The 71795-nt window shown below is 43.9% G+C and overlaps 3 protein-coding genes and 1 long non-coding RNA gene across 5 annotated transcripts in view; 3 read left to right on the forward strand and 1 right to left on the reverse strand.

The window, feature by feature from the left end:
• Positions 1-125, forward strand: part of LOC129682885 (carcinoembryonic antigen-related cell adhesion molecule 3-like) — a 2943-nt gene extending 2818 nt beyond the window's left edge. Inside the window, exon 3 of the mRNA XM_055615453.1 lies at positions 1-125. This exon is cut by the window's left edge and continues 261 nt beyond it. Coding sequence (XP_055471428.1) covers positions 1-125 — 125 coding nt within the window.
• An 8018-nt stretch (positions 126-8143) lies between these two features.
• LOC129683012 (uncharacterized) lies at positions 8144-11166 on the forward strand. 2 transcript variants are annotated; one of them, XR_008721076.1, is made up of 4 exons: positions 8144-8197; positions 9134-9347; positions 10284-10362; positions 11033-11166. It is a non-coding gene; the product is annotated as an uncharacterized LOC129683012 (long non-coding RNA). The 2 variants fall into 2 exon arrangements; XR_008721077.1 differs by lacking the exon at positions 8144-8197 and adding an exon at positions 8231-8306 and having other exon boundaries at positions 11033-11160.
• Positions 11167-24022: 12856 nt separating this feature from the next.
• Positions 24023-43782, forward strand: Nlrp9 (NLR family pyrin domain containing 9). The gene is made up of 9 exons (XM_055615610.1): positions 24023-24293; positions 27650-29234; positions 31378-31542; positions 33101-33265; positions 35519-35686; positions 37908-38078; positions 40344-40514; positions 41094-41264; positions 43632-43782. The coding sequence occupies exons 1-9, from the start codon at positions 24023-24025 to the stop codon at positions 43780-43782; spliced, it is 3018 nt and encodes a 1005-aa protein (XP_055471585.1).
• An 18676-nt stretch (positions 43783-62458) lies between these two features.
• Positions 62459-69954, reverse strand: LOC129682886 (pregnancy-specific glycoprotein 22-like). Its single transcript, XM_055615454.1, has 5 exons — positions 69894-69954; positions 68281-68643; positions 65246-65605; positions 63668-64009; positions 62459-62730 (listed from the first exon to the last, which is right to left on the reverse strand). The coding sequence occupies exons 1-5, from the start codon at positions 69952-69954 to the stop codon at positions 62459-62461; spliced, it is 1398 nt and encodes a 465-aa protein (XP_055471429.1).
• Positions 69955-71795: the final 1841 nt, after the last annotated feature.

The following is a 71795-nucleotide window of genomic DNA, read 5'->3' on the forward strand; positions in this document are numbered from 1 at the left end:
GCCTGCTGTTCTGGAATGTCACCCGGAAAGACACAGGACTCACACCCTATGAACCATATCTGCAGACATCTGCAGACTTGAAATCAGAATGGGTCATTATGCACTTCCAAGTGAACAGGAAGTGATTCTTTGTGACTCTGGATGATGGTGGGGTTTATTCTACTCTATGTACACAGGACGGAGAAGCCAGGACTGTGCCTACCTCCTCTCTGCACTGTGTCCTCTCTCTTGAATTTGGGCATTTGGTGCAGGACACACATGGGGTAGAAAAGCAGGATCAGAAGCCCTGGCCTGACTCTAACCTGCATGGAGGATGGTAACTCAGTTGAAGGATGCCATCCTCAGCTCAGACTCTCTGGGCTCTCACCATGAACATGGCTCTGAGAAAGCTTTGTGACATTGCTTGAATCTGACTGTCTGCCAGCGCTGACTAGAAGCAACGCTTTATCCTGCACCCAAGTCTTATAGCATGTGGAAACAACCAGTAGCTGTCATGACAACCATGGTTAGGCTAGGCCACCCGGGCATCTCCTCCTGACTCAGCATGGACAGCAGAGCTGGGCACGTGTGTGCACAGGGCACCAGACAACTGTGGTTGTCTTCATTTGCTTATGAGACTTCACAGGAAGGTCAGGCTCCCCAACTGGAGGGAGAGAGTGTAGGCATAATGTTATCGTACACTGTGTAAAGACTCAAATGCTGACTTCTGTGCCACCCATTTCTGGTTGTAAGCCTTTTTCTGAGACTCTCTTGTCTAAATTTTACTCCCCAATTGTTCCCTGATATGTCAACAAAGAGGTTTGACAACTGATGACTGAGCAGAGGAGAGAATAACGCTGGACTTCCTGCCAGTCCGATATACAGATAAACATTTTTTTCTTTTTTAATTAAATATTTATTTTTTTATATTAATTAGAGTTTATTCACTTTGTATCCCAGCTGTAGCCCCCTCCTTTATTCCCCATCAATCCCACCCTCCCTCTCTTATCTCCTCCCATGCCCCTCTCCAAGTCCACCAATAGGGGAGGTTCTCCTCCCCTTCCATCTGACGCTAATCTATCCAGTCTGATCAGGACTGAGAACACAGGACTTTAAATAATTAAAAGAGGATAATGGAAGAGGAAGGTTTAAATTGTGGTGGGAAATGGGAAGACCATCAAGGGGAAGTAATATGGAGAGGGATGACTAACAATAAAGATATTTAAATGACTATATGAGCCAGTCCTGATGATAGGCTTGGGGAGGAGCCCAAGGGAGGGGAGGAGGACTACCCCTATCAGTGGACTAGGGGAGGGGCATGTGGGGAGAAGAGGGAGGAAGGGTGGGACTGAGAGGAGATGAGGGACATGGGTACAGCTGGGATACAAAGTGAATAAATTGTAATAAATAATATCTAAATATTAAAAAACAAAACAAACAAAAATAAAAACTACTACACTAGAACATTTGTCATCAATCACCATTTATCACCAAAGTCCTCCTAGGCGTCTGGTGGGGTTTCTAATGAGGTACCGTCACATTGCAGATCTTCCGTCTCAGTGTTATCTTGGACCCTTTCAAGTGCAGACATCATCTCCCCAGGCCAGAGGCTCTTGGAAATCCTGGTTGATGCATTAAGTACTCTGTGGACTTGGTTTAGTTTACGAGATCAAAGGCCGAGTCTTCCATGAGTGAGGATTACTTCACCTGACAGAACTTGGGAATCAGTCGAAATCTCTTTGATGTTTTCTTAAATATCTAAATAGTGCAATACCGTTTGGTCTGAAGCCTGAAGACTTCAGTTAGGTTTTTTTGTTTTTTGGGGTTTTTTTGGCTTACATGGTGGAATGTGTTAACTGCTTTCTTCAAGATGTACTCAGATCTACACGTGGCCTGTGTGTCTGTGTATACACACATACACCCAATAAAGCAGTAATGATTTGAAAAATATGAGGTGGGGAGAGAGTCTTAACATCTTTTTAGTTGAAGACAGTGATAAGAGCTAATGATGGTAAAATTAGGTCATAGGGCAAAATCATCAGAGAATATAAGCTTAGTCATGAATGCTGGGCTTCTAGAATCTCCTGGTAATAATTTGGGAACTAATCTCAAGATAGGTTTGTTATTCCTGGATATGTCTAACTACAGTAGCAATTCCAAAGCAGGATGTGATGTCCACAGCATGTCTTGGAGGGGTTGGCTTGGTTTTGAGAGCTCTTCCATCACAGATCATGAAAGGATGCACAACAGAAGACAATGGGAGACACAGAAAGACAGAGAACCTCAGAAATCTGCAGTATACTTTCAGTAATATTTTATTATTAAATTTTCATTTAATTATTTAGTGTGTTTATTCACATGTGTATATAAACCATTGTTATTGAAATTTTGGCTTGTTTCTTCATAGTCGCCAGATTGTGACATGGAAATTAGGGGTTCCTTCTTGGAGCTCTTAGTTTAATAAAAGGATTTGAAGGAATTGAAGATAACAGGGCTAACTCCATTTTGTTTCTCAGACTCTTTCTGACGTTGACTGTCCTTAGAGTGCCTTTGCCCCCACCTCCAGGTTCTGAGAAAGAGCACCTGGTCTTCCATCCCACAGAATGTGTTAATAGTTAACTGCAATCAGGCCTCCATCCCGCAGGTTGTAAATAACACAGAATGAGTTAATAGATAACTGCAATCAGGACCAGAGGTTTCTACAGATATCTGGCAGTTTGGCCAGGTGGCCTGGCCCAATCAGCTTAAAGGTCACCTTGCTTGCTGAGCTCTTACCCAATTTTACCTAATCCTGTTGGAATTCCCTGCTTGTGCTTTTTCCCTTTAAAAACTCTGCCCTCACATCATGAAACTGAAAAGCTTCTATAAAGCAAAGGGCTTTAGAATAAAACGTTTCAGAATAAAACGACAGCCTACAGCTTGGGAAAGGATCTTCACTAACCCTACATCTGACAGAGGGCTAATATCTAGAATATGTAACGAACTCTAAGAAGTTAAACATCAACAAATCGAGTAATCTGATAAAAAAAATGGGGAACAGAGCTAACCAGAATTCTCAATAGAGGAATATCTAATGGCAGAGAAACATTTTAAGAAATGCTCAACCTCATTAGCCATCAGGGAAATGCAAATCAAAACGACCGTGAGATTTCACCTTACACCCATCAGAATGGCTAGTATCAAAAATTCAAGTGGCAGCACATGCTGGAGAGGTTGTGGAGAAAAGGGAATCCTCCTCCATTGCTGGTGGGAGTGCAGACTTGTATAACCACTTTGGAAATCAATCTGGTGCTTTCTCAGACAATTAGGAATAGCGCTACCTCGAGATCCAGCTATACCACTCCTAGGCATATATCCAAAATATGTTCAAGCATACAACAAGAACATTTGCTCAACCATGTTTGTAGCAGCTTTATTCATAATAGCCAGAAGCTGGAAACAAACCATATGTCCCTCAATGGAAGAATGGATACAGAAATTGTGGTACATTTACACAATGGAATACTACTCAGCAATTAAAACAAGGAAATCATGAAATTTGCAGGCAAATGGTGGACTCTAAAAAAGATCATCCTGAGTGAGGTTTCCCAGAAGCAGAAAGACACACATGGTATATACTTACTTATAAGTGGATATTAGACATAAAATGTAGGATAATCATACTAAATCTGTACACCTAAAGAAACTAAAAGAAGGAGGACCCTGGTAAGACGCTCAATCCTCATTCAGAAAGGCAAAAGGGTCAGACATCAGAAGAGGATGAAAACAAGGAACAAGACAGGAGCCCACCACAGAAAGCCTCTGAAAGACTCTGCCCAGCAGGGTATCAAAGCAGATGCTGAGACTCATAGCCAAACTTTGGGCAGAGAGTAGGGAATCTTATGAAAGAAGGGGAAGATAGAAAGACCTGGAGGGGAATGGAGCCTCACAAAGAGAGCAACAGAACCAAAATATCTGGGCACAGGAGTCTTTTCTGAGACTGATACTCCAAACAAGGATCATGCATGGAGATAACCTAGAACCCCTGCCCAGATGTAGCCCATAGCAGCTCAGTGTCCAAGAGAGTCCCCAGTAATAGCAACAGGGATTGTCTCTGACATGAACTCAAGGGCTGGCTCTTTATTCACATCCCCCCTGGGGGTGGGGGGGAGCAGCCTTATGAGGCCACAGAGGAAGACAATGAAGCCAGTCCTGGTGAGACCTGATAGGCTAGGGTTAGATGGAAGGGGAGGAGGACATCCCTGATCAGTGGACTGGGAAAGGGGCATAGGAGAAGAGGAAGGGATGGTAGGGTTGGGAGGGGATGGGGGAAGGGGCTACAGCTGGGATACAAAGTGAATAAGCTGTAATTAATTAAAAAAAAAAAACAGAGTTAGAAATTGATTGGATACAGCTGTAAGCCAAGGACCCACCAGAAGAAGCAAAGGATCCATTCCTTTTAGAGGGGCTAAAAAACCCAAACCCCAAAACAAAAAAAACTAAACAAAACCAACCAACCAACCAACCAACCAACCAACCAACCAACCAACAAACAAACAAAAAACTGCCTTCCTGAGGCTCAGGCTGCTCTTTCTAAATTGCTGTGTCAGGGATGATTGAAGGCCCAAGCCCGAGCTTGAATAAAGTGTTTGCATTGGACTGGTGTTCCTGGTGGTCTCTTCTGGACCTCTCAAATTTGGGCATTACATTTAGGGGCTCATCTGGGATCCCCCAGGTCCCCAGGACCTCAACCTGGAGGATCTTGTGCCGGCTGGTGAGTGTCTCTGTGTAATGTGTATGTTTTGTGCTTACTCTCAGTTCTGAAAAGCCTCCAGGTGTTGGCCTCACTGGAGAGTCACAGCTGTGGGGTCAGGGAGACATCTCTGGCCCTGGTGTGGTTCAGGTAGAACCTACCTGTCAGTTGGAGAGATTTTCGGTGGACGTGGAATCCCATCCTCTACCCTCCTCTCTCTGCCGCTTTCGGTTTCCATGGCAGGAAAACCATGGTGGGAGCCTGTGAGTCTGAGCTTTTGGATCCACTCCTGTTTCCAGTTGTGAACGACTACTTTGTTCACATTTGTCTTTCTATTTCGTTCCTTGAGTTTGCATGTCTTTGTTTGTATTGGACTGTGATGGACATTATGGGACATACTTTCTCTAACCCCTGACTATTCCTCTTGACCCCTCCACCTGTGCATCCTTCACCCTTCCGAGTCCCACCCTGCTGCCCCTTCCCCTCCAGGGATGGACAGGTGGTCTGGCAGCAGGCAAGGGCTGGGTGGGGATGAAAGGGCGGTTCCCGGGACACCCGAGCACAGGCATATTAAAAATGAAAAATATTTCAGATTACTCCCCCTCTATGCTATTGGCATGCTTATGTTGTTATAAGATTTCAGAAGTTCAGAGTTACAACATTGATCAATAGAATTCTGCTAAGCGGATGGAGCACTGACTGCTTATTATCCATTACAAGCTCAAGATTTTAATTTCCCTTTGGTTGTCTTCTGGAAATAGACTTAAAGGTGCTTTTCATCATGCTAAAAATATCTGTCTAATGTGTTTATCTCTGACTCAAAAGCCATAGCTTTTACTAGTTCTTAATGGCATGAGTCTACTCCTGCTGTCTTGTAGACAACTGTTCACTGCTTTTTTTAAAGTATAGATCTTAATACAATAGTGATACTAATATACTTCCTTTTGTAAACTAAAATTCATATGAGTTTCAGGAAATCAAAAAGTCATGAGACCTGGATCTGGCATAGCTAAAATGGACCCCAGATGGAGTTTTTTCCTTGGTCTTGGGATTTCTCACTTTCCCCATTTACTAGATTGTTGTATTAGGCCATAAATATTTACTATTGCTATATCTTTTAGTAAAGCTGTGGTTAATCCTAAACAGATGTATACCCAAATCACCACACTGAGACTGGGATTTATTTAATTAACCTAGAACACAATGCTGGGCAATAGTTACTCCATTCTAAACTCTTAGCCCACATACCATTCAGATTCACCCATTATACTTGCTTTTAGTGATATCTTAGCTCTGGTTTATTTTTCCTCATTGTTCCAAGACCTCTCTTCTAGCTTCTGCTCTCTCTGCTTCTCCCTCTCGCTTCTCCTCCTCCTCTGCCTCCCATTCCTTCCTGTTCTCCTCTTCCTTCCTCCCCTCCCACTCTGAACCAGGATGTCCCACCCTATCCTCTCCATTGCTCAACATTGTGGCTGGTTGATTTAATTGACATTTTAGAGACCAAATGGTGGCATGTTTACGCAAACTTGAGACAGGTAATGCTTAGCATAAGTATCACAATGCAATGTCCGGCTTAAAACCAGATAGTTGGGGAGAGAAATCAGCATTTGAGTGAACAAGGGTAAGGTGTATACATTTCAAAAGAACATCTTACCAATACTAGATAAATTTTAACTTCTGCCTCTAGTCTGAATTTGTTTTAGCAGATTTTTCACCTGGCTGACAGACTGCATTCAGGGATCAGCTATGCACTGCAAGCTGAAATCTGGACTTGCTGAAAGCTGAAAGTAATCCAGTCCAGTGGATGTGATGGCTCCTTGTCTCTTCAACAGGATTGCTAATTAGATGGTTGCCCAGTTGCCTACCTTTTGACTGGCCTTTCATCCTTCCTGAGTCCTCAATATCTCTGCCCTAATGTCAGCCTGAAGAAGTTACAGAAGAGAGATTCATTGGCTTTTATCCTACCTAGCAGGCTGAAAGTCTAAGTCAAAAGGGACTCCCTGACATTAGCTATTATTCTGGGGACCTGCTTAGCTGGAGCAGGAACTGGTATTGCAACACTGGCTTTGCAAAGCTGGAATTATAACAGATTAAAGGCAGATATTGATAAAAATATTCACTGCCTTGAGAACTTAATACTCAGCTATCAGATTTCTAAGGAGCCTAAGATTGGCCTCCATAGTCACTAGAAAAGGGGGGGAAATAAAGGGACTGAAGATAACAGGGCTGACTCCATTCTGTTTCTCTGACTCTATCTTAAGTTGACTGTCCTTAGACTGACTTGGCCCCCACCTTCCGGTTCCAAGAAAAACCACCTGGCCCTCCACCCCGAAGGTTGTCATGGATACCGCAGAATGTGTTAATAGATAACTGCAATCAGGCCTCCACCCCACAGGCTGTCCATTGTCTTAAGTACTGCAGAATGTGTTGATAACTGCAATCAGGACCAGCGGTTTCTACAGATATCCTACAGTTTGGCCAGGTGGCCCAGACCAATCAGCTTAAAGGTTACCTTGGTTGCTGAGCCCTTACCCAATTTTACCTAATCCTGTTGGAATTCCCCATTTGCAGTTTTTCCCTTTAAAAACTCTGCCCTCCCTTGGCTCCAGGATGCCCTTTCTGAACTGCTGTAGCAGGGATGGTTGACAGCCCAAGCCTGAGCTTGAATAAAGACCCTTGTGTGTTTGCATCGGACTTGTGTTCCTGGTGGTCTCTTCGGGGGTCTTGTGATCTGGGCATTACAGATTTAAGAATGCATCAAATGGAAGCTAAAGGATGATTTTCTTGTAGTTTAAGAGAGAAATACCCCAGACAAGCAAACTGCAAATCTGAGCAGCTTCTCAAAAGAGGAGAATATGTAAGCCCTGAGAAAGAGCCCTGGCCTTGAGTTAAGCTGACACAGAATTTGGCCACTCAGTGGCAGACAGCCCCATGGTGGAGAGTGGGGCTTGAAGGAAGACTAAAGAATGCTAAGCATGTTTAGAGCAGAGATGGAAATGAAAGTAATGTGGAGCAGCAGGACTATGCTCTGCAAATCCTATGCTGGAGGAAGGAATCTGTAAACATAGTTTTTTCATCAAATTGATAGCTTTTCTGGACCGCTTTTTAGCATGGTTTAAGTTTAACCTGCATTTCTAGGAGTGGCCCTTCCTTTTTGAGGCACAGCCCACATAAAGTTGAGCTTCTTATCAGGCCAGAGATTCTACTTCCTTGGATAGAAGAAAATTTCTTTTAATGAACTTGAATGTCCCTCAAAATCTAACCAACTGAAGAGGCAGTCCTAAAGCCATTCAGAAACCACACCAGGGTGAGAGAGGACAATCACTTCTGGTATCTCCACCCTCTGGAATCATCTGCAGAGAGGCCAAAGAACATTTCCGGCTTTCAGCCAATCAGTGAAATGCTTACTTTTCTTTGGTGACTTTGTAACCTAAAGTACATAGCCAATACATGTTACTTCTTTTCATCTGTGTCCACTCTGAAGAGGTAACCTTAATTTCAATATGTTATTGGGGAGATGGCTTGCCTAGCTTCTTGTAACTTACCTGGCTTCTTAGGTTTGACATTGGGTGTGACAGTAGAGGAACTCTTCCAGGTAGGCATGCCTGATAAACCTATGTAGACCAGGCAGGATCCTATCTCAAGTAGATCTGCCTCCCTCTGCCTCCTGAGTGTTGGGGTGCAGTGGTTCTCAATCAGATCAATATAGTTATGAAGTAAAAATGAAATGAATTTTTGTTTGGGGGTCACAACTACATGAGAGTTGCAGTTTTAGGAAGGGTTTGGAGCCACCACATCCACGGCTTCAGTGGTTGGTTTAAATACAATGCCATTCTTTGCCAACACAGTAAATAGCTAATAAAACCCAATGTTTATTTAAGCTGAAATGTTCAGATATACAGCGTGGTCTTCACGTGGGTCCCCTGACAACTGGAGCAGGGGCTGTCTCTGACTGCTGCTTGCCTTTGGATCCTTCCCCCCTATCTGGGCTGCCTGGTTTAGCCACAATAGGAGAAGATGCACCTAGTCTTACTGCAACTTAATATGCCAAGGCTAGTTGATAGCCATGGGAGGGCTCCCCTTCTCTGAGGAGAAAGGGAGAAAGGGGAGGAGGCTAGAGGGAGAGGTTGGGAGGAAACCTAACGAACTGCTAATAAACGGCTCATAAAGGGTTTGGTACAATTAGCCATGGGGAAAAATACAAACGAAAACTATTAGAGGATTCATTTTACTCCAGTCAGAATGGCTGTCGGCAGATCTCAAAGGATGATGGGTCCGGGCAAGGCTGTGGGAAATAGCAATGTTTAATCACGGGTGGTGGGGTAAACGGTGGTACAAACAGCATGAAAATCATGGCAGAGATTTCCCCCAAAAGCTCAAAATAGAATTACCACATGAATGCGCTATATTATTTCTTCACAGGTACCCAACAGACTCTACAACCTACTGCAGAGACACTTCCTGATCCTTCTCTATTCACGATAACCAGAAAATGAAATCAGCCCAGATGTCCATGAACTGACGAATGGATAATAAAAATGTGAACCATATATACAGTGCAGCACGCTCACTCACAAGTGCACCAGCTTTGAATCTTTTCCGTGCTTCATAAGGAGCACTTGCGGAAGGCAGGAAGGTAAAAGAAAGCTATTGGGAAAGGCTTGCTTTATGACGGAGGAGAGTGACATATGGGTAACCGGAAAGTAGAAACGGGAATAGTGGGTGGAAAACATTAAAAACGGAGGGATAGTAGAGGAGGAGAGGTAACCAAAGTGAATGTACTGAGGTAAAGATATGGAGGCCTAGGAAATCTGCTGCATACTATTATTCTCAGCACTCGAGTGGCAGAAGCCAGTGGATCTCTGCGAGTTCGAGGACAGCCAGGGCTATATAGTAAAGCCAACCAATCAATGGGAAAACAAAAGAACAGAGAAGCTCTATGGAAACAAAATTATATAACCAAACTCGAATTAGACTATCGGAAGAAAGCGTTGGAAGGGAGAGACTCCACAGAGCTGGGAACAGCTGCTCTTAGAGTTAGAGTTTATTAAACCAAAACTCCACGGGCAGGGCTGAGGTATCTCCTACTAAGCTGTTCTCACGGAAGCCTTAGAGGTCCCCCAAATGATACAGGCTCTTTCAGTTCATCTTGTTTGCCCGCCAGAGAGAGGATAAGAACCTATTGAGGAACCACACAGTGAAGGTGCGTGGTTCGGAGAAACCAAGCTGCATGTAAGCCAGAAAACTCCTGTCAACTAGCTTTCCTAGTCCTGGAAGGTGCTGTGCATGTGCAGTCGCGGAGCTGTAAGACCTGGCAACTGTAAGGCCAACTTCCAAGCAAAGTGTGCACACTTGAGCAGTTGTGGCCCCTGTCTCATGCAAATAAACACCTACTTTCTTTTCGGATTTGAGATCTATGGCACAGAATGGGATTCATTTTTGGTACCATAAACCTTATCAAAAACACATGCCAAATAACAGCTTAGACCTTACGGGGAAACTAAATACTGTTGCTTGGCTAAATTAACACAGTGTCAAAGTGCTGTCTAAATATTTATCTTTACTCCCTTAGACCAACCTCACCATCTACTCAAAGGCTCAGCAAGGATTTTGGAAGAGAAGTTAGAAACAATGTATGTAAGAGTAACCAGGTAAGGGGCAGGGCTAAAAAAAAAAAAAAAATCCCATCTCCTGAGCAGGATATAACCGTGCAACCGGAAGCTCGCAGCATTTGTGAAAGGTTGGAACTGCACAAGAATCTATCAGCAGGAGGCATGGATGGAGGGAGGGAGAGCTGGGGGGGGGGGACTACCCCTCACTTAGGCATGGATGGAGGGAGAGCTCAGGGGGCCCCACCCCTCACTGCTCAGCTATCAGTGAGTGACAGAATCAGGGAGAGGATGAGTTACCGCCTTCAGTGGTGTACCCACAGATGACTCCCCTTCAGCAGAGTTCCAACCCAATGATCACACAGGTGGCTCTTGGGGAAGAAATGGATCACAAAACATCATCAAATCATGATTCTGAAAAAAGGACTGGAAGAATGAAGCTGTGTTGGAGGAGGCTGTTAATAGAAATGGGAGGGACATAAAGGACAATGAGGGGAGGGAGTAATAAGAGTATATTTTATACATGTCTGAAGCTGCCAAAGAACTAAATTAATACATTTAATTAAAATAAAATTAACAAACAGCAAACAATAATGCTTTTAGATCATAAATATTCTAGAGTAATTATCCTTCATAATTGGGTTTGCTTATAAGAATACTACTGTCGGGCTGGAGAGATGGCTCAGAGGTTACTCTGACTGTTCTTTCAAAGGTCCTGAGTTCAATTCCCAGCAACCACATGGTGGCTCACAACCGTCTGTAATAAGATCTGGATTGCCCTCTTCTGGATTGCAAGTGTACATGAAGGCAGAATACCGTATACATAATAAATAAATCTTAAAAAAAATGCTATTGTTTTTATGATGTATTATCCTCAGATTTAGATCCAAAAGTATTGAAAAAGGAATATGGATAATTTTATCAACAAGAATCAGACAGACATGCATACATGTTCCCATCTTTAGACTTCCGTATCACTCCTCACGTTACAATAATACAAAATAACAGGCAATTTCATATGTTGGTTATAAAATAATGTAACCGAATTAAGTAACATGAAAGTAAACTCAGATTTTGAGAAATATTTTTTCTATTACTGTGACATAAGGCAAAATATTTCTAAAAGAAGTCCTCTAAGTTCTCTTAGCACACAGTTCACCCTCCACATCACTGAACATTCTATTCCATATGGAAAAAAACCACGTTGGCTACAGAATTTTATTTAATGTAATTCTCTCTGTATTTTTATGTGGCTAAGACAGGTCCAAGAGATGATTCTCAAGTTATCTCCAGCCACTCACAGCCACGAGTAAAACCATAAACGCTATAAAGACTAAACCTCCGCACTGAAAAACTACGCCCACAGTCAATTCTTGAGTGCCTGTATTTCGTCTACGTATTTACATATTCTGCACTTCGCCTGGAGAAATCAGGTCTATGTTCAGCTCTCATTCTACCTCCCCAAACACAGGTGTCTGAGTAAATTGATTTTCTTTTCCTGTTTGCAAGCTAGTCTGCGTTTCAGACAGGGCCATCGCACTCTGAGAGAGAGAGCAGGCTTGGTAATCAGTATGTATACCAGGCAGCCCTGAAACTCAGAGAGATCCACCTGCTTCTGCTTCTTGAATACCAGGACTGATTTAAACTCATGGCCGCACACCTGACCCACTGACATAGCTCTCAGCCCAGAAGCAAAAGGAAACGTTCTTTGAGACAGAATGCAAACATCAATATATTCCAGTTAAACCCCAAAGACTCTGATGAAGCAGAATTTCTAATTTTTTTTTGAATTTCTAATTTTTAATATTGGATCCAGAAGTCCTCGCCAAGCGCAGAGGGATGAGTGAGTTCGATGAAAAGGACCACAGTTAACAAGAATCTCAGCTGCCTCGTCACAGCAAGATGGAGGTGCTTTCCGGGGTGAAGGCTTCCACCTGAATTCAGATTCCGCAGAAACATAGCGCTGGCTTCCTCGCTCAAGGAAGACCCTCATGCCTGTCTATTTTCCTGAGACAGAAATCACCTTCCACACATTATCTGTGGAGCTCTGTGAGGGCAGTTGGCCCAGCCCAGGACCTGATGCCCCACAGGAAGACCATCATGACGTCACCTTCCAGTGGCAGCCCCTGCACGGTTAGGGTTTGGGTTGCCTCTGATGAGGAACAGGTTTTGCACCCACGGCAAATCACCACAAAGGGTCGATTTGTATATCACATCCAGGAATCACTCTAAATCTGAGAAGGTTTTGCAAGTAGCTGAAAATGGATCTATCACGTGACCCAGCTACACCACGCTTGGGCATAGGCCCACAGGACTCTAGGTTCCTGAGACAGAGACAGGTTCCATCCATGCTCATTCCTGCCCTGTTCATGATAGCTAGGGAGGGGAATCAGCCTCCATGTCCTCATCATGAACTGATGAGGGGATAATCGAAATGTGGCGCATTTACACAAAGCCTAAACATTCCTTAAAAAAGGACTTGTTTCCCGTGTGCTTTAATGCAGTGTCCTCCCAGGACAGAAGAGACTGTCAGATCCCCTGGGACTGGAATTACAGATGGTTGTGAGCCACTGTAAGTGTGCTGGGAATTGAACCTGGGTCTGTGCAAGAGCTTCAAGTGCTTTTAACCACTGAGCCTTCTCTCCAGCCCCCAAAGACAGTGAAGACCAGTGGTTCTCAACATTCCTAATGCTGTGACCCTTTAATAGGGCTCATCGTGTTGCGGTGATATCCAACTATAAAATTATTTCATTGCTACTTCACCATATGAATAGTAACGTATGTATCTGATATGAAGGATATGTGATATGCGTCGTCTCTGGGTCACAAGCCACAGGCTGAAAACAATTGGTTTAAAGAAAGCTAGGCTAGGCAATATATGTGTTGATGTAACTGGTACCAGTAAGTTAACCAAAACCAAACTAGTATGTGACAGTGTGAAGGGTTATGAGACATGAGTAGGCTCAAAACTTAAATACCAGTAACTGTATTAATTTGTGGGAGAAAATGGATTAAATTTCAAGATTGAAAAGGTCACCATAAAGGAAAAGATTAATCCAATATATTACATTAAGTTTTAAAAAACTCTACATATAAAACTCCAAATACATATAAAACTCCAAATCTTGGAAAGATTTGAGACTCTATATAACAGGCAAATAATTTGTGCTAATAAATATACCGCACATGTATAGCCAATATCATATGTTTAAATACAGTTAGAAATTACATATAATTATTTTATATTTAAATAAATTTAATTTAAACATACTCAATTTAAATATACCTAAATTTATTTATTTCAATATATCAAATAACCTATCACGTCTATTTATTTGTGTTGTACATACACTTTATGTGTATTTCTTTATATACTCATGTATACATCATATGCATAATCAAATTAAATCTTTCTGTGTAAAAGAGTGAAACATATACCAAATTTTCCCTATCATGATAGCCACCATCATCCTTTCCATCCCTGTCATCCTTATCTTCTTCATTGCCATCCTTATCATCAACACCATCATAGTTACGAAAATATCTATTTCCCACAGAAGGAAGTTTGGGTATTGCATGAGACCACAGAAATCACCAAGAACAAACTACCTTTAATCTCCTCGGCATCCCATAGCACCTATCAAACGCTTCAACTAATTCATTAGCTGACCAACTATTTATATCTGCTACTGTGTGGGTGTGTGTACGTATGTCATATCACACACGTGTAGGTCAGAGGAAGCTTGGGGCTTGGTTCCTTCCATCAGCCTTTTATGACACTGCTGGGGCTTGAACTCAGGCTGTCAGTTTTCCACAGCAAATGCTTTGCCCACTGAATCATCTCACCAGCCCCTAAGATACTTAAAATAAACGTGAGAGAAAGAAAATAAGGGGCCGGTGAGGCGCCTCAGCAGGTGACAGTACTTGAGAGCCTGAGTTCAGTCCCTGGGACCCGCATGGTGAAAGGAGAGAACCAAGCCCTCAAGCTGTCCTCCGCCTCCGCATGCGCACTGTGGCACGTGCAGGCCTCCTAATAAGCAGACATAATACCATACATTGTTGTTTTTTTCTCTGTGTGTAGCCCTGGCTGTCCTGGACTCACTTTGTAGACCAGGCTAGCCTCCAACCCATAGAGATCCTTTTGCCTGAATGCTGGGCTTAAAGACACGCACCACCACTCCTGGGTTTAATGCCATACATTAAAAAGGCATCACGGTACATTTTCTTTGGTGATGTGTTATCTGTGGAACAGCTCAGAATCATTTAGAAATCCACTGTGAGGAAATCAGGGCAGAATTTCAAGAGAGGAGCAGCTGGTTTGGTGGTGAAGGAGAACTTAGAGAGAAAGGGCTCAGGAATTTCTAACGGAGTCGCACCTGTTCGTTGAACCAACACTGGACCTTCTAATCCCCTGCAGGGTTTGCTGTGGGCCAGCGGTTCTCAACCTGTGGGCTGAAACCTATTTAGGGGTTGAACCACCCTTTCACAGGGGTTGCCCAAGACCGTCAGAAAACGCAGATATTTATATTATGATTCAGAAGAGCAGAGAAATAACAGTTACAAAGTAGCAAGGAAAATAATTTTATGGTTGAAGGTCACTACAACAATGAGGATCTGCGTTCAAGGGCTGCAGCTTTAGGGAGGCTGAGAACCGCTGCTGCAGGGCGACAGGGAAACGGTTAGAATTTGTGTCGACTGGGCAGCTGTCTTCTCAACTCTACCCCTCTGATGGCTTCACGTACCGTGAAAACCAGGGACAGTGTTATCACTGCTAATGAGGGACAATCAGAGAGTGTGGTGCCGGATGGGAGGACCTGCTTCGCATCATCGACTGGTGCTAGAGATGCATGAGGAACTCAGGGTGCTAACAGACACCCAAAGGTGACAGCTTCCTCCCTCTGTGAATGTGCCGGTCATTCAAGAACTGCCACTCATTTCTTCACCTACAATTCTAAGATCCTTCTGAGAGAGTTCAGATCGACAAAGTGCTCTTTCCTGGGAAACACACACACACACACACACACACACACACACACACACACACACACTCTAAAGGAAGTCAGGTTATATGCAGAATGCCCATGGCCAGTCTCCATCATCCGGAGCAAAAGGCTGTTTGGAGAGGTCCTGGGATTATACTAATGTCTTGCTGTGTTATATCACAATAATGATAACTGCAAAACTAGAATCATGGGAGTTTCCAGCAGGCAGCCCAATGGTGATCATTTACACCTGGGGCCTAAGAGCACAGGTGAAATATTTTTACAAAGCCTGCAGCCAATGATAGAGCCATAGCAGCCAATGAGAGAAGTGAGCCAATCAAAATGCTAGCATAGCTTCTTATTCTTAGTTTTTCCATAGTGGTCCTTTGATAAGTACCAGCCCATTGGCCCCGGGTCCAGAGTGGGTAAGAAACTCATTTCCTCTAGTGAAATGTCTTTTTCTGTTTTCTCCATTCGATGCATTGCAGATGATCTACAGAACCATGAAGCTCCTTTGGCCTTCATTCAATATTGACTGATTTTATATAAGTCTATACAATTAATTTCACCATCACTCTATCATTTCTCGATGCTTCTTTTATTTATTTAGAGGCATGGCTGGAGTGGAGGCCCCAGGAATCCTATCTTTCCTTCTGCTGTTGCAAGGAAGAATTCTAATGAAAGGCATGCCAATTTATAGAGATTGCTCACCCAATGTTTCTCCCCTTTAAATGTCTTTGTTTTCCTCGGCTCGTGAGGTGGCTTAGCTAGTAAAGGTGCTTGCTACCAAGCCTTCTGAGATCCATCTGTGGGACCTGCTTGATGGAGAAGGAGCCGAGATGTCCGCAAATTGTTCTCTGGCTTTCTGTATACGTGCTGTAGCACATGCATGCCTCCATCCCTAGATTAAAATGGAATAGACTGGGCATGGTGACACACACCTTTAGTCTCAGTAGTCCAGAGCCAGAGTAAGGCAGGTCTTTGAGTTTGAGGCTAGCCTGGTCTACATAGGGAGTTTCAGACCAGTTAGGGTTATACAGTGAGACCCTGTATGATTAAAAATCATACTTTCTGTGTTTTCCAACTCTAAATTGGGTAAAAGAAAAGAATTCTTCCAAAAGGAGTCAAGTTTTTTTTTTTTTTAATAGCTTAATGTAGTTTACTTGGTGCTTGCCTGGCATGCACAGTCTGAGGGTCTTCCTCAGCTTTGTATCTCATTGGTGAAGGTACTCTGGCTAGCGCTAGTGGTAGGCGTGGCTCTGGCAGGCCTTGCCCTTCTTTCCTATTCCTTCTGTTGCTAAAAACCCTTAGGTCACATTCCTAAGGAATGTAGATTACAGCCTAAAGAATGTAATCTAAGGCCTATTCCCTTATTTGGCCACGTCCTCCTCCTCAGGTTGACTACTAAGATCTAGATATTAAAGTACTAGCAATCAAAAGTCCCCTTTGGCTCACCTAATTAACATGCCCAATTTTAATTAAACACCTCAATCCTAACAGGGGATTTCCCCTTGTATCTGTATAAACTACCTTTTGCCTATGGGGCACGCCTGTCTGCCCTCTACCCAGAAGCAGTCCTTTGTCTCCACCTCCCAACCCCCCCAAACACCCCTTACCTCTCTCCCTTGCCCTGTGTCTCCCCCTTTTCCCCTTCATCCTTGTTCTCTGTCTCCTGCATTTGTCTCTTATTCTCTGTCCTCTGCCCTGCTGGGGCGAATAAATCTCCTTTGTGCTGAGAATTTGATCTGAAAACTTGGTGTTGGGAGTCTTGAGCCGATACCTTTTCTCCCCCCTCCCCCCCCCCCCCGAAATCTTGGTTCACACCTGTGATCCCAGCACTTGGGAGGTAGATACTGGAGGACCGAATGTAGTGACATTTTTGAGAATTCTACAACTTCGGTTTCTTTAAAAACACAGAAATATTATTATAAGAACGTGCTTTTGTTTAATCCCGGGTGTAGGATATGGGGCTGCTGCTGCCTGTCAGAAGCAGCTGACTAGGATTGCCATGTGCTCTAGCAGAAGCATGGTTTTGCCAGCTGCGGATGATTACTGCAGTTGTGTGATCGAAATTCCAGAAACTTTGCAGAGGGAACATTAATATGAGGGGCCCAAGGGGCAGCCGGTGGTTGTTGGTCGTTTAGAGAGGTTGGTTCCAGTTTGTTAGTAGCCATGGTCAAAGAAGAAACGGAATTAGATTCAGGGATCTTTTTCTCTTCTATCCTTTTTTCTTATCTAGTGTTAGGGGGTGAAACTGGGGATGGGGGATAAAGGTGGGGGATATAGAGGAACCCACAATGTAGCAAAGCTTCAGGCAGAAATTTAGCACTGTGGTGAGATCCATGATGACTCAGAGGCCTGTCTGGGTTGTATGAGACGAGGTCTTAAAAATATTAATTGAAGACATAGAAATTTGGAAGCTGTGGATACTGGAGAATTAAGGGTGAGAGGAGCGATCATTGAAACGCAAAGATCTGGTTCTCAGACTGGGTGGGTGAGCCAGTTCTGGCTGTGAGATGCTCAGAACCTGGCCAGAGAGATGAAAGCAAAGCAGTTTTACACAGGGAGAAAGTGAATGAAGTCTGAAACCTCTTGCTGTGATGATTTGGCTGGTTGGCTTTGATAGGAAATTCTAGCTTCCTGTTAAATGACAGGGAAGGCATTTCGCCATCACCCTTCCTCTCTGACGACACGGGTAGTGCTATTGGTGGAGTGGGCCAGGTGGTGCCTTCAGGAGGAGGCAGGTGCTGCCGGGACCACTGAGGTTTGTGGCATGAAATGGTAATGATCTCGATCCTAAAGTCAGCTTGATGGGACCATGAAGTTTCAAGAGCATCGGTGAGGAATCTTGGATGCAGTATGAGTAGTAAAGCTGATTAAGCAATCAAGCATTCGAGACAGTGGTGGGAGACCCTGAACCTTCAGGGAATGTCTCAAGTCCAATAAGAAGATGATTAGAGAGAGATGGGACACACGAAGTTGTTAAAAACTTGTGCTAAAACATACTGGCACAACACATGCCATTTTAACCATAGTTAAGAATATGGAACCATTGTTTGGTGGTTTAATACACTTTGCTGGATACCCATCCATCTCCAAAAACTGGTCAGTATTTGAGACAAAAATAATTTCCATTAAACGGCTTGCCTCTCTCCTCTAATCTCTAGATTCTACATTCCAGCCCTTGAATTGGTACTTAGGGTCCTCAAATAAGTGGAGTATGGTATCTTAAAAGTGGTTGATTTTTATTTGCTATCCTCTCTACAAGTCCATGAATGCTATAGCTCATACCAACGTTTCCTTCCCTGTGGTGTCCAAATAATACCTGTGTGTTGGGGAAGGCTTTTCCTACTTATTGATCCAGTAATGGCTAATTAGTCAGTCCCAGGTCTTAGACCTGGTGAACAGTGTTGCTGTGAATGTTGGTGTGCAATGAAAAGTTTTACTCAATATGAGGACTTATAAAAGCCTTCATTCTACTCTCAGAGGTTGTGAGGTGCACAAAGATGATGGTCTAGCACGTTTAGGACTCCTGCTTGGTCTCTCTCAGGGGTCTAGCAGGTAAGAGTCACTTTGGGACCCCAGTCAACTTTGAATTACTAGTCTCTTTACTGGGATATTTAATAATTGCACAAATTCATTGAACTATTGTTTGACTATTCTCATATTTATGGGTATTTCAGTTTGGGTCTGTTTCAAGTCATGAATGCTCATCTTTGGGCATGTGAGCAGCTGTTACTTGAAAATTGATTCTAGATGGTGAAACTGTGGGACAAAGGTAGGGCTCACTTTCTGTTTTGATGGAGGGAGACTGCCAGGTTTCAATTCCAAACTCTCCACACATTTATCTTTATGCTGCCTGCACTGCATACCTATTAAGTTGCAGGTTCTATGTGTTGTATATACTATAACTATAGAAATGGAAAAGAGCTTTTAGTTATTTTGCTTGTTCAACTTTCAGTTTATCTATGTAGATATTCACTTCTGTATAAGTAAATTTAGTTTTTCTTTTAAGTGATATTAAAATGTATGCTTAAATTTTTACTTGGGAAGCATGGGCAGTGGATCTTTGTGATTTTGAGGCCAGCCTGTTCTACATAGTGAGATCCAGACCAGCCAGAGCTACACAGTGGCACCCTGTTTTAAAAATTTACGTGTGGCTTCTTAGGATTTTTGTCTTCATTTGGTAACTTTTTAGTTGTCTTTTTAAAGGGAGCCCGGGGTTTCAGGTTCAGAAAGTGATGACTGAACATGTGTTTTTGATGCTTTGATAGTTTCCCTCCTAATGGATGGGAGAGGGTGTCCATTTGAAGTTTAGTGATTAGTGATGTGAAACACATTTGCGTGACTATTGGTATAGTTTTACCTATTCTGAATCAAATTGCTTCTCTTTGTTGCTGATTTTTTGGAGTTTCTGATAGTCAAGATAATTATTTATAATGTGTCTTTATAGCTCTCCCCTTTCCCTAACGGGTAATCAATCAGAAAAGGAAAATGCTGTGTGAGCCCACTTCTAAAAGGCACTTAAATTAATTCAAATCCTATAGACAGGGAATTGATCTCCTCATAGGAGTAGAGAGAAGAAAGGTTAATACTCGGAGGAAAGGGGAAAAGAAGGGGTGGAGAAAGGTTGCCCACTGGGCACTAAGTTAGATTATAAGACAAATGAGTTCTAATGATGAAAAAGTGGGACATATAAACAATGGAATGTTATTTAGTTACAACGAAAGAAGGAATCATGAGGTCTGTAGGGCAATGGGTGGATGTGGAAAGCGTAATATCAAGTGAGATGGCCAAACTCAAGAACAGACGTTTTCCTGTATATAACAACCCTATAAGGGCCCTAGCCTATAACGTCCCAAGAGTGAGGTTTTTCCTTCTGGGCCTGGACAGAACACTTGCAGCTCTTCCAGAGGTCCTGGGTTTTCTTCCCAACACCCACACAGTGGCTCAAAACCATCTGTAACTCCAATGGCAGGGGCTTGAGTGCCACCTTCTGGCCTCTGAAGATGCTGGTACCTATGTGGTTGCATAGATATGCATGTGGGCAAGCCATTTATAAACATAAAAATCTCAGTTGGAGGTCAGCCTGGTCTATATAACAAGTTCCAGGCCAGCTAAGGCTAGATAATGCAACCCTGTCTCAAATAGCAAAACAAAAACGATGGGGTGGAAAGAAAGGCCTCAGGATAGAAAGTAGACTAATGATTGCCAGGGGAAGTGAGCTTCTTTTTTGACTGCTAGGATTTCAGTTTTAAAAGATTGAAAACCACTATGGAGACAGATGTGGTGATGGTCTGAATTGTGTGATTAAATGTAGTTAGGACAGAGCTGCCATGTGGCGAGGGGAACATGATTGCAGTATCTATCTTGCAGTGAGACTGGATTTGTTGTAAATCCAGTTACTCAAACTCATTTTTTGCTGGGGGGTCTTCCTTATCACGGAAGGGTTGGAGGGCCCTGCTGACAGGGTGCCTGCAGAGCAGATGAGGGGAGGAAGTAAGTTAGAGGAATTTAGCAGCCGGGCTGCTTCTGGGGCGCTGGCTTTCTAGCAGCCCAACTCTGTGGCTCTGACTTAAGCAGTCAGGTGCTGCTTTACTTATATAAGTTTTGCAGAACAAAGACAGACTAATGATTATCCAAGTAGTACAGAGTGTGTGTTTGATTTTTCATTACAAGTCCAGGATTACAGGCTCAGTTACAATTAGAAATTAGAAACAGAACAGATTATCATCATCATCATCACTATAATACCAATTTAAAGAGTTTAGAGACTGTCTCTTCTAAAGCAAATACATTTAATATGTGACAGTCTGCTTTTAGGCTGGCAATGTTTGCTGTTTGAGAACATTCCAGACAAACGGAAAATATCTGAATAGGTCTTTTTATGAATAACAAATACTAATGCCTAACTCCTTTAACTATATGTTTCATCATTTACACTATAAAGCAGAAAAAGTTTATTTTAGTCACTCTATCTTATTTCTGAATTTTATTCCTTCAGAAGTGTATCGTATGTTTAAACTACGTTTTCTTTTTTTTTTTTTAAAGATTTATTTATTTCTTTATGTATATGAATGGTCTGTTTTCATGCATACCAGAAGAGGGAATCAGATTCCTTATATGTGGTTGCTGGGAGTTGAACTCAGGACCTCCAGAAGAGCAGTCAGTGCTCTTAACCACTGAGCCATCTCACCAGCCCCTAGACTATGTTCTCAAAAATCTGTAAGCCTTGAGTAAGAGAGGCCTACTGAAAGAGGCCTTGAATCTGTAATCCATTCTTCTGGCTAGTCAGAGTGTATCAATTGTCCCTGTTTACCCTGCACCAATTATGTTGTTTGAGTTAGCTCAGGGTCAGATACCCCAAGCAGATCCCTGGAGTAATGGTCTCATCTAGCCATGTGCTTCTCTGCGCTTAATGATCTCCAGGGCATAAGAAATTCTTCCAAATAGTGGCCAGATAAAGTTAATTTTAGGATTTTCCTAAAAAAGACTCAGACGTAATTTCTCTCAGGAAAACCTGTAAATGGAATCATAATGCAGAAAGTCCCCAAAAAATGCTTCGCACGGAGACCAAAACTGAAAAGCTACAGGCCAGGGATGGCAGCCGTCAGCTCAGCTTTGCTCAAACTGCATCAAGGCAGCTGTGCTGGCTTCATGACTCTCCCCATTCCCAGTGGATGTGGCTGTGCCTATTTCTTACATGTGTAACCCTGAAACTTTCAGTACGTGTTCTGTAGGAGCCATTCTGATTTTCTGAGTTTCCTGTGAGCCTTTTGAAAGCTTTGTCGTCGCCGCTGCTGTTCTGTTTGAATATAACCCTCTAGTGGAGCAGTTTTCGACCTGTGAGCTGAGACCCCTTTGGGGTCTATTACAGCACCCACGTGGCGCCGCACAACCAACTATAACTTCACTTCCCAGGGTATCTGATGCCCTCTTCTGGTTTCCACAGTACTGCATGTACATTGTTCATAGGTATACATGCGGGCAATTTTTTTTTTTTTTTTTTTTTTGAGACAGGGTTTCTCTTGTGTGGTCTTGGCTGTCCTGGACTCGCTTTGTAGACCAGGGAGGACTCGAACTCAGATCTGCCTGATTCTACCTCCCTGAGTGCTGGGATAGAGGTGTGTGCTTCCACACCTGGCCTGTCTTTCTTTGTAAAGTTTATTTATCTTTTTAATGTAATCACCTTACAGACTGATTCCAGTCCCACCCTCATGCTCCCTTTCCCCCCATACTCCCATCTTCTCAGAAGGGGAGGCTCCCCAGGGGTACCATCCCTTGCTGGCATCTCAAGCTAGTGCAGGACTAAACTCATCCTGCTTTCCCTTCCACTGAGGCCCGACAAGTCAGCCCAGCTAAGGGGAAGGGACCACAGGCAGGGAGCACAGAGCCTCTACTCCCATTGCTATGGAACCCACAAGATGACCACGCTGACCCCTGCTGCATATGTGGAGGGGCCTAGGTCCAGCCCATGCAGGCTCTTTGGTTGGTGGTTTGGTCTCTATGTCACCCCCTGCTACAAATAGGCCCAGGTCAGTTTACTGTAGGTCTTTTTGTGATGTCCTTGACCCCTTGAGCTCCCTCAATGCTTCCTCCCACTCTTCCTCAAAACTCCCCGAGCTCAGCCTGTTCTTTGGCTGTGTGTCTCTGCATCTGTTTCCTCAGCTGTTGAAGTCTCTCGGAAGTCAGTTATGCTAGGCTCCTGTCTGCAAGCATAGCAGAGTATCATTAATAGTGTCAGGGTTGACCCTATCCCATGGGATGGGTCTCCAGTTGGGCCAGTCATTGGTTTGTCATTTTCTCATACTCTGCTCCATCTTTATCCCTACACTTCTTGTAGATGAGGCAAATGTTGGTGGAAAATTTTATGGGCGTGTTGGTGTCCCCATCCATCTGCTGGAAGTCTCGCCTGGCCACACAAAGTGGTGACTTCAGGTTCTATATCCCCAGCTGCTAGGAGCTAGGGTCACCCCCTAGACTCCCAGGAGCCCCCCCGTCTGAGATGTCACAGGTCGTTCTCTCTCCTGGTCTCCCCACTCCCACCCTCCACTCCCTCTTCCCTTCTGCCCCCCTCAGCACTTCTGATACCAAATATTTTTGACTTATTAAGGATAGACCAAACATTGTTTTAAAACATCCAGTATCAAACAGTGTGTTAATATTCATATAGAGGTTCTCATAAAGCATTCGGTTGAGATGTGTCCCCTAGGAGTATATGGTGGCAGGCACAAAGGCAAAAATTGTCAACCGTTCTTCCTTCCTTGGCTCTATTGATAAACTTCACTGCTTTATTGACCTTTTTTTTTTTTTTTTTTTTAGTTGGTTCATTCTCTGACTGTGGTCTTAAATAGCGTAAAGCTATTTTTTTTTTTTTTTGACTTGTTGAAACAGGTCTGTGTTTCTCTGTGTACCCTGGCTGTTCTGGAACTTGCTCTGCAGACCAGGCTGACCTTGAGCTCAGATTCTTTTGCCTCTGCCTCCAAGTGCTTGGATAAAAGGTACGTGCCACAACTGCCCAGCCATTAATTTAACAGATTCACGTAAATTATAGTGAAAGAGTAAAGGATGAAGCCACATATATCTGAAGGAAGGAATGTATAATGTCAATAATTCGAGCCTTTAAGTTGTTGAGACTGGACTCTTATGTTATTCTTCCTCAGGTGTCACTTATTTCTTGAAGATTTATTAGCCTCTATACTCTGAGCTTACTGTCCAACATGGCAGACTCACCTGACTATGACTTACTGCAGTATTTGCAAAAGCTCAGTGATGAAGAGTTCCTGGCATTTAAAGAGCTTCTCAGGAAAGAGCCAAAGAAATTTAATCTGAAGCCAATCTCCTGGACTAGGATTGAGAAGGCTTCCAAAGAAGATCTGGCAACGCTATTGAACACACATTATCCAGGACAGACATGGGACGTGGTGTTGAGCCTGTTTCAACAGGTCAATCGGAATGACCTCTCAAATATGGTTCAGAAACAGAGGAGAGGTGAGTGTGGAGAGAAAGGGGGACACATGGGGAAGTAGGAAGTAGTCAAGTAGGAGCTGCTGCTTCTTTTCCTCCTCCTGTTTCTTCTTCTTAATATTCTCTCAGTTCTGTCCCAGCTGCAGTTTCCCCTCCCTCCACTCCTCCAGTCCTCCCTCCCCCACATATATTGCTCCTCCACTTACCTTCAGAAAAGAGCAGACCTCCCAGGAATAGCAGCCAAGGACAGCATGACTGGTTACAACGAGACGAGGGACAAACCCTCATATGGGGCTGGAGGAGGCAACACGGGAGGAGGAAAAGGGTCCCAAGAGCATGTGAAATTGTCCAGGCAGCTGGCTAACAACCATCATGTGAAGGAGACTCACTGTTGCATGACTGCCCACCTGTCCCAACGGTTAGGGAAAGGTTGAAGAAACCAATAGGTGTCATGTATAGGTCATCCTTTAACTGAGGCAGGAGCGTCTGTCCGGATGCACAGGACCATTACCAAAAAAGGCAAAAACCAAAACCAAACAAAAAAGCCACAAAAAAAAAAAATAACTCCCAAAACCAAAATGTAGGATGGATTGAGACAAATAAGGCAGGTCCTAACATTTCTTCAGCTAGCCAAGATAACTGTTCTTTTTGCTTTTTAAAAACTAGCACACAAAACAATACATTATGGCATTTCTCTACCTTCCTTTTTCTGTCTCCCCCTTCTTTTGTTTGCTCTTTCTGTCTTTGAAAATACCTCACTGTGTGTAGCTCAGGCTGGCTTCAGAGTAGCTATATAGACCAGACTTGTCTTGAACTCATGATTTCCTGCTTCAGCTTCCTGAGTTCTGGGGTTACAGGTACACAGTGTGACATACTTAGCTATGATGGAAGTCTATCATAGTACTTACTCATGCTTTTAACCGGATATGAAGTGCTAAGAAGAGGCCTTCATCTCCTTTCATAGAGACTTTATCTTTATTTCCTATGAATTTCTCAAGGCAGCAGAGGGATTTATAACCTTAGAGTAGCTCCTAGTGGGGCATGTCAAAATCCTTCTGGAGGGGAGGATCATCTCACATTTCATCTAAATCCTCTCCATGTCCAAAGTTGTCTGTTGTTCATACATACAGCCTTTGGCAGAACATACATCCTTTGGCGGAACCATGATTTAACAGGTGCTATAAATGTCAGAAGTGTCCATCGAAAATAACCATGAATCTGGAACCGCTTGTTTCAGCTTGCCCTTCTGTGACTTGTCAGGCTGCAGCAAGATGATCAGTGTCACTACCTCTGTGACATCCGCTATTTGGCACAGAGCGATTAGACGCATGCACGCAAGACATTGGAAAGAGCTGGACACGGTTATCACACCGGTTACTTTCGTGGTTCTCTGACTATGACTGAAAGCAATTCATGAAAGAAGAATTTATTTTGGTTTATGGTTCCAAAGTGGTAGGGGTCTGCTATGACAAGAGGCATGACAGCACACAGGCATGGGGATAGGAGCAGGAAGCTGAGATCACATCTCGACTGCAAGCATGAGGCAGACAGAGTTTCCTGGAACCGGGGTGAGGCTCTAAAATCTTAACGCCTGCCCCAAGCCACACCGTTCTCCAGCAAGGCCACATTCCCTAAACCACCCAAACTCACTGTGTCACAAAACTTTTACCGTAGTTTTTACACTTCCTGTTTTTAGGTTTATTTTGAATTACGTTTCTGTGTGGGAGTGACTATGTGGAGGTGTGCCGGGAGCGTAGGCTCCTGGAGGCCAGAGGTGTCATGTCCCCTGCCTCTTCAGCTGTAAGCGTTTGTGAGCCACTTGATGTGGGTGCTAGGAACTTTATTCAGGTCCTCTGCAAAAGCGGTGTGCACTTTCAACCTGCGAGCTGCCTGCCGCTCCAACCCATAATTATGTATGTACTTATTTGTGAGAGTGTACAGTTGGGTAAATGTGGAGATCAGAGGGCGGGAATCCCAGGAGCTGAACCTAGTGGCAGTGGTTGTATCAGTGCCGGGAGGTGACCCCGGGTCCTCTGGGAGAACAGCAAGTTCTCTTAACTTGCTGAACATTTCTAATGCACCAATCACTGACACAAGCCCCAGCAGATCTCAGAAGACAGTAGGCGCTTGCTCTCCGAAATCCTGATACCGGAAGAAGCTCATGAGAAAATACCAAATTGTGGCATTGTTCACGCACCAGTGGCCAGCTCACTACCTCCATGAACAACAAAAGAAACCGTCCTCTTGATCTCACTTGGCTGAGGACATCGATCCAGATACATTAAATAACATATCTAATACTGTGAGACGCATATGATTTAACCCAGGCCAACCTGACACCCTGATCAGGAGTGTTACCCATAGATTCGACATCATATAGCCCCAAAGTTTGTTTCACTCTGTCTTGTTACCTGAAGCAAATCTTGCTTTGACTAAGCATGGAATTATAAACATTTTTGTCAAACTGAAAATTTATAAATAGAACAACTCTTAAATGACTTACTGAAGACAGGAAAGGTTTAGACTAAATAGCACCATTCTGAGTCCTAACTCATGAAATTATGTACATATGAAGTACTTGTAGATTTTCTCTTGGGGAGGTGCCATGCCCTTCATAAATCTGTAATGCAATAGATACCCAGAATTTATGCTTTATAGTAGCAGTTACTTAGAGGTAAGTTTCCAATTTGGTCATAATTCTTTTACAGGCAATATGTCAAGTATATATTATAACCTTGGATATGGGGAAATAACCAACAGAGGTTCTGGGGTTTGAGCCTCATGTTGGGTACTAAGATGATCCTGGCTAGCTGGGGAGTTAATTTTCTCTGAATTAAAGAATGGAACAGCAGGAAGAGTTCCAGGGAAAGTGGAAGTAAAATTGATTTGCTTTATTGAATTTTAGGTAGAGAATGGTCCCTATATATGGAAGACAATTGATCTAGAAGGGTCCCAGGTTATTTGGTTTAACTACCGTTTGACTATCCCCTTCTCCTCTATTGGCACTGAAATATTCATATACACCCTTTATCATGGGGGTTTGAGTCCCTGCTTCTGTTCACAAGCTTCCGAAGAGTTACATGCACTATTGAGAGGTGTGGGTATAGAAGGAACAGGCTGGTTGGGGTTAGAGTGGGTCCCTGACCATTTTTTGTTCATAGTGTAATGGGAAAAAAACTGGCAGCAGGTGCAGGTGAAGAGAAATTGCATGGTAAGGGGTGGGTGGCTTTCCTCCCTTTTTTCCTCTTCTCAGGACTCATGGCCTCACTGGTCATCAAGATGTGTAGATCATTCATTGTCTAATACATTTAAATACTGTGTTTCATTCTCATGAGTATCCTATTCCTGACTGCCTTGTATTATGATTTCATCAAACTCAGATAAACAAACTAGATACAAAGAGCATATGAAGACTGCATTTCAACGTATATGGAACTTTGAGACCAACACTCATATTCCTGATAGAAACTACCAAGTCATTATAGGGCCCCAGTACAGGGCACTGCAAGAGGTATTTGATTCTGAGTCAGAACCAGTCACGGCGGTGGTCCTAGGTGTTACAGGAGAAGGAAAAACCATCTTCTTAAGAAAAGCAATGTTGGACTGGGCATCAGGAAAGTTATGGCAGAACAGATTTAGGTATGTTTTCTTCATCCCTGTCTTTACGCTTAACAATATTACAGAGTTAAGTTTAGCTCAGCTCATCTCAACCCAGTTACCTGAGTCTTCAGAGACAGTGGATGACATTTTATCCCATCCGAGGAGAATCTTGTTTATCCTGGATGGATTTGATTACCTGAAATTTGACTTGGAACTTAGGACAAACTTGTCTGATGACTGGAGGGAAAGCCTACCAACACAAATTGTCTTTAGCAGTTTGCTTCAGAAAAAAATGCTTCCAGAATCCTCTCTGCTGCTTGAATTGGGAAACCGAAGTCTGCCCAAAATTGGTCTCTTGCTGCAGTATCCACGGGAGATAACTATTGGAGGGTTCAGTGAGGAGTCTATAGAGTTCTACTGCATGTCCTTCTTTGACCATCACCAGAGGGGCTTAGATGTCTTTGAGCTTTTCAAACAGAACCCACCATATTTTGTTTTATGCCGGAGTCCTTATCTATGCTGGTTGTTCTGTAACTCTTTAAAGTGGCAGGTAGACAGGGGAGGTGACATGGTCTTGATTGGTGGCACAGATGCAGCTACGTACACATGCTTTTTGGTGAATGCATTCAAATCAATGTTTGCCAATATTCAATCTAATCAGAACAGAGCCAGGTTAAAGACCCTGTGTACCTTGGCTGTAGAGGGAATGTGGACACAGGAATTTGTGTTTGACTCCGAGGATCTCAGGAGGAACGGGATATCCGAACTTGAAAAGGCAGTGTGGCTGAGAATGAAATTTCTCCGGAATCAGGGCAGGAGCATCACCTTTTATCATCCTGAGCTACAGTCATACTTTGCTGCACTGTTCTACTTCCTCAGAAAAGACAAAGACAAACCTCGTTCAGTCATTGGAAGCCTATCTCAACTCCTAAGAGAATTGTTTGCTCATGGACAGACCCGATGGCTCAAGACAGGAATATTTGTGTTTGGAATTACTGCTGAAAGAGTCACCACCATGCTCAGACCGTGCTTTGGGCTTCTACCATCCAGAGAGATAAAACAGGAAATCATTAACTACCTTAAAAGTCTCAGTCAGCAAGAGAACAATGAGAAACTGTTGAGTCCCCTGAATTTGGTCAGCTGTCTACTTGACAGCCAGGAGGAAAGATTTGTAACACAAGTGATGAATGTATTTGAAGAAATGACTGTTGATATTAGTAATTCTGATGTAGTAACAGATATTTCATATAGTCTGCTGAAAGCCACAAAATTAAAGAAACTTCACCTTCATATAGAAAAGAGAGTTTTTCCGGAAGTGTTTGACCCAGAACATTTTACCTCAGAATCATTTGAACAGAAGAAAAAGTGAGTATACCTCTGAACCTTCTCCTGTTCTTCATTTTGCCTCCGTGCCCACCACATTATTTTATAGGTGTATTTGCGTGCATGCTGTATCCATGTGAATTCATGACGAACTCAGAGGATGTGAGGTGTCTTTCTCTATTTTCTGCCTTAAACCCTTTAGACAGTCTCTTACCATTTTGACTAAACCGATCAGTAAGATAACAGGATCTACTGTCTCCATTTTCTAGGGCTGGGGCATACCTTCAAGCAATCATGGCCAGCTTTTTATGTCAGGAATGCAGACATGAACTCAGTTTCTCATGCTTGCACAGCAAATACCCTTACCCACTGATCCCTCTCTCCAGCATGGTATTGTGTAAGTTCTTGTATGTCTGAGTGTTTAGATGGCATAGTCAGAAAGACTTTGTTGAGTCTTAACACTGCTGTTCAGAGCTACATAGCTCTGAGTTCCTCCATTTATACAAAGAACAAATTTGCCACAGGGCCAATGTGAGGTGGAAATGTGAACAGCTTCATTGCAGCATTTGACTCCTTTCCTTCATCCGTGGTATGTTCACAGTGTCCTGGTGACACAAGGGGATTCTGGGAACTCGTGTCCTTTTTTAGATTGTGCTTATACTATGTTGCTCTAGTTGACTTGCCCTGCATTGAATTTAGGCTGCTAGCTCATACTTGATCTTTCAAATGTGTAATTTTTTTACTGATATTATTGAGCATAGCCTTTCCACCCTAATTCACATAGAGATGTTTTCTGACTAAAACAGGAGGCACTAGAGAACAGAGTAAGGTTGGATGTCTTCAGCAGTGAGATATAGATGTTAACAATGAGTCTTCTATAGAAACTCCATTCTGGTTTATCTCCTCTCAATCCACGCTTCATTATAATTTTTATCCAATGTATTCATTTGTAATTTTATTCCAATATATAATACATTCTGGTACTCTCACCTTCTACTCAGCTCTGTTTCCCTTCTACACCATCACTCCAACTTCTTTACACATTCCTTTCTCTCTTATTTCAATTTTGATTTTTTGATTTAATTTTAATTTTTTATATGAATTACAATGTGTTCACTTTGTATCCTAGCTGTAGCCCCCTCTCTTGTCCCCTCCCAACCCCACCCTTTCTCCTTCATCTCCTCTCAACCCCACACTCTCTCCCTCATCTCCTCCCATGCTCCTCTCCAAGTCCACTGATAGGGGAGGTCCTCTTTCCTTTCTATCTGACCATAGCCTATAAGGTCTCATCTGGAGGGGACAAGAGCTCCACAGGCGAGCAACAGAACCAAGTCCCTTTCTCATATTCATGGCTTTCTGTTTTGTCAGTTATCTAGTTTAACTAGGGATATCAGTTTGTCCCTGGGTTTCGACTGTGCATTAGAGCCTGGTGGGCTCACTTGTGGGTCCAACACTGAAGATTGCTGGTCCTCCCCCAGAAGGCAATAGTTCAGCAAGGAGGGGTAGAGCTGGGTGAGCCTCTCCCCGGTTTTATTATATCGGGCCTGGTCTTTTGCAGGCCAATGAAGGCATCTGTACCTGCTGTGGGATCAAGACTTCTGTACTATGCCCAGAAGATGGAATTTTGTAGCCCACAGTCCCCTCTTCTCTTCTCCTCTCCCCTCCTCTCCTCTCCCCTCCTCTCCTCTCCCCTCCCCTCCCCTCCTCTCCCCTCCCCTCCCTTCCCCTCCTGTCCGCTTTTCTTTCTCCCCTCCCCCCTCCTCCCCCTTTTTCCTGTCTCTTCTTTCCTCCCCTCTCTTCTTCCTTGTCTCCTCCTCTCCCCTCTCCCCTCTTCTTTCCTCTCTCCTTTCTTTTTTAGAGATTTATTTGTATTTCATGTATATGAGTGTTTCACCTGGGTGTGTGTCTGTGTGCCATGTGAGTACAATGCCTCTGGTGTCCACAGGGGTTCTGAGAATCAAACTTGGGTCCTCTGCAAGAGCACCAAGTGGGTCTTGACCCCTGAGCTATCTAACCAGGGATCTTTCTTAATCACTATGCTGTGTTGACCCATTTTACTTGGATGAATTCCCTGTGTCAAGGGTAACTGACAGCTTTGAGGGGGTTGGGAGTGATCTGCCTATCTTAGGAGTGTCTTGAATTGAATTTAGTAACTAGAGAATGATGCTGTGTTATCTCATTGCAGAATTGCAACTAAACATTGGGCTATATTATGCAGAATGTTCTATAACTTGCATGTATTGGATCTGGACAGCTGTCATTTCAATGAAGAGGCCATTCAGATTCTCTGTGATTCTATGTCTCCATCTCATACAATGCCTCTGGATGTTTTTGAGCTCCAAAGCTTGTTGTAAGTTTGATAAGCAGATCAAAAAAAAAAAAACTTTTAAGCAGATAGAAAAAAAAAAACTTCTCTCTTCCTTGTGGAGGAGACTAATGCATAGATAAATGCAGAACTAACATCCAAAGTAGCAAATACAATAGTACCCGAGTCACATAAAGTTTTCTATGTCACACACACACACATCTGACTTATATATAGTCTATAAATGCCTAAACATCTAGTGTATGTGTACTAAAATAACACACAACAGGGATTTCTATATTTTAGGGACTGCAATGAATGTGAATTAAGGGTCTGATTTTTAAATTATTTTTAATTGGGTATATGTATGTGTGCATCTGAGTTGGGTCCTCTGGAGTTGGAGTTATCCTTAGTTGTGAGCTTCCCGATGTGGGTGCTGGGAACTGAACTCTAGTCCTCTTAGCCACTGAGCCATCTGCCCAGCCCAATGTTCATTTCTTAGTCATCATGCTGACATCTGTTTATTATCATAAGGAAACTTGGCCAGGTGTAAGTTTGGCTACATTTTTCCAACCTTGAAAATGGAATAAATATAAAAAGCAAACAATTTGCTTCTAATTTTCTTGATTTTTTTTTTTTAGAACCCAATCTATGAAAATTATAGATAATAATGCCTTAAAAATCGGTGCATATTAAATGAGGTGGTGGTGGCAGCACGCCCTTTAATCCCAGCACTAGGGAGGCAGATAGAGGTGGATCGCTGAGTTTGAAGCCAGCCTAGTCTACAGAGTGAGTTTCAGGACAGCTACACAGTGAGACCCTGTTTCACAAAACAAACGAAGAACAGGAAAACATAAGTATTTAAAGAGCAATGGGCCCTTCCCTTGGGATACGCAGCTGGGAACATTAGTACAAAGAAAGTGTCTGTGTTGTGCATGAGCTGTTATTCTGGTTTGGTTTCTGTTTCTTTGATAAACACCACGATCAAAAGCATCCTGGGGGAGAAAAGTGTTTACTTAATTTTACCGCTCCTAGGTCATAGTCCATCACCAAGAGGGATCAGGGCAGGAACCTGAAGCAGGAACTGAAGCAGAGACCATAATGGACTGCTGCTTACTGGTGTGTCTCCCCATGGCCTGTCTACAGCCTTTCTTATTCAGATTAGAGATACATGCCCAGGGGTAATGCTTCTCACATTGGCATTTCTATACCAATTACTGACCAAGAAAATTCCCCACAGACATGCCAGTCTGATGGAGGCAATTCCTGAATTCAGGTTCCTTTTCCCTAGATAATGTCAAGTTGACAACCTTGATTAGCTATGACAGGCAATGTTCAGAGTTTAATGTGAGAGCGAGTCTCCTTAGAATGTTCTAGGTGTTAGACAGATATGGGGGAATGGAAGAAAAGGGATAGGTCTGAGTAGCTTGACCATGGTGTTTGTCTGGCACCTGGAGATAAGCAGGGACACCTCTCCTGGGGTGACCAGAATGCCCGAACAACCATGGCATGTAAGAGGAAGTGTGGGCAAGGATGTCCGCAGGTTGGTTCGCCGTGGACCCACACATCCTGGTATACCGTGCCTTTTGGCCTTATTCTGCAGGTGTTCCTTCATGACTAACTTCGGAGATGGTTCATTATTTCACACGTTTTTTAAGCTGCCTCAGCTGAAATCCCTGAACCTGTATGGCACTAACCTCTCAAAGGATGTGGTTGAGAATCTGTGCTCTGCTCTGAAATACTCAACATGCAGCGTGAAGGAGTTACTGTAAGTCCACTGTCCACACTCGGGGCGTGGGGGTGGTGGTGTCACGATTTCTTTAAACCCCCCTTTAAGGCTGAGCTGTGAGAGTTGTGCTTTGCATTAGAACATGTGGTACAAACTGAGTTCCATTTTGACAGTTTCTCTTTCTCTTTGTTAAACATGTTTGCCCGTGTGCATGTGTGCAGGAGTCTGTATGTGGGTACCTTTAAAAGCAAGAGGGAATCAGATGCAGTTGTGAGCTACCTGGTGTGGGTGCCTGGAACTGAACTCTAGCCCTGTCGAAGCAGCAAGTGTTCATAGCTGCTGATCCATCTCTCTAGCTCTCACATTATGATATGTTCACCCATGTTTATAATGCACTTTGACCTCATTCACTTATATTCTGTTGGTGTTCATTTTCTTAAATTTTTTTCCCTTTGTATTTTTTTGACTTTTTTTTTCTAATGGTTTGAATACCAACATAATAGCACATCTGGTTTCTATTACATTTATTTATTTACTTAGTGTATGGAGCAGGCACCCATAGATGTCAGAGGTCAACTTGCAGAAGAACTTTGTAAAAACTGTCAGCACAGAGACAATCTGTAAATAAAAGTCCCATGAGGACTTTGATGGAAGGCTAGAGACGAAATTACAGGAGGCAGCCACGCAACTGGGCCATGTGAAAATGGCATGAGCATGAGTTGAAGTTGGCAGGGTACTGATGATGTACTGTTTTGAAGCGACGTGATGGCTCAGATGTGAGTTTATCTCCATTGGCATTTGTGGTATGCTGGCTTACAATTAGCAATGTGCAGTTTGGCCTTTTCCTCCAGCTGGGTAAGGGAATGACAAACCTTTGCAGTTTCATGACAGTTAGTGGTAGTAGCAGGACCATTTTCAATGATGTTTGTTTGGTCTGTTGCCTTGATTCCCAACATGAAACTTCCAACCTCTGGGCGCTTTCCAGGTGACAGGATCAACTTTTATTCTAATAAGGTGATGTTTGGTGGAATACTGCATAGTGGCCAGTCCCCAGAAGACCCAAGCTAGGACTATGTTCTGTAACTATTATTCTCATCTCCTGTCCTCAGTGTTAAGATAAATTTGGAGTCAGCCAGTCATACTTATATGGTAAAGCCTCCATTTAAAATCTCCCAAAGTTCAGAGTAGTACCCTGCTTAACATTAACTGTCTTCTTCAGGTCAAATTGAATGTCTCAGTTCAGTAATTATCTTTATTAAGGTGATATGTGTTAGGCATATCAGTGAGCAATTCCCTTGATTGTTAATTGATATAAGAGGGTTCAGGCTACTCTGAGTGGGCGTGGTTCACCGGGCAGGTGGGTCTGGTCATTATAAGAAGTCTAGCTAGCTGAGTATGAACCAGCAAGCAGCTCCATGATTCTTACATCCAGGTTCCCTGCTCTGACTTCCTAAATGATAGACTGACCTGGAAGGGCAAGCCAAACTGTTTCCTTGCTAAGTTGCTTTGGTCAGAGTGTTTTATCAGTGATAGAATGAATCTCGAACAGGCGTCATCTGGTTTGGCAAACATACCCATGTGGAGCACTGTCCATCCACGCAGCAAAGGCTCTTACACTTGGGGTTTGTCCAGGTATTATCCATGCACATGGGCTCTGACTGTTCTATTAGCCATCATCATATCTTAAAAAAAAAAATATTGTGTGTACAGTATTCTGCCTGCATGTGTGTCTGCAGGCCAGAAGAGGGCACCCCAGATCTCACTATAGATGGCTGTGAGCCACCATGTGGTTCCTGGGAATTGAACTCAGGACCTTCGGAAGAATAGCCAGTGCTCTTAACCTCTGAGCCATCCCTCCAGACTCCCATTATCATATCTTTTAAATACACTAAACTGGCAAATGGTATAACAAAGCCCGTAAGCCTTATGATCTCTATAAGTTAAACACAAGGAATAGGCTGCAAGAATGTCAGTCTATCACTAGCTAGTCAGAAGCACAGATCAAATACAATGGGCTCTGTAACTGACACCTAAAAAATGGGTCCTAGAGAGTAAATGTCATCCATAGCTGAAAACCATTGTGGCTTGGGCATATTCCCAACCAGTAGAACTCTACAATTCACAAAGATAGTCACACAATTCTACTTATAAGTTAATCAAGCCCCTGATGTGACTGTGGACTGGTATGTATGGGATCAGAATCTGGGCGCTTTTTTCCCCCCAACAATAGACGTTCTCACATAGACCTCGTAACGTTATTATTCTAACATGTGACATGTTCCTCACATGTAGGTTGGGGAAATGTGACATCTCAAGCGAGGCATGTGGCATAATTGCTACTTCCCTCATGTACTGCAAGGTAAAGCATCTCTCGCTGGTTGAAAATCCCTTGAAGAACAAAGGAGTAGTGTCACTGTGCGAACTCCTGAAGCGGCCGAGCTGTGTCTTGGAGACATTGATGTGAGTTGGTCTGGGGGAGCATGCTCTGGAGATGTGGCGGAACCCTTTACGTGGGTTCAGCCATCAGAAAGGTAGTCAGTGCCCACGAAGGACCTTGGGAGAACATGGGACGACAGGTCGTTAGACTCACTCACATTCCTTGCCTCAGTTGCCATATCAGTAAGTAGAACAAATGCAAACATAGACACCATGACGCCAAGTTCAGACAAGGCAAGGCTAGTTCTGAAACTCCTTGTACGTGATTTTTAGCTTAATGAGTGTGATTATTGTGGAAAATAAATAAGCCCCTGGAAAGAGATTGGTTTCCTGGGCTATAGAGGAGAATATAAATAAGAAAAACGTTGATCTTTCCAAGGCAGGGCTTCCTACATCTTACCTAGGTAAGGCACTGTGAGCTGCCTCCTGCCCGAGGTTAAGGATGATTGCTCATGGGTGCAGACTCATACTAGATAACTCACTGTTCCTTCAATCAAAGGCCTTAAGAGGGAAGAGGCTCAAAGACACCTGGCTTCATGGAAAAGAAAGAGTATGGAGACAAATCGCTGTCCCCCCTGGGATCACGCATGCATGCGGTAACACGAGCATGTGCAGCTTAGATAGGAGCAAGCATACAAAATGTAAGAGCAGGGAATTTTGACCATTACAGACAGCTGCTTATCAAAAGTATCTCTGACATGAACTTCTGATGAGCAGACCAGAAGTGTGTCAGATTTCATATCTTTCGTAATATTTGCATATTGTTGAGCCTTGGTGATGGTCCCTAAGTTCAGACATGAAATTTATTTGGATGGTGTATAAAAGTTGTGCACATGGCTTGACAGTAGTTTTATCTAATATTTTCAGTGCTTTTGTGGTGTGTTTTGACCTAGGCTTGGATACATGAGAGCAGTGGTAGAATTTCCTAATTATATCATGCGATTCTGAAAACATTTTGTATTTTGGAACATCAGGAATATCCATTTTTTTTTCAATGAGGAATGCTTAATGTGCAGTAAAAATATACCCATTTTATGTGCATGCTTATGAGTTTATGGGTAGCATGTTAGAACATGAGCCTGCAGAAGCCGGAAGAGGTCATTAGTCCTCTGGAACTGCAGGTATAGGAGGTTGAGAGCACAAGCATGTGCTGTGTGGGTGCTTGAAACTGACCCCCAGGTCCTCTGCAAGATCAGCAAATGATCTGAAATGCTGAGCCATCTCTCCAGTCCTGAGGTGAAGCCTATAACAGAAAAGCAGAAAAATGCACTATAAAAAGTTGAAGGCTGTTTCAGAAGAGGCAGGAAAATGACCTTAGAAGACAAAATTATTTGGTTATTTAATTACTAATTGATCTTACATAGTAGACTGAATCGAATTATACGCGGTGATTAGTAATCATAAAGAGTGACATCGATCATGAATCGTTTTAAACATTTGTTCTTTAAAATCCTCGTCTTTAGCTCATGCAGGGAACAGGATTAGAAAAATCTATTTAAAATAACAGTAGCAGGCTGGAGTATTGCTAAGTTGTTAAAAACACTTGCCGCTCTTGATGGCCTGAGTTTGATCCCCAGAACCCATGACAGGAATAGTGACCCACTGAAGAAGCGGACAGCAGGACCCCTGCGGCTCACTGGACAACCATCCGGGTCTAATAAACGAGTTCCAGGCCAGTGAGAGAGCCCATCTCAAAGCAGGTGGCTGGTGTTCCAGAGCGTGACATCTGAGGTGGTCCTCTGACCTCCGCATTCACATGCACCTGAGCAGACACACACACACACACACACACACACACACACACACACACACACACCTGTCTACAACAAAGGAAATAAAAACTTAAGATATCCCACTAGGGCAGGATTCTGGGAGACAGCGACTTTCTGATATGGGTGGACATATTCATTGGTGGAGTGTTTTTGCAAATACGTTGATAGTTGGCACTCAATTTTGGAAATGTCTATGGTGATCTATAACATCAGCTTTCCAAATTGTTTGAAAATGTTTCCATAAGTGGCGTGTGTATGTGTGTGCCAGAGTTGCTATTCCCTTCCATCGTATAGGACTGAACTCAAGCACTCAGACTTGGTGACAAGGGCCTCTAGCCATCTCACCAGCCCATTCTTTTTTTTTTTTTTTTTTTTTTTTTAATGCAAAGTGGAAAGTCAGTACAGGAAGAACAAGAAAGCCTTGGCAGAGGCATGTGCTGGGCGTGAGCTGCTGACGTGTGGCCCTCTTCCAGGTTGTCTTACTGCTGTCTCACCTTCATTGCCTGTGGCCATCTCTACGAAGCCCTTTTGTGCAACAAACGCCTCTCTCTGCTTGATCTGGGGTCAAATTTCCTGGAAGATACTGGAGTGAATATTCTGTGTGAAGCTCTGAAAGATCCAGCCTGCCCTCTCCAGGAGTTATGGTAGGGCTGTGTTATCATTCACTGATGGAAGTGCTCATTTAGATGTTGGCATAAAAGCAGTAGGGGTATGAACGACAGTGTCGCCTCAGAATCTCTGTTGAAGCCTACCACCCGTGATAACCATTTTAAGACAGGGAGTCCTGGGTGATTGGGTCATGAGGGTGTGTCCCCATGAGTGACTGCCCTGATAAAGCAGCCTCAGAGATGGCCTCAACCACTCCATCACTCCCAGAAAGATGGCACAGTGGTTGAGAGCACTTGTTACTGAGTCAGGAGGACCAGAATCTGGATCATCCGTGTCTGGTGGCTCACAATCACCTGCACCTCCAGTGCTCAGGGATCAATGTCCTTCCCTGGCCTTCCTGGGCATCCCCCAACATGTACACGCACTCTCACACAGGCACATGCGCACACACAAATAAAGGTTTCTCTATGGGCCAGGAAATCGGGCTTTCTCCAAATATTGTACCAGCTTATACCTTGATCTTGGGTTTCTAGCCTTTGGGACTGTGTGTGACAGACATATCTGCTGCCCATGAGCCATCCAGTCTAATGTTACAGCAGGCCAAACAGGTTAAAACACCACGGAGAACGGGGTCTCCTTGAGAAAACAAGGCTCTGGTTATTTCAGCTGACTCTTTCTGGGCTGCTTAGCGCCTTGCCGACTCTAGTCTTAACCAAACCAGAGGTGTTGTCAGAAGGGGGGGTTGTGTACTGCTCTTGAGTTGCAGCTGAATAACACGCAGGGTTTTGTCAGGGCCAGTGGGAGCTTGGGAAGGTGATCTTTTTTGGGGAAGGCTGAGTGTAGTCCTCTGACAGAATTGAGGTGGCGTACATGTGCGTAGATCAGGCACAAGGGTACTGTTTGTGCGCAAACGTCCCAGTTTCTAAATCTTTAGACTATTGGCATTTTTGTTATGGCTGTGATTTGTGGAGGGCAGTAACACCCTTTGTCCTCGTGTGGCAACCTGAAATCTTCCTAGACTCATCCCCTGGAGGATAAAATTCATCCCTGCTTGACACACACATTTTATACCTGTGTAAATCCATATGTATATATACCTCCATCATGAATCTAAAAATGTGTGTTTATGTATCTACATATCTGCCTTTCTCATATCTGCCACTTACCTGTCATTTATGAATTCCTACAGTTTAAAATTACACTGCCTTTGCTTATGTACCATCCACCTCTTCCTATAATCACCTGCATATCACCATCTGTTACCAATCAATTATATGTTCATTATCCATCTAACAAAGGTCAGCCTAACGTCTGTATTTAGCATCTATGCTCCATCTGTATATGCGCCATCCTTTACCTATCTTATACCTATTATCTCCCTTCCCTCCCTCAGCTTCTCTCTTAACCATGATTGAAAGTGCCATGGGAAACCATGAGCCTGAGGCTCGGACGGGATTTGAGGACATGGCGCTCATATTAAAAACTGTCAGAAGTTTACCACATGGTAACACACAGAAATCTGAAATCAGTGACAAGGTAGCCCCACTGATTTTCGGGGCACGTGTATTTTAGCCAGGATGAATAATAGAAGCACCAGGTGAAGAGCTCAAAGCAGGAGAATTGCAGCAAGCCAATCTGCAATCTGCATCTGGAGCAGAGTAGCCCAGATGGAGAAGCATCCTCGGCATTCCGGAAGTGCTCCAGCATTTCCGATTCATACACATAGAAAGAAGCCAAACTGCTAAGATGGAATCTCAGGGACTGGGGCTGTAGCTCAGCTGGTAGAATGCTTACTCGGCAAACACACAGCCCTGAGTTTGATTCTCCAGCTCAGCCTTAAAAGAAGGTGTGATGACCACACACCTAAAATCTCAGCACTGGGAGGTAGAGATAGGATGGTCAGAAGTTCAAGGTCATTCCCAGCTATGCAGTGGGTCTGGAGCCACACTGGTTTACCCGAGGCCCTGTCTCTAAAAGGAAAGGTGCTCAATGAGTGAGAGAGGGAGAACCAGTCTCCTCCTGAGGCAAACTCTGACATAGATTATCCAATTCGCTGGACACACGTACATGCAAGCAAGGCTAAACAGACCTTGTAGGTTACATACATGTGTGCATGCATACAGACACAGCATGTGCGTGTATGTGTGACAATGAAGAAGAGAGTGTTAATTCGGAGGCATGGGGGGAGGGGGGAGGGGTGCAGATGCAGTGTTGAAGTTCTAAACTTTCAAGTTGTGAACGGCGGCGAATCCAGGCAAACGGATCGGTGAGTAAGCACGTTTGCGTGCGTGTCTTCCCAGGTTGTCTGGTTGCTACCTCACTTCAGAGTGTTGCGAGGCAATCTCTGCTGTCCTTACTCGCAATAGAAATCTAAAAACCCTGAAACTGGGCAATAACAACATACAGGACGCTGGAGTCAAACAGTTGTGTGGAGCTCTCAGGCATCAGAATTGTAAATTGCAGTGTCTCGGGTGAGTCTCTACCATCACCGTGGGGAGGGGTCCCAACTCGATGAGGAAAAGCTATAGGGTTAATAGGGTTAAGCATTCCACTGAGCAGAGGCTCAGGAGTTCTGAGAAAACATTAATGCATAAGGTCTTGTGCACGCAACAATGGCCGCTGTGAGTGAAATGCTCCTGTCGTGTCTCCCCACCCCGCACCCAATTCCTGCTTCTTTTAGTCTTTCTGCCCCCTCTTCTGTGGTGTTCCCTGAGCCTTGAGTTGGGGGAGGGGATGTAGAGATGCCTCCTTTGGGGCTGAGTACTCTGTAGTCACTCTCTGAACGTTGGCCAGCTGTGAGTCTCCATATTAACCAATCCAGCGCAAAAAGGGCTTCTTTAATGAGGTGTGAGAACTGAATTAGTGCTTAGGAATACTGCTATGCATTCAGAACAAAGGTTCTTAACCTGTGGGTCACAGCCCCTTTGGATTTGAGACCACGATCTGCTCAGAGTTGTTACTGTGGACCTTTGGGGCTGTTTAGGTCTTTTCTCAGACACCTGAAACTGGTAGTGAACAACAGTCTTTTTCTGGCACTTTCTCTGCCACAGGTTAGACATGTGTGAGTTCACGACTGACTGTTGTGAAGACCTGGCCTTGGCGCTCACCTCCTGCAAAACGCTGACCAGCCTAAATCTGGACTGGATAAGCTTGGACCACGCTGGGGTGGAGGTGCTGTGCGAGGCTTTGAGTCGCAAAGACTGTAACCTGAAGATGCTTGGGTGAGTACACACTGTCTCCACGGTCAGGGAACGGCTTGCTCAAGCTCAGTAACACGGGGCTGGGGAGTTCTGTCGTGAGGGTCCACCACCGCACTGCAGGACATCGAGGGCCATCCTTGATTCTGTACATTCGTGAGTATAACACTCTGGTGGCTAGGACTCCAAATATCATCAGCATTTAAAAAAATATTCTTAAAAAATGGCTGATGTTTAAAAATTGTCATTCAGCTCAAAAGAATAACGAGATCACAAGATGTATAGAAAAAGAGTGGAGTTGGAAGTATAGCGAAGCAAAAAGAAACCACATGTTTTCTCCCATGGACCCTAGTCTAAAATGTGCACACACACACACACACACACACACACACACTGTATGTGGGTAACTAATAATAATAATAATTTAGAAGAAACAGGAAAGGATAATAAGACAGGTGCTTATCAATATGAGTTCACATATATAGTGTACTTTGTATAATGGTCTCTCAAGGTATGACACATTTCAGTGCCCAATTTTTAAAGCTGTTCTGATTGTATGTATGAGTGTTTTGTCAATCCTCTGCCCTGCTGACTTGGATCCTTGAGCTACAGAGAATAGTACTATGGCAAGGATAAGATGTTGACAAGGTCTAGGGTGCGAGCACAGATGGTAAATGGAAGTGAGAACGCTACAGTTGGGGCAGTATTGGCTGAAGGAGAGTCAGGAGCTGAAACAGGCAGCAGCTCTAAAAGAGCCTGGCATATCGGTGTTAACTCTGCAGTCAAAGGTGAAATAACCTGGTTGTGGTCACCAGGCAAGAAAAGAGCAGACAGGGGAGCATAAAATTGAGGAAGCCAACTGTACTTTTTCAGGGAGAGCTGTGTTCCAATCTGAACTTGTGAAATTCGGGGGGGGGGAACTAACGCCCAAAAATCTAAGGGAAATTTTCAAGAAAGAAAATGTATTTAACCATGTTGAGTGTTGACTGCTTAAGATATTATATATATTTATATATATACATAAATGTATATACACATATACATACATATATTGGTATATATACACAGACATATACATACACACATACATATATATGTATACATATATGGCGTGTGTGTATATGTTTGTGGTATATATGTATATACCAAAGCGGGAGCGTGATCTTACTCCCAAGGCTCAGGGAAAATTGAAGGACTAGGAAGATGGTAAGAGATGGAGAGGACTGCCACAAAGCAGCATCTCTTGGACTTGACGAAGCAGACATCCTCGTGAACTGCCAGTAGCCCTGGCTGACTACCCAAGACCTGCATAAGATCAAGCCAGTCCAGACTCCAACACGGAGAGGGGAGGTTCTCGTGAGACCCCACCCCCCGCTGAGGAGCTGCTGAGAGTCCGTTCTCTTCAGGGACGAAGCCCTGCTAGGTTGTGTGTGCTCCAGCGGATGGGGCACAGCCACGCGTATATGGTATCACTCGTTGGACTCGGTGAGCTGTCCAGCAGAAACAGGGCATAAAGTTAGGAAAGGCATGTGGGCAGGTCAGAGAGGAATGCGGAAAGGTTGTGATCAAAATACATTGTAATGATAGGAAATCCCCAAAGAGTAAACATGTAGATTTTTAAAACGCGTGTAAAGGCAATAAGCATTGGGTAATCTTTAGTGTCTGTGACCCAGTATTGTTTTAAGGTGAATTTAGTGATGATGGTGTGGGTAAAACAGGCAGTGAGAATGGGTGAGCATGGGGTGTGTTTTTGGGTAAGCTAAGGTGTAGGATTCGGCTTAACTGTCTCACAGAAGGTGAGTAGGGACAGAAAAGGGACAAGCTAAATATGAATAATCATGAGGTTGGTGACTACGAGTGTTTGTAAGTCTGGGAAAAGTAATGCTATACTAAGTCATAGTGCACCAAGAAGAAATGATAAACACATTTAGGCAACGAATGGGTGAAAATGGGCATTTTTATTTTTACTTCAACATTTCTAACTTTAATCTTAACATCTAGGTAAATGCTTTATATGGATTTTTATATCATATATAGGATGTATAATATATATGTATATATGTATGTATTTACATATATATATATAAACATATATATGTATACATATACATATATGCATGGGGCTTCTTACTCCCTGGGAGAGAATCATGCTCTCTGTTCACACCCAGTACATTTTTCTCATTCAGTCCTAGGGAAGGTTGAGATGGTGACATGGTGGGTGAAGACACTTGCCAGGCCTGACAACCAGGAACCCACCTGGCAGAAGGGGGAGGATGAACTCCCATGAGCAGTCCTCTGACCCTCACATGTGTGCTCTAGCGTGTGCCTGTCCAATACATACAAATTAGCAAATGTAAGAAAATAAAGAGAACACTGTCTTTTCCACCCCAGACTGGACAAATCTGCATTATCTGAGGAATCACAGACGCTGCTCCAAGCTGCGGAAAAGAGCAAAAGTAATCTGAATATTTTGCATTACCCGTGGGTTGAAGAGGAACGCGAGAAGAGGGGCGTTCGTCTAGTATGGAACAGCAAAAACTGATCGTGAAACAAGGGCTTTCCCTTTGCGGTGTTTCTCCTCTACACCTTGTCCCAAGTTGTACACCGTGGTACTGGGGGCTGGTTCGGGGGCTGTTCTTTCACCATATCCTCCCTCCACCCATCTTTATGCCTCCCCTCACCCACTTTGCAGTATTTACATAACCAATGCATTCAGTAAAGTCTAAGCATGTTTGAAAACGTGGATGGTTTCCTTACTGAATGCCTGCCTTAAAGTGTTGGTTTGAAACGGAGGGGACCCTCTTACAGCTCCGGTCGGGAATGACGTTTTAACACGTCTGCACTTGGTTGTTCTCAAGTGTAACTCCCACCTGAACTTCCTGTCTGCATCCACGCCGTGATCTTAAGAGTCACGGACACCACAGTGGAAGGCAGGAATGTAATATCTAGATTCCCTAATGGTTAAAAGCGTGCATCCATCATTTCGGGAAAGTGATCTCAGTTTCTTTCTATAAGTTCCCGGGACCAGACCTGAGTCTTGTCTTTGGTGCTGGGAAGATAATTCAGTGGTTGAAAGTGTTCCCTGCTCTTCAGAAGACTGGAGTTCAAACCCCAGCACATACACTGTGTGGCTCAGAACTGCCTACAGCGCCAGCTCTGCTGTTCTGGTGTGCTCTCCTGGCCTCCACACGCACCTACATGCATGCACACACACAAATACACACACACAAACCTTTACACGTTAGCTGTTAGTCACTATGACCATTGCTGTAAATTACAGTAAATAGGTCAGTCCTGTTTGATAATTTAAAATTTAGTAATCTAGAGCCAGCAGTTCTGAACTTACGGTTTGTGAAAGGGGCTGCATGTCAGATATCCAGCATGTCAGATAATTACATTACGATTCATGACAGCAGGAAAATTACATGAGAGGGACTATAGCAAAGAGGCACAGTATGGGGAAGGCTGAGAGCCACTGAATGATATTTAAATTACGTTTTCTTCGAAACAGTATGTATCTGATGGTCCTGTGTGCAGCTGGGTGTGCATGTCTATACCATACCACGTGTGTCCAGACGCCCTTGGAGGCTGAGAGGCTCCACCCAGCAGCGGATGAAAACAGATGCAGAGAGGCACAGCCAAACGTGAGGGCTCAAGGAGTCGCATGGGAGAGTTGACGCGCTGTCTGAGGGAGCCGGAGGAGTCAAGGACTCCACAAGAAGCGTTAACTAACCTGGGCCCACGGGGCTCACTGAGACTGAACCAGAGACTGGGCCTCCGCCCTTTGCACACATGTAGCAGACGCGCAGCTTGGTCTCCATGTGGAGCCCCTGACAACTGGACCGGGGACCGGCTCTGGCTCTGATGCCTCTCTTTGGATCCCGTTTGCCTTGTCTGGCCTCAGTGGGAGAGGATGTGTCAGGGCGGGCTGGTACCCGTGGTGCCTTCTCTAAGGAGAAGGAGAGGGGAGAACAGTAGCTTGGCGTGGAGGGTTTGTGAGAGAGGGGAGGAAGGTGGGGACTGCCATCAGGATATAAATAATTTAAAAAGCCTGTAGTTACCTACAGAGGCCACCAGAGGGCACTAAATCCCCCGGGCGCTGGTGTGGGTGTGGGGACACTCCCATCTGCTGAGCTGCCGCTGGAGCCCCCCACCTGTTTGGAGTTCTGACCAGAAAAGTGATGACTCTTTCTGTGAGTTTCTTCTAAAGTAGATTTAAAGCTCAGGCAAGCACACACTTCTCTCCCGCTGGTTCCCTCCAATACTAATTCATCATCTGAGCTGACTGAAGTATTAAAATGATGGTTTACGGGCTGGAGAGCTAGCTCAGCGCTTCAGAGCACTTATTGTTGATGCATAGGCCCTGGGCACCCACATGGAGGCTCACCGCTTCTCAAGCACCAGCACAAGCGTGGCGCGCACACACAAAGCCAAAACACGCATATAAAAAATCTAAAATATTTTAAATACTTTTTAATTCCTTTCAAACAATTCAGTTTCGGAAACTAGGTACAAATATATCTGCTCTAAACTCTACCAAGGGGGAGCCAGAAGTTAAAAATCTTTTGCTCTTAAGTTTTGTGATATGAGCCAGTAGGCAACTCAAAAGGATATTATTCTAATTCTCACTCCATTGCTTTAACAAAACACACCAAAAGCAACACGGGGGCTGGAAGGGTTCCTTTGGCCTACAGTTTTCATCAGGGGAAACTGAGGCAGAAAGTGAAATAGTGTGGGGGAATGATGCGTACTGGCTTGATCCCTATGGTTTGCTCAGACTGCTTTTTCCTCATACAACTCAGAGCCACCTCCCCAAGGGTGGCACAGCTAATGGAGAGAATGCCACCACAGACTGGCAATGGAAGGCTGTATTTCACATATCTTTCATGTTTTAGTTTGGTTTTCTGTTATAAAATACTGGCCAAAAGAACAGCCTAGGGGAGAAAGGGGCTATTTGGCTTACAGGTTGTGAGGGAAGCCGGGTCAGGGGGCCTGAGCCAGGAGCTGCAGCAGAGATCATGGAGGAAAGCTGCTTACGAATTTCTCCCTCTGGCCTACTCACCTACCGTTCTACACCCCAAGCCCAGCTGCCTGTGGCTATAGAACTTCCAAGGGTGGGCTAGGCCCCCATACATTAATTAATCAGGAAAATGCCCCCCACACTTGCCCACAGACATCGAGGAGGCATTTCCTCTCCCGGGTGTGTGAATTGACAGCTAATGCCTACTCTGACAGTCTCCCACTGACCTGATTATTTACCCAAGAGAAATAGAAAGGAAAGGAAGAGAGGAGATTTGGGAAATACGGGAAGCAGAATAAAAAGGAATTACCCACTGTAGCTCCTCATCGGACATTAGGAGGAAGTTATCTATGTCTCTTCTCCTTATCCATCCAAGGATGTGATCAAACCAAGATCCAGAAGCAACTAGTGTGATAGGGGAGAAAAATAAAAATACGACTGAACTTTTATTTCATCACTATTATTCCCAAATGGTATATACTTTGAGGAAGGTAAGGTCTGTCAAGTTCTACCTCTAGAGGCCTGTAATAAAATTATGACATTGGTCATGAAAACCCACATGTGCTTTTTTTTTTAGAGGAAAAAACTACATGCTTATACCTACATTTAAAAAATAATTTTTAAACCTGATTTCATAAGTATAATTCCGTGTTTGCTGGAATGCACCACGTGTGTGTGGCGATCACAGAGACCAGAAGAGGACATAGGATCTCTTGGAACTGGAATTACAGATGGTTGTAAGCCATTATGTGTGTGCTGGGAACTGAACTCAGGTCCTCTGAAAAGGTCAAAAACATGCTTAACCACTGACCTGCCTCTCCGGCCCTGAGTCTTTGAACTTTGAACTAGAGAAGTGTTTAAAAGAAGCAGAATATAAAATCCAAACACCTGAAAGGACTATTTTATAAAATAATCAAATATTCATTAAGTAATACTTCATTGTAAATAAACTATCAAGAGCTGATGGGATGGCCCAGTGTATAAAAACACGTGACCCCAAGCCTGGTGATATGAGTTCACTCCCTGAAGACTACATGGTAAAAGGAGAGATCTGACTCCCACAGGTCGCCCTTAGACCTCCATACAGGCTCTGTGGCATGACATACACACTGGATAATGAGTATATCTGAAAACATAATTGATTGAAAGCTATAAAAATAAGGATTAGATGGTATTCATATATGGTATACAATACAAGAACTGATTTTCTACGTGAAAAAAAAATGTATTAAATGAAAATCAGGTTACATCTGCCTGGCCATAAAATTCTTGACATCACACCTAGTGAAATTTAAAAAGATTTATTTTTGTTACTTTAAATTACATGCCTCTCTCCCTTCTTCCCTCCCTCCCTCTACCCTCCCCTCTTCTATGTGTGTGTGTGTGTGCGAGTGATAGCACTGCCTTTGGATTCCAGAAGAGGGCGCTAGCTCTCTGGATATGGAGTCACCAGCTGTTGTAACCAACCTGTCATATGTGCTGGTAACCAAACTCAGGACCTCTGAAAGAAACCACTCTCTTAACAGCTATGCCAGCCTTTTAGTCCCACACTGAATAAATTTAAACAATTGTGACCCACAGATTTAGTTTTTAAACATGCAACACAGATCTCTGGTGTTGCTAATATTTCAAAATATAATCTTTGTGGTCCAGATTCCACTCACCATCGCCTTGGATAAATGAGTGAAGGGATTCATCAACAGTCTGCTGATTCTTCACAGGGGGTAAACGTCTTCTTATGTGATAAGCAGATGCAGCAACATCTCTTGCATTCCTGATGACATAATCTTAGAGAGAACGTTTGTTGGGAGTGTTTGTCTGTCTTCATCTCACCATAGCATATTTCCTCACGTCCTGAACCAAACTGCTTAAGTCTTTACACAAAGCCACAGCACGCACGTGATGGTCAAAGGATGATCTGCATTTTCCCTCCATCCATGACTCTCAATGCAAGACTGGTTCCTCTTCTACCATCTTCTTAATTCTGATACAAAGGAGGTTAAGTTGACCTTTCATTTAGGAAAGTGTAATTAGCTGGCACAGGCGTGCAGGTTTCCCTGCTGTAAGAAAGGAGGATGGGCTGGAGAAATGTCTCGGTAGGTTAAGCCGTGGTTCTCAACCTGGAGGTCAAACGAGCCTGACACAGGCTCACTAAGACCATCAGAAAACACAGATATTTACATTACAATTCATAGAATTAGCAAAATTGCAGTTATAAAACAGCAGCAAATTTTATGATTGGGTACCACAACAGGAGGAGCTGCAGTAAAGGGTCAGAGCATTAAGAAGGGTGAGAACCACCGGCTGAGAGTGTTTACTCACAGTGAAGTTTGGAGACTGGATTCCCAGAAGTCCATGCAAAGGGTGGTCAGGGGTGAGACACCTGCCTGTAATTCCACCTTTGCAAGTGGAGACAGGAGATCCCCAGAGATAGCTGGTTAGCAAGACTAGCCATGTCAGTGAACTGTGTTCGCCTGAGAGACTGCCTCAGGAAGAATGAGGTAGATATGGTGAGGTTGCTCGGTGGGTAGAGTCACTGGGTCCCACATGGTGGAGAGTGAGCCACGGTGTACACACACACACACACACACACACACACACACACACACACACAGAGAGAGAGAGAGAGAGAGAGAGAGAGAGCGCACATAAATGAATAAGTTTTATTTTTTAAAAAAGAATAAGGTATAAGGGTGATTGAAAATGATCCCACACCTCAACCTTGGGCCCCCCCTGCACCCACTCACAACACAGGCCCCCCACACTCCCATGCCCACACACACGCACACCACGTATTATACACATGGGGAAAAAGGAGAAAGAAAGCAGAGCGAAGTTGAAAGCTGACTTCTGAGCTAACATGATGAAGTACTGCGGGTTCAGTTATAGTTCCATACGTGTGTGTGTGTGTGTGTGTGTGTGTGTGTGTGTGTGTGTGTGTTAGGTAGATCCCGGAGACCAGCAACCCCTCACCTTGGCACTGGAAGTGAAGAGATGGGAAACAGTTGTATGGGAAGATGAGTTGTCATGAGGTGTGGTCCATCCTGGTCCAGCAATAGTTTCTGCCAAGGTTTAGACTCTACCCCTGGGGACCTAACAGAATTTTTGACAGTTTGGACCCAAGTAGGGTCCCCTTTGGAGACAATCAGACTACAATCTCTGTCATTTAGTGTGTTCCAGGTTGTGGGATAATAGAAAAATCAAATTTTGTGTTGCATTTACATAATAAAGAAAATGTGTCATATGTTGAATGATGAAGGTATTTTTATTCGATTTTCTTCTTTTGTTTCTCTTTTTTTTTTGTATTTTCTGCTTGGATACAGTCCATCAGGTTTGTGCATTGCTTCATTATACTTTTTAATCCTGGCAACTCCTTCCTTCATCTCATAAGCCTCGCATCTACATCCTAATTTAAACTATTAAAGATGGCTACACCATCTTTCCTTTCCTTTCCTTTTGCCCTTGCGCTACTATACTCACCACTTTTAATCCACTCCCAATATACACTAACTCTTGAAGTACAAATAATTATTGTCTAAAGATAAAGGGACATGAGTAAGAGAGCTCAAGTTCACACCCTTGGAAAGGGCAGAGGCAAAGTGTAATCAAGCAGTGCTCAAATCCTGTCCATCTTAGTGTCTGACGATAAGTGAGCCCTGGGCCAATCTCATCTCCAGCCCATTCTGAAAGTTTCCCATCTCTAAGTCTTTAGAAAGGAGAAGCTGTATGATTCTTGAGACCACTCTTAGATTTAGAAACTGACAAGAGCAAATGAAAACCTGCAAGCCAGAGGGACCTTTCCCTGGGAGACATAGTCATAAAATATATGATGTATTTAACTATTAGTGGCAGATTAGTGATGTGCTAGTGTCTTTTTAGTTACATATTTACTTGATGTAGGGATCTGTGCCCCAGGAGCAGTCTTAGATCATGATAGATAGAAAAGTACATAAGTTCATAGATGATAGACAGATATACTAATATGTCAGAAGATAGGTAGATAATAGATAGATAGATAGATAGATAGATAGATAGATAGATAGATAGAGTTTCCTAGCATAAAACTCCTATTATCCTTTAATCTCTGAAGTAGTGGAGGTTTTCTGTGTGTAAACAAATGGCCTCAGCCCCATAAGTAGCTTGAGGCTGTAGGCTGGTCACCTGGATCCCTGTAGCAGAATTAGAGGACTGGGATTTCCCAGCCCCACTCCCTAACCTGTGAATGAAGGAGGCAGGCTGCAGTGGTCTGAATAGGCATGGCCCCCATAATCTCATGGGTTTGAATGCTTGGCCCATGGGGAGAGGCACTATTAGGAAGGGCGGCTTTGTTGGAGTAGGTGTGGCCTCATTGGAGGAAGTGTGTCACTCAGCAGGAGCTGAGCCACTGTCTCGTTCTTGTATCCAGCAGAAGGATGAGTCCTGTCAGCTTGTGTCTTTTTATTAGGAAATACAGAAGATACTAGAAGGAAAACTCCAATCCAACGAAAACAACTACACCCTAGAAACATAGGATACAGATAACTTTTACAACAAAAATTAAAAGAAAACAAGCAATGAACCACAGTAACACCACCAACTCCACAATAAAAGGAATTAATAATCATTGGTCACTCCTATCTCTCAGTATCAATGGACTCAACTCCCCAATAAAAAGACACAGACTAACAAAATGGTTGCAGAAACAGGATCCAAAATTCTGCTGCATCCAAGAACACATCTCTGCAACAAAGATAAACACTAGCTCAGAGTAAAGGGCTAGAAAAATGTTTGTCAAGTAAATGGACCCAGAAAACAAGCTGGGGTAGCTATGTGAATATCTAATAAAATAGACTTTCAACCAAAATTAATAAAAAAAAGATGAGAAGGGGCACTTCATTCTCATCAAAGGAAAAATCCGCCAGTAAGACATCACAATTCTGAACATCTATGCCCCAAATACAAGAGTGCCTACATTTGTAAATGAAACATTATTAAAGCTTAAATTGCACATCGATCCCAACACCTTAATAGTGGGAGACTTCAACACTCCACTCACACCAAGGAACAGATCATCTAAACAGAAGCCATATAGGGAAATAAAGGCACTTACAGAGGTCCTAAATCAAATGAACCTAATAGATGTCTACAGAAATTTTCACCCAAATTCAAAAGAGTATACCGTCTTTTTAGCACCTCATGGAACCTTCTCCAAAACAGACCATATAGTTGATCACAAAGCAAGCCTCAGCAGATACAAGAAGATTGAAATTATCCCTTGTATTCTATCTAACCACCATGGACTAAAGCTGGACCTCAACAACAACAGACATAGCAAAAAGCCTACACACACATGGAAACTGAACAACTCGCTACTCAATGACAGCTGGGTTAGGGAAGAAATAAAGAAATTAAAGACTTCCTAAAATTCAATGACAATGAAGGCACAACATACCCAAACATATGGGACACAATAAAAGCAGTGCTAAGAGGAAAATTAATAGCACTAAGTGCCTTCAAAAAGAAATTTGAAACATCTGATGCAAGCAACTTAAAAGCCCACCTGAAAGTCCTTGAAAAAAAAAAAAAGAAGCAGACACACCCAAGAGAAGTAGATGGCTGGAAATAATCAAACTCAGGGCTGAAATCAATAAATTAGAATCAAATAAAACTATTCAAAGAATCAATGAAACCAAGAGCTGGTTCTTTGAGAAAATCAACAAGATAGACAAACCCCTAGCCAAATTAACTAAAAGGCAGAGAGAAACTATCCAAATCAGCAAAATCAGAAATAAAAAAGGGGGACATAACAGCAGACACTGAGGAAGTCCAAACAATCATTAGGTCTTACTACAAAAGCCTATATGCCACAAAATTTGAAAATCTAAAGGAAATAAACAATTTTCTTGATAGATTCCATTTACCAAATTAAATCAAGATCAGGTAGAAAGATTGAACAGTCCTATATCCCCCAAGGAAATAGAAGCAGTCATCAAAAGTCTTTATTTCAAAAAAAACCCCAGGGTCAGATGGTTACAATGCAAAATTCTACCAGACCTTCAAAGAAGTGCTAACTCCAATTCTCTTCAAATTATTCCATAAAATAGAAACAGAAGGAACATTACCAAAATCATTCTATGAAGCCACAGTCACCTTGATACCTAAAGCACACAAAGACCCAACCAAAAAAGAGAAATTTAGACCTATCTCTCTTATGAACATTGATGCAAAAATAATCAAAAAAATACTGGCAAACCAAATCCAAGAACACATAAAAGATATCACCTACCATGACCAAGTATGCTTCATCCCAGGCATGCAGGGATGGTTCAATATACAGAAAGCCATCAATGTAATCCATCATATAAACAAACTGAATGATAAAAAACACAGGATCATCTCCTTAGATACCAAAAAAGCATTTAACAAAATCCAACACCCATTCGTGTTTAAAGTCTTGGAGAGATCAGGGATACAAGGTACTTACCTAAACATAGTAAAGATAATATACAGCAAGCTTATAGCCAACATCAAACTAAATGGAGAGAAACTTAAATCAATCCAACTGAAATCAGGAACAAGGCAAAGCTGTCCACTCTCTCCATATCTTCAACATAGTACTTGAAGTCCTAGCCAGAGTAATGAGACAACTAAAGAAGATCAAGAGATACAAATCAGAAAGGAAGAGGTCAAAGTTTCACTATTTGCAGATGATATGATAGTATACATGAGCGACCCCAAAAATTCATCCAGAGAATTCCTTCAGCTGATAAACACCTTCAGCAAAGTGGCTGGATTCAAAATTAACTAAAAAAAAAAAAATCAGAAGCCCCCCCTGTATACCAAAGACAAAAGGGCTGAGAAAGAAATTAGGGAAACAACACCCTTCACAATAGCCCCTAATAACATAAAGTACATTAATGTGACTCTAACCAAACAAATGAAAGACCTGTTTGAAAAAAAAACTTTGGGTCTGAAGTAAGAAATTGAAGATATCAGAAGATGGAAAGATCTCCAGTGCTCATGGATCAGTAGGATTAACACAGTGAAAATGGCCATTCTACCAAAAGCAATCTACAGATTCAATGCAATTCCCATCAAAATACCAACACAATTTTTTACAGAACTTGCAAAAAAGATTCTCAGCTTCATATGGAAAAACAAAAAACCCAGAATTGCCAAAACGATCCTGTACAACAACCAATCGTCTCCATCCCTGATCTCAAGCTGTACTACAGAGCAATAGTAATAAAAACCGCATGATACTGGCATAGAAACAGAATGGTGGATCAATGGAATTGAATTGAAGACCCACAAATAAACCCACACACCTATGGATACTTGATTTTTGACAAAGAAGCCAAAACCATATAATGGAAAAGAGACAGCATCTTCAACAAATGGTGCTGGTCTAATTGGATGTCTACATGTAGAAAAATGCAAATATATCCATAATTATCACCCTGCACAAAACTAAAGTCCAAGTGGATCAAAGACCTCAACATAAAACCAGACAAACTGAATCGGTTAGAAGAAAAAGTGGGGAAGAGTCTTGAATTCCTTGGTACAGAAGACAACTTCCTGAACAGAACACTAAGAGCAACAATCAATAAATGGGATCTCATGAAAATGAAAAGCTTTTGTAAGGCAAAGGACAGTGTCATCAGAACAAAGGACAGCCTAGAGACTGGGAAAGGTTCTTCACCAATTCTATATCTGACAGAGGGCTAATACCCAGAATATATAAAGAACTAAACAAGTAAACCAATTTAACAAACCAAGTAATCCAATTTAAAAAAAGGAGTACAGAGCTAAACAGAGAATTCTCTGTAGAGGAATATAGAATGGCAGAAACACTTAAAGAAATGCTCAACGTCCTTAGTCATCAGGAGATGCAAATCAAAACGACGCTGCGATTTCACCTTACACCCAACAGAATGGCTAAAATCAACAACTCAAGTGACGGGGCTGGAGAGATGGCTCAGAGGTTAAGAGCACTGGCTGTTCTTCCAAAGGTCCTGTGTTCTATTTCCAGTCAACCACATGGTGGCTCACAACCATCTATAGTGAGATCTGGTGCCCTTTTCTGCCCTGAAGGCACACATGCAGGCAGAATGCTGTATAAATAATAAATAAACAATCTTAAAAAAAAAAAAAAAAAAAAACTCAAGTGACAATACATGCTGGAAAGGATGTGGAGAAAGGGGAACCCTCCTCCACTGCTGGTGGGAATGTAAACTTGTACAACCACTTTGGAAATCAATTTGGCGCTTTCTCAGACAATTAGGAATAGTGATTCCTCAAGATCCAGGTATACCACTCCTGGGCATATATCCAAAAGATGCTCAAGTACACAAGGACATTTGCTCAACCATGTTCCTAGCAGCTTTATTCGTAATAGCCAGAACCTGAAAATAATCCAGATGTCCCTCAATGGAGGAATGGATACAGAAATTGTGATACATTTACACAATGGAATACTGCTCAGCAATTAAAAACAAGGAAATCATGAAATTTGCAGGCAAATGGTGGGAACTAGAAAATATCATTCTGAGTTAGGTATCCCAGAAACAAAGACACACAGGGTATATCCTCACTCATAAGTGGATACTAGACCTATAATGCCAAAGACTGACCCTGAGCCATGAGCCAGAGAAATCTCTCAGACTGACCCTGAGTCAGAGACAGAGAGTCCCTCCGACCAACCCTGAGCTGGGAGACTAAGAATTCCTCCCTTAGAAAAACATTGACTCAAGATGACAGGGATAGATTAGTGCAAAAAAGGCTTACTGAGGGAATTTGCAAGATAGTAGCTCTCAGACAGCTCCACTAACAGCCCTGCCTTTGAGCTGGAGTCAATGCAAATTCCAGTTCGAAATCCTCCCTCCTAACAGCTCACCTTCCCCCCTCCCCATTTCCTCCATTTCTTCGTTTATAGTCTGTACCCTGGCTTACAATAAACAGACCTTGACAAGACTTAGCTTGGTCTCACTCCTCTTTCTCACCCGTTTTGCCTTTGAGGTGAGGGCCTTCTCAAATCCCACCCAATAACTAAAGTCCCGCAGGTCGGGGCACTATAATATAGGATAAACCTACAAAAACCTGTATACCTAAAGAAGGTGAGCTAGAAGGAGGACCCTGGGCAAAATGATCACTCCTCACTCAGAAAGGCAGACACTGGAAGAAGGAGAAAACAGGAAACAGGACAGGAACCTACCATGGAGGACCTCTGAAAGACTCTACCCCAACATTGTATAAAAGTAGATAATGAGACTCATAAACAAACTTTGGGCAGAGTGCAGGGAACCTTAAGAAAGGAGGAGATAGTAAGACCTGGAGAGGTCAAGAGCTGCACAAGCATAGCAACAGAATCAAAATATCTGGGCCCAGGGGTCTTTTCTGAGACTGATACTCCAACCAAGGACCATTCATGGAGATAACCTAGAACCCCTGCTCAGATGTAGCCCATGGTAGCTCAGTCTCCAAGTGGGTTCCCAAGTAAGGGGGTCAGGCGCTGCCTCTGTCATGAACTCAGTGGCTAGCTCTTTGACTGCCTCCACTAGATGGGGGAGCAGCCTTGCCAGGCTACAGAGGAGGACAATGCAGCCAGTTCAGATGAGACAGGATAAGCTAAGGTCATATGGAAGGGGAGGAGGACCTCCCCTATCTGTGGACTTGGAGAGGGGCATTGGAGGAGATGAGGAAGGGAGAGTGGGATTGGGAGGGGAGGACGGAGGGGGCTATAGCTGGGATACAAAGTGAATAAACTGTAATTAATATGAAAAATAAAAATTTAATTAAAAACTCAAGAAACTAGATATCAAAATACCAAATATTCCAATCATTAAATAAGATACAGATCTAAACAGAGAATTCTCAACAGACAAAACTCAAATGGTTAATAAGAACTTAAATAAATGCTCAGCATTCTTAGCCAACAGGGAAATGCAAATCAAAACTACTTTGAGATTCTGTCATAGACCTGTCAGAATAGCAAAGATCAATAATACAAGTGAGAGTTCGAGTTGGCAAGGATGTGGAGAAAAGGAACACATTTTCTTTGCTGGTGGGAGTGCAAATTTGTACAGCCACTATGGAAATCAATATAGCAGTTCTTCAAAAAGTTGGAAATCAATTTACCTCAGGATCCATCTACATCACTCTTGGGCATATACCCAAAGAACAAGTTCATTCTTCCTAAAGGATGTTTGTAACTGGAAGCAATATAGATGACCTCAGAGAGAAGGATGGATGAAGAAAATATGGTACATTTACAAAACAGAGTATTACTCGGTGGTTAAAAGTTTGCCAGGCCACAGAGGAAGATGACACAGCTGGTACTGACTAGGGGACATAGGGGGAGAAGAGTGAGGGTGGGTGGGACTTAGGGGGAGAGGGCTGCAATGAAGATACAAATTGAATAAATTGCAATTAGTTAATTAATTAATTGGAAAAGAGAATGACATGAAACTTGCAGGCATATGGATGGAAGTAGAAAAATCATCCCGAGAGATGTAAACCAGATCCAGAAAGAGAAATACGGTATATATTAACTTATAAGTATATGTTAGTAAATAAATAAATGATAACCAAGGTACAATCCATAGACCCAGAGAAGATAGGAAAAGAGGAAAAGTCTAGGAGGAACACATGGATCACCCTGGAAGGGGAAAATAGAATAGATCTACAGGCTGACTGATGGCTGACTGATGGCTGGGTGGGGACAGGAATGGGAAGATCAGATGGGGAGTGGGAGAGACAGGTTTGAGGGAGAGAATTCAGGGAAAGACAGAACTGAGGGGCATTTGAGGGAAGGTTTCCACCTAGTCCAGTGGAAACCTCTAAAATGCATGAATGGGATCCTAATGAGGTCTTCTAACAACTCTATAGGCAGAGTCTCAAATGGCTGTTTGTTGTCTCCATACCAGTCTTCTAGTAGAGGAACAAGGTTTCATTCAATGGAATTCTATGCCAAGTGAGTGCCATGAATATACACAAACAACCCATAATGACTCTACAACCGAGGGTGGCTCTCCACAAGTGGAGCCACTGCAAGGACAACACTCATACAACCCTTTGAACATGGAGAAGTCACAGTAGTGCCTACATGGAGCTTTTACCCCTAAGTTTTAGTCTTTTGTTGTGGGAAGGTAATCTGCAGGCTACAGAGAGAAAAACTAGGACATCAGCCCAGTGACAGACCCATTGGCCTAAGATCTGCATACAACTTTGGCGAGCAACCAACCAATGTCTGGTTCGCCTTAAGACCCATTCCATAAGAATAAATCTGTACCTGACGCTGCCTGGGTAACCAAGGACCAGAGACCAAAATGATCCAGGGGAAAACCAACTATAACTGCTCAATGAGTAAGCAAGAACAAAGGCTTTTTAATGATATTCTGCCCATAATTACTTATAGATGATACAGATGTTATCCAGTCATCATCAGAGAGGCTTTCTCTGGCGGAAGATGAGTACAGAACAGATGCAGAGACCTAGACCTTATGTGGAAAGAGACTAAATGGAATGTATCCATCAAATATATCCCTTCAGAGCTCTAGAAACTCATCGGAAGAGGAGGAGAAACAGTGTAAGAGCCAGGAGGGGGTGGAGGATGCCAGGAGAATAAGACACTCCAAAGCAAGTAAGCAAGACACATATGAACTCACAGAGACTGATTCAGCACAGAACCTACACAGGTCTGCACGCTGTCCTCAGCGGGAATATTATAGCTGTTAGCTTAGCGTTTTAAGGGACTCCAGACTGGAGGAACAAGAGGATCTCTGACTATTGTGTCTGCTCTTGGAACTCTTTTCCTTCTGTTGAGTTGTGGTGTCCAACCTCATTATGATAGTTGTTGCTTCATCTTGTTATATTTTATTTTGTCATTAACACCTAGAAGCCTATTCTTCTCTAAAGAGAGACAGAAAAGGAGTAGATTTCCATGGCAGGGGTTTTGGGGAGGAACTTAGAAGAGCTGAGTGAGAGGAGACTAAGAATATGACATATTATATGAAAAAAATATATTTTCAAAGGCCAGCCCTCCGCCCTACCACACGGTGCGGCTGTAAACACCCAGAGGCCCACCCACAGACATGACACATGGTGTGGGCTGGGGAAGATGCCCAGAGGCCCACAGGCTGTGGCCTGCGTGTGCAGCAGGAGCCATTGCAATGTGCAAGTGTGTGGTGGAGAGATGGAAGAGAACAAGAAACAGAAAGGCTTGAGAATTATGAAGAGAGTCGGAACTGGTGACATGAGGGTGGAGAAAAATAACCTGATGTCATAGGCTGCCCTGCCACCTGAGGCCAAGGTGAAGTCCCAACCAGCGCTGCCCTTGAGGGCCATGTCTGGGTCCACGGCCATGCAGCAGGGGTCTATGTCAACATCCGTGGCTCATATTACCACTAAAGACCATGCGGACACCCCTGGTGTGGGCGGCTGCCAGGGAACATGTTGATGCCCAAGGACTGAGCACAGCTGGCCATGCCCCTGGGTGGCTCTAGCACTCCAGAGAACAGGCAGGCCTTCCACCTTGCCAAGACAGCACAGTAGATCTGGCCCTGGTGGCAGGAGCTCAGGAAAGCTGACCCTGCCCCTCATCTGCTGTGAGGTGGCTCGGGCTTGGGAGAGATGCCCACCTCCACCTTGACCCTCATCACATGTGGCAGGCAGAGAGATGGCTCATAGGTCGTGAGAGGAGGAGAACTGGGTCTGCCCCTCACTGGCGGCTGGCACTGCACCTTGCCTGTGCAGCAGAGTGGAACTGACCCTGGTCGGGGGTTCAGGTGAGCTGGCCCCAATGGCATGTGTGCTGGAGAGTTAGCCCTGTCATTCATCTACCGAGTGCAGAAACCTTGAACCAGACCAATGACTCACATAATGAACATTTGCAAGTAAAGATTTGTGAACAAATGGGTAGACTTTGGGACACATTGTGACACACTACAGCTTCCACAATGAGAAGTTTTATGCTTTGTTTTGGGTTTTGTTTTTTGTTTTTTGATTTTTTTTTTTTTTTTTGAGAAAAAGGTTTCAAGGTCAGAGGATACAAAGGGAAGAACAGATGAGTGGAATTGGAGTAAATGAGGTGAAAAACATTAATGATCAATAAATGTCTTTAAAAATCCAGAAAATACTCTTTGTTTTCAATAAAAGGTTAAAGATGGTTCTTGAAAGTGATAATGGCATTGACAACCTTTAATTAAATTAACTTTGTTTATTTTATTTTATTTTTTTCTTATCAGTTACATTTTATTAACTCTGTATCCCAGCTGTATCCCGCTCCCTCATTCCCTCCCAACCCCACCCTCCCTCCCTATTAACTTTGTTTTTAAAAGATTGACATTTGTAACAACAGAATTGAAATTTGGGACTTAGGTGTCCATTTTTCAGAATACTAAACTTTCCATGAGCATCTGATAGTTATTTTCTAAGTATAGAGTGACTTACATGAAACAGACAAATTCCTAGAAGCCCAGAGCCTACAGAGATGGAAGCATGAAGAAACAGGATCAAATCAATAAAGACATTTGACACATGTGAACAGTTTTTAATGATGAAAAAAAGCCAACCTAGGGAAGGGGTAGGAGACCATGTCAGTGCAGTGGGGCGCACGTGAACACCCACAGCCAACCGGTACTCAGTGGGGACACCTGACAACTTTCTCTAAGACCAGGATTGACATAAGGATGCTGCTCTGGCCACTTATGTTTAGTATTCTCTTAGAAGTCCTAAACAGAACAATTAGACAATACAAAGAAACGAAAGGTGGCCAATTGCTCGGCTGTAAAGTATTTCTTCAGACGTCATGAACTTATTTTAGAAAATCTTAAAGATTCTAAAGAACTTTCCGGAACTGGTGAACAAGCACACCCACCTGAGATCTACTTCTGTAAACTAATATTAGCCACGATTAGCTGTCCCTTTCTGTCACAAGCACAGAGAGGCCAAGTAACAAGGAAGACTCAAGAAGAGATGATGGATCTACCTGGGAAAGGAAATAGAGTTGACTGTGGGTGAGCTGTGTGAGTGGAAATGAAAGCAGAAGGCAAAGAGGGGTATGGAGGCAGGGAGGAAGGGAGAATGTACTTGGAGAGACTGGAACTGGGGAATGTTTTAGAAACAATCGGGAAACCTAGGGCAAGAGAAACTCCTTGGAATCTTCGAGAGTGACCCTAGAGAAGACTTCTAATAATAAAAGATATGGAGCCTGAACCGGCCATCTTCTATAATCAGGCATGGCTCCTAGCAGTGGCACTGGGACGCCAACCCAGAAACAAAACTTTTAACCTACAAATCTGTCCTGCCTGCAAGATGTGCTGGGGCAATGGTGGCAGAGAGCTTGTGGGAGTGGCCATGGGAGGGAGCCAATGCCTGACACTTCCTAGATTTCTAAAAAGCAGGGAATGGACAGTCCAAAGATTCAGTACAGAGCCAAAGATGCCTGGAAGAACATTAATGAAACACTAATGATATTCTGCTATAGTCATAGATGGGTTCCTGGCCTAACTGCCATCAGAAAGATCTCATCCAGCAACTGACGGGAGTAGATGCAGTGGCACAGCCAAACACTTGGTGAGGCCAAAGGAACCCCATAGATGAGAGGGAGACGGTTCATAGGAAGCATAGAGGTCAAAAACACAATGAGAACATGGCCTCCAGAATCAACTAAGCAGGGCTCGTAGGGGCTCACAGAGATGGAAGTGATAATCACTGACCCTGTATGATGTGGGGATCAGGAACCGAGGGGAAGAGGGATGAGTGGCAACAGAGCCCACACAGAATACCGGGAATCAGACTTGGGAGACCAGACCCAAAGGTGCAGATCTAAGATTATTATTCACTTTATCGGCCTTTAAATGATTGAAAGGTAAATCAGACTATCCCATGCTAGCCTCAAGCAACAGTAACATCAACCAGGTTGGTGCAGCTATAAGGACTTGTGGGAGTTGGGGAGTTGGGGGGGGCAAGGTCACCTTAGGAGACTTCCGTAAAGAAGGGGAAGCAGTCACCTACATAGCCTCAGATCCATTTTGAGACTTCACTAGTGTGCTAGGAGTCCCTGGTGAGCGATACTGTGTGCAGTGAATCAGGACCTTTTGAGGAATCTTAGAAGCCACTGAGGCCTCACTTGCCTTTCCCTATGGGCCTACAAAAGACTTTCCTCAACATTTCCCACAGTATGGGTCTAGACTAGGTCCTCTGCATGTAAATTATGGTTATGTGGCGAGGTGTTCTTGTGGGACTTTTAACAATAGGAGTGGAGGATGTCTTTGACTCTTTTGCCGGTTCTTGGTACCCTTTTCCTCCTACTCAGTTACATGACCCACCTCTGATATGAGGGTTTGTCCCTAGTCTCACCTTAAGGTGTTATGCCATGTTCTGTTGAAATACCTGGGATGCCTGCTTTTTTTTTTTTTTTTTTTGAAGGAAAATAGAAGAGAAGTGGATCTGAGGGATAGGGAATGTAAGGATGGGGATGGAGAGGGCTGGAGGGAGAGGAAACTATGGTCAGGATGTAATGTATGAGAGAAGAATAAAAAAGAAATACATATTAGCAGGAAAAAGAATCATGTCCAAGACCCCAACATGAATGTGACTCTGAGAATAGAAAACATAGAATCAGGACCTCTAGTGTAGATTTTACATCTGTGCATCAAAAAACAAACAAACAAAAACAAAAAAACTGAGAATCAGAACTATTTAGAAACCAGTTATACCCACAATTAAACATGGGCAGTCCTTTCTCCTGTCACTCTTCCTCATTTCACAGGATGGCTGGTGTCTAGTCCCCATTAATGTTAGGTAAATTAGTTAAACATGGAATGTATTTTAGCATATGAGAGGATATATTTATCTCTATGCAAACACTGCACTATTTTTAAAGCAGAGCATCCAGAAGTTTGGGGGTGGGGAGTCCTGAAATTTGTTCTCACAGATTCTAAGGGTTGCCTATTTAATCCACATCCACCCTAAGCTCTTAATGCCTTTGAGTTACTCTTTACTGTATTGGTGTCTTTGTTTTCCTTTGAATTCTTTAAATCCTGGCTTATCTTTGCACACATGTATGTCCCAGAATTACAGGCATGACTCACCATGCAGTCTGTACCTGAGTAGTAACTGATAACTTTTAATACATAATTTTCCTCCATGTTGTACCCCTATCGATAAATAAATGCAGGTGTTATTCTGTAGGATGAGAGGAAGGGTCACTGATTCATCACGGCCACCTGACTGGGTAACTGAACTTTGCACCTAGTCGGTTGGTGACAAAGCACCGATACTCTCCTGCATCCTCTGACGTGACATGATCTATTCTGAGTCCGCACTTTGTTGGGGACAGTGTCGTCCTTTCTGTGAGCTCCAGATGCTGGTTATTGAAGAACCAACTGATGGAGGTTCCAATGTCAGATGACACACAGGTGAACATCACAGATCTGTTTCCTCTGACTGTAGTGTCAGTGATCTTCACGACAGGCTGTGTCACAGGCTCTGTGGAAAAACAGAGGAGAGGAAAAAAATGGCATTACTCCTTCAAAGAGCTTATCCCACCTCTCTTCAGTTAATACTGAATAAAGCCTCCAAAGGGGAGAACTTAGAGCTGTGACTATAGACCTAGCTCATGGTTTTATCTGTCACCCATGGTCTGGGTGACCCCAATTCAGCCACTGTGTTTCCTTTGTCTCAGTTTCCATATATAATAGGACACACCATAAATGATCACTGCTGTGTCTGTGAGTTAAGATGAGGCGTGAATGGCCTGACCTTGGGATGGGGGAGCTGCTTAAATCAGCAGCATCTTTTACTATTTACCAGCAGAAGGCATTTCCTTAGGCTGGACTCATGAGGAGAAGGTGCTGCCTGTAGTAACTGGCTCCTCCCCTTTCTGCTACATGGACTACGAGCCATGTAAGTTTCCCAAGGCCATCACCTGTTCACTGAGACTCAGGAGATGGAGACACATAGGTGACCCACATAACCGTAGCTATATTGGCAGCGCGTAGCTGCTTTCATACTTTATGAGACTTGGACACTTAGTAGGGACTTGTTCTCTGTCAGCTCTAACAGGACAGGGTTTGGAACCAGGTTTATGTGGTATTCCTCCTGAGGACACAGTCCTCATGCAATGTCTGCCTGACTCCCACAGTCTCTCTTGGGGACATGTGCATAGGGAGAGCGCCCAAGAGGCTGCCTGAGGCTGACGTCCTTGTCCTGAGTTACCCCACACACATTCTCCTCTGTGGAGGTGGAGACTGATGTGGGGTTCTGACTGTCTGCAGTCTGACTACCCAGTGTTCCTACAGTAAGTGCCCAAACCCCAGTGTGGAGACACAATGCCGTGGGGAGAGCAGGGGCAGCCCGTTCCTCACAGTCCAGTGTATGGAGTAAGACAAGGCACACCCAGCAGCCAGAGGCCAGAGTCACTTACTGTTCACATAAAATTGAACATGTGCTCTGTCAATTTTGTGATCTTTGTTTAAAACTTCTAGCGTGTACATCCTTGCATCACTTTGGGTGACATCCTGGAGCAGCAGGGATCCGCTGGGGTAAACCATCCCTCGTCCACTGTATTTATGCCCCCAGGTGGTGGTATTCCGGAGGCTGTTGTGTTCCACGATTTTAAAGGATGGCATATTATACATTGATTTATACCAGGAAAAGGCTTGAACGTCTTTTGGCAGATTATGAACAAACAGAAGAACACTTTCTCCTTCAGCAGCATACCTCGGCACTGGATCACTGAACACTTGGGAAGTGGTGAAAAGAGAGGCTGGAAGGGAAAAGAGAAAACACCATTACATGAGGATCCCAGTGCCTGTTGGGAAGATGGTGACCTCCATCCTGAGCGGACAGACTCTTCGCTCGGCATGGAGTTGCGCTTGTGGTCCGTCTATCCTACATGATGAAGGTGAGCAACGCGAGCTCCCCATTCCCTCAGTGCCCCTGGAAGTGTCACTTCCTCTGCTTGGCGCTCTCCCCTCAAGTGTCTACATGGCCAGCCAGCCCCTCTCTGCCCTCAGTCAGACACCGTGCACACTCAAGCACCCTGTTATGAGGTGATGCCTCTCCTGAACTCTACAGGCCCAGATTGTCACTTTCTGTGTTTTATTTCTTTGTTTTGTTTGCTTTTTGTTTCCTTTGTGACTCCAGTCAACCCCTGACTTCGCTTTCTAGATGTTCTTTCTGCTCCTCTTGGTACTCCATAAGCCTGAGGTTTAATGAGGGCTAGGAGCAATCTGCTCTCCACTGAAGGCTCAGGTCTCAGAAAAGGCTAAGGTGTCAGGCTGGCTGGTTTTATGTCAACTTAACACAATGTATAATTCATGGGAAGGTAAGGCCTCAGTCGAAATGCCACCAGCAGACTGGCCTGTGAGCAAGCCTGATATCATATATATAATATATACCGTAATATTTGTATATCAATTATATATGTATAAAATTGAGGGTTGATGCGAGAGGATGCAGACCACTGAAGCAGTTTTACTGATGGCCAAGGGTCCCTGGGTCCTGTGAGAGAGCAGGCTGAGCAAGCCATGAGGACCAAGCTGGTGAACAGCACTGCTCAACGGTCTCTGCACCAGTTCCTGAAGTTTATTTATGACGCTCTCAATTTGGAGCAATAAAACTGCAGTTTGACATGGCCAGCCCCAAACCACTGTTCCCTGTCAGCTTCAAGAGGAAGTGAGACTGGAGGCCTGGAAACATGTTCCCTGCATCCCTTGAGTCCACCCTTGGAGGGATGGCAGGGTTTGGAGGCCCTGACCTAGAGCCCAGGAGTCTGACATGTGAGGCCGAGGTGCTTCCCATCAAGCTCCTCCTTGCTGCAGGCAGAGTCAGAAGATGGAGTCTGCTCTGTGCCATTTGTCTCCACCGTGCCTGTCCTACACTAAGTGTTCAAACCTCCCATGGGGACAGGGTGCAGAGTAGAGGTAGCCACAGGCCGGGCATGACAGTTCTGTGTGTCTGAGCCCCACCCAGCACTGAACAACCTCAGAGAGTCACTTACTGTCCACCTGGATTTCTACATGCGCTTCTTCACTTTTCATATCTGTACCAAGAACTCGTAGGGTGTAGAATCCAGCATCCTTTTGAGTGACACTGTAGAACAATAGGGATCCATCGCTGAATAAGTTCTCTCTACCGCTGTATGCAGGCCCCAACACAGCTGATTTCCTGGCTAGTATGTATCGGCCAATCTCAAGGTCCTTGAACACAGTCATTCCTTTGAACCACACAAAGCTGTGAATGTTCTCTGGGAGATTGTGAACACGCAGAACAACCTGTTCCCCTTCAGGAATGATGGTCGGCAGTGACTCGATAGTGGGCTGGGCAGAGGTGGCAAGGCGCCCGCAGTTCCAAAGGAAGGCTGGAAGGAAAGAGAGAGAGATTCGTCTCAAGCGGGACCTTTCTATTTTGCTAAGAGGCGCCATTGTGTGCATTGCTCAGCCTAACTGTGTGCGCGTCCTCCCATCCTGCTTTGCATGCCTGCACTGTATTTTCTTTGATGCTCTCTCTTCAGTTGTCAGCACGGTTCTGGCTCACTGCCCTCAGATCCTTGCTCACTCTAACGTCGATTTGTGCTGGGGTGATGCCTCCTCACTTCTTCTATGCTCACTGTACCTTCAACAACTATTTTGTTGTTCTGTTTCTCTTGTGGTTCCTGTTAACACCTGACCAACCTTCTTGCTTTCTTTACTGATCTGTCTTCCAGTCCACTTGAACTGGGGCATTGTGAGAACCATGATTTGTCTTACATATTTTAAAAAAATGCTAACTAGAAAAAAAAAAACCCGAGACAATGGAGAATGAATGAATGAATGGTATTGCCTGTGTGCCCACAGGTTTATTTAAGAAAGCCTTAGGTTTGTAAATGCGGTATTGAATCATTCTATTCGCTTTGATTTTTTTTACACATGTTTACAAATTATATTTGTGTGTAAGTCTGAAGACAAGGACATCTCTCAGTGTGGATGAGTGAGTGAAAGACACAGAATTTAAGTGGAAGTCAGAGGACAACCCGTGTCCGTTTGTCCTCGGGTCACCCGCTTAGAGTTCTGTTTGGGAAATCAAGCAGAGGCCATCCGTCTTCAGAACATTGTAGTTGTGGGGATTAACTTTGGATAAATACCATCTCCCCTCCCCTTAATTTTTCTTAGTCACCAAGAGCCTCGAGCTGCTGAGCCTCTGTCCCACACTGTTTCTTCTCTCCCATAACTCCAAGTCTCCTCTCAGGTCCTTGTCCTTCTTGGGAGACCCTAGACAGTAGGTGAGTCTTCTGCTCTCATAGACTGTAATGTCAAAAGCCTTCTCATCTGTGAGCCGGAGCCCCTGAAAGATGTACAGAATTTACAGTGGACTCCAGAGAGTGCCCCCCGGTCTCCGTGGCCTGATCCTCTTGTCCTCCTCTCCCTGACCTGACTATCCTCCCAGGAAGGACACCTCCAGTAGTCTCACAGTCAGTGTGTGGTTCTCTGTCAGAAACACTGCTCTTCCCCTTCTCCTCCCCGTGCTGCCTCGTGCCCCGAAGACTAGTGAGCATCCCTGAGGCCTGAGAGAACAGCAGATGACCCTGGGCTATCCTGTGCTGTGTCCTGGCCTTGGCCAGTCAGCACCAAAAATGAAAACTCTGTGCTCCCTCTGTGACATAGAAACCCAGCTGTGTACGCGGTCTGCACTGAGTTCTCAGTGCTCTGGAAAGACGGAATTATTTCTCAGCGGGAAGGTGACAGAGATCCCTATGAGGCTCCAAAGGGACCAGCTGAGTGACTGTAGGGAAGGAAACAGATCTGTTTTCACTGTGTCACCACTCAGGCTTTGGACCAATAACAATGGTCTGGGGTGTGTCAAGAGTCTCACATCCTAAGGTGACCTGCTCCTTGAAAAAAAGGCTAGGAGCTCTTTCATCTCACGCAAGATTTCAAGAGAAATCTTGGAGAGCTCCCAGTTTTTCTGCTTGCTGATCTGTGTAATGGGTCTGCTCCTGTGCTCCCTGGCCTTTCTCAGATGTCTTGGACTAGATCTTGTCTAGTGGATTCCTCTTTGTTATCTTATATTTCTCAAAGGAAAAAAGAAAAACCTAAGAGGTACTAGAACATGATCTTTTGGCAGTGTAGCAGACACATTAAGCAGTCAGCAGGTCTGAGAACACCATGTCCAGGGTTTCCATGTGTTAGAATCAGGGGTGGAATCTGGCTACTAGGTACGTTGGAGGTTCAGGAAGTACTTTTCTTCGTGTCGGTTGTGTGTCCCAGGGCCGCCCCTGGTGCTCACTGGGGGAATTGCAGCCCATTTCTGTGGCGCTGTCAGATCAGCAGAGCCTGTTTCTATTTGCTCACAGCAGAGAATCCCCAAAGGACAAGCACTTGTCAGAAAGACCTGTGTCCCTTTTCTTTTCCTATGGTCCCTGACATTCCTGTTAAGTCTCATAAGTCTGTCAGGATGGTAGTTAATGGACCGGGCATCTGTCTAGCTGTGCTCTCCCTGCTGATTCAAGGGAGAAGATGGCCAAGTAAGCTGGCCTTACCGCGATTTTCACGGCAGCGCCCTGGCTGTTCCCACACAGCACAAGACTTTGACTGCTAAAACGCACTGTTCCCTGCCAACAGGATTTCAAAATCCAACCAGAGTAAAATTCTTGTCAGGGCCGTCAGAGCTGAGTCTGGGACAGAGGTCTGAGCCAGGATTTCCTGGTACCCACGTCAGTGAGGAGTCCATGTCTTCCTCAATCAGGCTGACCTTCCTCCCCAGGGTCTTTCCCAAGGACACACATGCCTGGTGAGATCGCCAGAGTCTGCACAAGGCCTGATGTAATTGGCTGACTTACCGGTAACATCATGTGACCACTTGTCCGCAAGGTGAAGTCAAATGAAGGATTCTGATGTATTGCCATTATCATCCATCATGAGTCTGCATTAAATGCCCAAAACCCAACATGGAAACACAGTGCGAAAGGGAGATGGCACGTGCCATCCCTGATGCTCTTGTGTGTGTGTGGTGGAATGAACCCGACCCAGCACCCAGGATACACAAAGAATGACTTACTGTTGACGTGGAGGTAGGTAGATGTCACTGACACCATTTCTACTTGTCTATTGAAGGTTCGGAGGGTGTAGTATCCCGTGTCCCCCCGGGTGACATTGTCAATCCGCAGAGATCCGTTCCTGTACATGCTCTCTTTGCTGCTGTGTACAGGCCCCGGCACACTTACGTCAGTGTTCAGTGCATACAGTACAATTTCTGTGCTCACACTCGTCGTCGTCCCTTTGTACCAGGCCAGGGCTATAAGATTCCTTGGAAGATTGTGGACGAGGAGAAGGACATTTTCTCCTTCCACAACTTGAGGTGGAACTAATTCAATGATGACGTCGGCAGTGGTGGACAGGTGCCAGCAGGTTAAAAGGGAGGCTAAAGGAGAAGAGGGAGAAACACATCAATAGTGAGCGGGTGTGCTCATCACTCAGGTTAGGTGTGTGGGTAGGCTGTACCCACCCTCCTTAGTGGGGGCCAGCAACATGACCACCGTTCTTTCGCTGCCTGTCACTCTGGACTTATTCTCTCAGGAATTCTGTGCTCAGTTGTCTGCCTGGCTGATCACTCAGTGTCCTTATTTTGGTGTGAGAATGCTTCTCTGACCTCCTTCACTGCAGGGCGCTCACTTTGTGACTTCTTTCTCTTTTCTCTTGGTGGCACCAGGAAACCCCTGACATAATCTTCCAGATAGTCTGACATGTGCTCTACTATGACCAGGGCTATGTGGGACATAGAATTATCTGACCATTTTCAAAGGTCTAGCTCCTGGAAAGGACTCAAATACCAGTTAATAAAGGAAAGAGAGAGGAAGGAAGGAACAAAGGAAGGAAGGGAGGGAGGAAGGAAGGAAGGAAGGAAAGAAAGAAAGAAAGAAAGAAAGAAAGAAAGAAAGAAAGAAAGAAGGAGGGAGGGAGGGAGGGAGGGAGGGAGGGAGGGAGGGGGGAAAGAAAGAAAGGGAGGAAGGAAGAAAATATGTCTCCTTGGGTTTCTCTCCATAGTTCCCAGGTTTGGATCAGGAACTGTTTTGTACACTGTTCTGTACTTTATCAGTTTTGGAACTGACAGCGATAATTATACTCAAGTGTGATTTAAATGGTTTTCCATTTACTCAAGTACTGCAATTGTGTGTTTATGAGGGCAAGTAGCTCAGTGTGTCCATGTGATGGTGCATGCCTCAAACCTGTGTGGAGGCACATGTCTCACTGTGAGCATGTGCAAATGCATGCCACAGCACCTGTGTGGAGGGCACAGGGCCAGCAGGATTCTATTCTCTCCATCTACCCTGTGGGAGCTGAGGATTGAATTCAGCTTGTCACGTCTCCACACTGAGCCATATTGCTGGCCCACCCCTGTTTGAATTCTATTTGGAGATTCACTCTATCATGGTTAGGAGTACCCAGTCTTCAGAACATAGCAGCCAATGTAATTGTCTGTGAATGTGGGATACTTGAGGCCTTTTTCTATCCTCATAACTTTCTGTCCACTAGGCTCTTCTGACTTCTGAGCCTCTGTCCCTCAACGTAGCTTCTGTCCCATGAAAGCAAACAGAAACCCCAAGTTCCTTCTTGGACACCTGTCCTCTAAGCACCTCTGCACCCCCACTGTCGCAGAGGTGGCGCCATTACCTGTGAGCAGGAGCCCCTTCCAGGAGGTACACCCCTTGCAGGGAAGCAAAGAGGATGTCATCTGTCTCCTCACCGTGCGGTCCTCCTTCTGAGAAGATCTTCAGCTCCAACCCAGCACCAGTCTATGCTGCTGTACCACCCTCTGAGCTGAGTGTCTTCTCTGGCAGGATCACTTCTCAGAATCCAATGAGCTGTGAGTGATGGGGTCTGTCTCCAAGGCACTGTTCTGTACTTTAAACTCTCAGGGCTGCCCTGCATGTCTCTTTCTGTTTGTCCTCCAGGCATCATGTTGAGCAACAAGGCAAATAAGCATTCTCATGCCCTCAGAGAAAACCAGCTCATCCCAGGGCTGACATCTGCTCTGTCTGCACCTTGGGTCTGTCAGCATCCATGAGGGAACCTCCATCATGTCTAAGTGTCTCTATGTCTTGTAGAGACACAGCTGAGCATTCAGTCTGTTCTGTGTTCTCATTGCTCTAGGAAGGATTTCTTTACTCCCAGCAGAAAGGTGACAGAACAGGCTGCAAAGACAGCAACTGACTGATGATTGGGGATGATGATCAATCCTTTATCAGTAGTTCTACCAGTCAAATTTCTGATCCAGGAGAAAAGCCCAGGAGTAGTGTGGGGGGAATTTTATGTTGCAGTATTGGGAAAAGGTGACCCGTTCATCTGGAGAGAATCATAGGCTCCCGCTTCCTTTGAAGCATTTCAAGGCAACGGTTCAGCATTGTGTGTTGGCTGAGATGTGTCTTGGGAACGTGAAGGTTTTTTCTGATCTTCGTAGCTCACCTTCGTAGCTCACCTTCGTAATTTGTCTAGGTGACTAACACAGTGTCTTTCCCTATGGGACACACCTGAAAGGAGGGGACTTTCAGATTCCCCAGACAGAGGGAGGATCCAGGAAATCAGAGCGAAGTCTTGGGAGAGAGCTACAGGTTAGTAGGGACAGGGATGAGAAAACAGTCTCCTAGGCAAGGTCATGCATGTCTCAGGAAACTATTTTCTGGTTGTTGAGAATGTATCCTGATATGGCCCCCCTGGTGATCACTGGGGGAAATGAAATCCCACGTCTAGGGCTACAATAGGCATGCTCAGGAAGTCAAGTTTGTTCTGCCCTGATCTCTTCAGTACAGGTGGGATTCAGGGCCTGCCATCCAGTTCAGTGTGCTCTCTAGACCTCTGAATTCCATCTAAGGTGGGTGTAAACAGTGTTTCAGATCTTTTCTGAGAAGCCCTGGATTAAAGTTGGAAGAAGTGAAAGAGATCTGCCAGAACAGACCCAAGGATCATCCAGGATTGAAATCCCAATTTCAATACCATGCCTAGGGTTCCAACCAAGATACATCCATCACAGAAGAGCTGGGATATTCTTTGAGTTCCAGCCTCCAGCCCAAGGCTCCACAAACAACCTGAGGAGGGTTCCCAGGACCTCTTTGGCTTCTTTGTCAAAAATTAGGTGTCCACACATGTGTGGGTTTATTTCTGGGTTTTTGATTTGAATGTATTGATCTACCATTCTCTTTCCATGCCAGTACCATGCAGTTTTTATTACTGTTGCTTTATAGTACAGCTTGAGATCAAGGATGGAGCTACCTCCAGAAGATCTGTTACTATACAGGATTGTTTTAGCAATTCCGGGTTTTTGTTTTTTTCATATGAAACTGAAAACTGATCTTTCAAGTTCTGTAAAGAATTTTGTTGGTATTTTGATGGAGTTTTCATTGAATCTATAAATTGCTTTTGGTAGGATGGCCATTTTTTTCTGTTAATCCTACCAATCCATGAGCATGGGAGATCTTTCCATCTTCTATTACCTTCTTCAGTTTCTTTCTTCAGAGACTTGAAGGGTTTGTTTTGTTTTGTTTTGTTTTTCATACAAGTCTTTCACTTGTTTGGGTA

Source organism: Psammomys obesus, unplaced genomic scaffold, assembly GCF_907164565.1.
Source record: "Psammomys obesus unplaced genomic scaffold, mPsaObe1.curated_primary_1811, whole genome shotgun sequence".
Lineage (NCBI taxonomy): Eukaryota > Metazoa > Chordata > Mammalia > Rodentia > Muridae > Psammomys > Psammomys obesus.

Bases quoted from the DNA above. Each gene is read 5' to 3' on its own strand.
- Nlrp9 (XM_055615610.1), top strand. From the start codon at position 24,023: ATGGCAGACTCACCTGACTATGACTTACTGCAGTATTTGCAAAAGCTC. The intron at 33,266-35,518 runs GTAAGTCCACTG...CCTCACATGTAG, and splicing joins TGCAGCGTGAAGGAGTTACT to GTTGGGGAAATGTGACATCT. The intron at 41,265-43,631 runs GTGAGTACACAC...TTTCCACCCCAG, and splicing joins TGTAACCTGAAGATGCTTGG to ACTGGACAAATCTGCATTAT.
- LOC129682886 (XM_055615454.1), bottom strand. From the start codon at position 69,954: ATGACATCCTCTTTGCTTCCCTGCAAGGGGTGTACCTCCTGGAAGGGG. The intron at 68,644-69,893 runs GTAATGGCGCCA...CTTCTCCTTTAG, and splicing joins GAAGGGGCTCCTGCTCACAG to CCTCCCTTTTAACCTGCTGG. The intron at 65,606-68,280 runs GTAAGTCATTCT...CTTTCCTTCCAG, and splicing joins TACCTACCTCCACGTCAACA to CCTTCCTTTGGAACTGCGGG.